Below are 70,114 nucleotides of genomic sequence, written 5' to 3'. Positions count from 1 at the left end.
TGAATATCTTGGGGAATCTTGGAGGGCTAGAGGGCTCAAACGAGCCATCTGGTCAGCCTTCGGTTGGAGATGGCCTTAATATTTTAATGAACAGTACAGTGCCATATTTGCATCCGTCTCCAACCGAGGGCCAGAGGGCTAGAGGGCTCGTTTTAGCCCTGTCACAAAAAACCGTCCTCAACCGAGAGCCAAAGGGCCATAGGGCCAAACATAATTTATTATTTAAAAACTACAACTTAAATGTTTTTAAAAATGTTGTTTAAGTTTCATGTTGTATAATTTTTATGTTGGTTAATGTTATTTAATGTTGTTTCATATTGTTTAATGTTGTTTCATGTTACTTAATTTAATTTACTGTTGTTTCATGTTACTTAATTTAATTTAATGTTGTATAATGCCTTAGGAAGTTATAGGAAAAAAAAATAGAATTTAAAAAAAAAATATGAAACAAATTTTGTGAAATAGAAGTTATAGAAAAAAAAATGGAATTTAAAAAAATATATGAAACAAATTTTGTGAAATAGAAGTTATAGGAAAAAAATGGAATTTAAAAAAAATATGAAATAAATTTTGTGAAATAGAAGTTATAGGAAAAAATAGAAGTTAAAAAATAGAAGTTATATGAAAAATTTTGTAAATAAAAAATAATAATAAAAATGTAAAAAAAAAAAAACAAATGCAACGGCTACTAGCCGTTGCATTTGAATTTTTTAAGAAATCTTGTCGGTTATAACCGACAGAAATAACAAAACATTAAAAAAAAAATAGCCAGCCCTCCAGCCCTCTAGCCCTCTCCGATTCCGTGGGGCCCTCCTAGATTCCAGAGCCCTCTGACCTAGCCCTCGGTTGGAGACGGTTTTCGGGCTATTTTCGGCCCTCTGGCTCTTTGAACCCTTCGGTTGGAGATGGCCTAAAGTGGCTCAAAATATTCATGATGTAAGTATTCCTTTTTTTCCTTTATTCCTCTTCATTAATGTGACTTGTTTGATCTGAATATGTTGTCAGGAAAAAATGATGCTCATGCAACTTTATTCCACAACCAGGAGTGAAAAGGTTGTCTTTTTGTCAATCTGATTTGGCTAAATTGTTTTGTTTTTGATGATTTAGTTTGTTTAATTACTTTGTTATATTATCTTCTGAATGTGCTGACAGAATGCCAAGATGCTGCTTAAAATTTTGGAAGACGGCGCGTATCCTTTTCCCTTGTGATCTATTTGGTAATTTTTCTCTTTTGTTTTCGTCTATCATTTCTACCGTTTGGGGTACTTAATTCAGTTGCGAAGTAAATCTCTGAACAACATTGTTGAGTTGGAAAGAATCAGAGAGGAGAACAAGGTGCATGTTAAGGAGGAAAGGGTAAGTTCAACTGACGAAATCACAAATGTGTAGGCTTTCGCTTTTTTATATTCAAACGGAGGATGTAACATGTATTATTCTGTTCATTCATACAGGCTGTTGAGGCCAAGAAGCCAGAGACTCAGAAGAAGGACGTAGAGAGGAAGCCAAGAAGCCAGCCAGAAACTCAGAAGGACGTAGAGAGGAAGAAGAAGCCAGAAGTTGTAAACAAGAATGGAAGAGAGGAAGCCGGCTCCTCCAGACCTGGTAATTAACTTGACATTCCTAACGTTTGAGATTTTGGCATCTTCGTACTACTGTACCAACATTCCCTTTGACATTTGGTAAACGCCTACAGCTTTGCATCCTGCTGCTGATGAAAGAGACCGAGCTGGAGAGGAGGCTCGCAAGAAGACAATTCCCTGCGCTCGCTGTGGTGGCACGAACACAACGTTTCGTTACTTCAATCATGGGGATCTCAGGAAGGACACACGTAAGTGTCATGATTGTAACAGAGCGTGGGTTGTAGGTGCAAAATTGAGATGATATTAATAGGATTGGGACAGTACGGTAGTACAAAGATGCCAACAAAATCTCAAACGTGAGGAATGCCAAAAAAGAAGCTTATAGCTTTTAACCTTGCAACAAGGTTCAGGAGAAGGGATTACATATGTAACACATCAAGACCAGGAAAACTTGCTACTGTATAACAGCAGTAATGCAGTAAAAATCATTACAATAATTTCGACAAGGCGACAGACTCGATGTTCGTTTATTGAAGTCTTTCCCAGGAACCGATAACTCCTCTACTCCACAACAAAGGTGATTGATTATATGGATGAATTTTACAATTTGGATAGACAATAAACTTGCACAAGATCTTTTTCCCCCTCCCTTCAATATGTTGACGAATCAAAGATCGAATTGATTGCTGAAGCTGCAGCATGTACAGAGGACGCCATCTACACTGTCCACGTGTTGAGACTGAAGAAAACATTAGATGAGCACTTCGTATCTTAATGGTGGCACTTCGACCACAAGCTCATCCTTTTAGCTTGCAATATTAGTTCTCCTGCTTCAGCAATGAAAGTACGGCAAACGATACCCAAATAAGATTCGCAAACAACTCAGACTATGCTAGGCGGGTCACCTACCCAATTGCAGACAGCACGGGGCCAGCGTGTTCTTATGCAGTCCACCAGAGGTGCATGCTGAGCAGGCTCCGGCTTAGCAATTTCTGAGACTTTCCCTCCAGATTCATTACCACTAGAAGCTGAGGTCACTACCACATCTGTCATGTATTCTTCAGGAGTCCACCTTGGAGGTACCGACACCCTCAATTTTGTGAGCCTAGGTCTTTGAACTGGAATCTCGCCTCCCGAGCTTGTCTGGCTTCCATTCAGGTCAGATTTTGCAATTCCATTAAAATGGTAAAGATCAAACACCTTCTTACCCATCAATCCAGTTGAATCCTTCAGGCCTCCTAAGCTCTTGTCCAAATCCAAAATGACCTGCCAGAATTCGCTCCATACAATAAATCCTGTGCTGCAGAGGAGGTCAACCTTCTCAGTTGGAAGTTTTACGTTAGTTTCCCTAAGGACTTGATGAAAGCCTTCTACACTAATAAAACCACCGCCGCCACTCTGATCTTGTGCATCAAAAGCTTTCCGAATATGTGATTCCCTTCCTTCCAATTCATTCTCATCTTGGACAGTGGTATCAAGAGAAAAAAGGACTGTATAGTGAGACTCGCTTCCAACTACCCAGATTGGCCATTTTGGACTTTTCAAATATTGACCAACCTTACAGAAATTTAGGGATTCTAACAGAGTGAGGAATCCAACTTCCACAGTTTTCGATATGCCTTTTAAAGACATGCCACCACCCAAATCCATCTTTCCATCGAAAACATTAGGGACTGCCTGCCCGCAGAGCAATAAGTTCACAATTTCCTGTTCCATAACGTACAAGGCAGAACAATGAAATTTTAATGCAAGGTTCATAAAGAGAATAGCAAATGGATCAAGTACTGAAGCACTGGGCCAAAAGTGGAACTCATTCATATGGATGCATACCTGTGAGGCATGGCCAAACGGAGCAGTGACAAGGGGTAGGCTGGGGTCGTCCCTATCAGATTGAACTAAGTCCTGCAGTAGAGTAAGTTCAATAAATTAGTTTAGTTAACAAAAAAATATCACTGCGTTACTGAATTAAAGTGTACAGTGTTCAAAAGAGCTTTCAAGCTTAAAAAACATACCAGTCCACGAGAAAGTAAAGCAGAAATGAGGAACAGCAGTGCCCCCATACGACTTTGAAAAGCAGGAAGCACTGCTTGGAGCCTCTGAAATGCACTTTCTTGTGTTGTGTATGTGCTAACTCTTAGCACTTTATGCAAATCAGCAGCCGATTCAATTGAAAGACCTTCAAGTGACTTGGTTATTACCTGTCAGAGCAGAAATATAAAGGCTCAAAGTTTAATTCAAACCAAATCCATATGAATATTCTGCAAGTGCATCATACATTATTCTTATCAGGAGAAAAGAAAAAAAAAGTGCATGAATTACTAGCTCCAGTTCACTTACTTCATCATTCAGTCTGTCTTCAGACCTCTCAGTTTCTTCTCCAATAACACTTAAAGTCGCAATCACCGCCCTTTTGTTGCTTCCACATAAGAACAATATCTCGCCCATACTTCTAATAAGTACTCTGTCAAAAGGACGAAGTGTTGGTTTCAGCAACATGAATTCCCATGAGTCAACTTAATCAATCATGAAAAATATTATCAAATTACCAACATGAATCAACATAGGGTCAAATAATTTTCATACAGAGAGGATGCAAGAAGATGGTGCTTAGAACTTTCATGCAAATTTTCTTATAATCCTATTTCAAACCGGGTTCAGACACATATCAGGCAGTCGTCTTTTTCTTCCTTTCAGCATGATTTGGAAATATATGGTTTCACTCAAGGTTATGGTTTTTGGCTCGGTTGGTGGTACATGGGAAGGTTAACACCAGCAATTTACCCCAAGGACATGGGCTGGGATCCTTTTTATGCCCAGATTGGTGTATTTATGCAAGAGTTTGGGGGAGAGAGTGGATCATGTTTTCTTATCTTTCCCTTTTAGTTGTAAGTCAGGGTGCTTTTTATTAACCAGATTAAAGTTTATTGGTTGGCGACAAAACTTTTTTTATTTGTTTGCTGAGAAGTTAATTATTGGGTGGTGGAAGGAAGGCTAATCAATATATGGGTTGCTTGGGGTTGGCTATTATTAAGGCTATTTGGTCAGAAAGGAATCAGCGGATCGTTGAAGATGTTGGGGGAATGGAAGTGGAAGAGGTGTGGAAATAGTTCAAGTTTTGGGCAGCGCTTAGGGCTTCTGGATCTCGTCTTTTGGGTGAGATTCTGTATCTCTTAGTCTTTACGAATACCTCTTTATCCAATACTATTCCAAATAGAAAGAAAAAAAACATATTTGTGCCAATTTCAGAGAAAAGAAAATAATAATCCTAAAAGCAGAAGCCTTGCACATAAAAAGTTAAGGTACAATGTGAAATCGTAAAACAATTTCTGAAGAGCGCAAGGAGATGGTAAATCTTACAAAAGTTTAATATACAAAGGTAAAGTGGTTACAAAAAGTAAGACTTACTAGTCATTAGCCTTGCATATAAAAACAACTGAAAAACATTTTTGCACATCCTATAAAAATGCTCTGATTTCTCCTTATACTTTATGTAGAAACAAAAGTTAAACAATATTTTTCCAGTGAAATTAGTGTATATTTACAAAGGAGGGAAAAGTTTGCAGTGTTTGCTTACAACTCAATAATGTGCAACAGAAATGAGTTAACCAGAATGGATGTACAGGAAGTGTCTGTGGCTTGTGCTAATTACAATATGAATAACTTAATGCATAAGCATGTTCAACCATCATATAAATTACCATGCAATGATTAATCACCTTGCTTTTGCATCTTCAGTTAGAGAGGCAAAATTATTTGTTGCAACACACTGACTATTAGACGGTGTCCCTGAACCCGTATTTTGATGCATGTTTGGTGCAACTTTACCTAATTCAGCTGGGTAGAAAAGTAGGTATTTGAGAACGAATGCCTGCACAACCAAACAGAACTATTACCAGTCTAAAAGAGAATCATGAAATGCCTGTCAAGTCAATAACATTTTTTAAAAAGCACCAAGAAATATTAAATAATAATACTAATAAATTGAAGAAACGTCAATTAAACCTAGGGGGTGGGTAGGGGCAAAGACACATATCTTATTACAATGACAGAAACATGTCTCAAAAACATCACATATTAAAAAAAAAATAAAAAATTCTTCATATGACACAGATATTAGGAAAAAAAAAGGATAAAAGGCTCAATACAATATTTTTGTTTCCTCCCACCGTAATTTCACTCACATCAATAAAATTGAGGAGTTAAAAAACTTTCTTATGCGAATAGCATGAAAATTGAGTTATATTCTTCAAAATACAAAAGGTGCCATTGATATTGCATGTGCAAAGCAAGAGAATTTTGAGCAACACCACATTATTAAAAGAAACACATAACATATTATGTTGAGAAATCAGGAAGTTACTTGAATGGCTGCTAAAACGCCACAGGGCCCACCTTCATGCTGCACTAGACCCATAGATGTTTCTGGATCAGGGCTAAACCTATAAAAAAAAGTTTTTTATATTAGCCAAACAAGTGAAACAACCACAAATTTATTTTTCAATACCATAATAACAATAAACAATGGAGATCATATTAAGGATGTGATGAAATTCAAAGTGAGAAGAGAATTCAGTAAACTTGTTAAACATGGAGGCAAAATTTCTAACCAGGCACAAGTTTCCTCAAGTGATTAAAATATGTCCACAACTGGTGTCTTACAGAAGTGGTTCCAATAACTTATATATTATGGTGGCATAATTGGATGATGCACAAAGAAACCTAAGTTTTGAGCATAGAATCATAAAACTACAACAATACAGAACTGTTGAGTTGATTCAGTAAATTTAAATTGATTGTCTTCTGATGAATAAAGTATAAAGTAAACTAACTGCGGCACATGTGGATTAGTAGAAGCATGACCAGATATGAAGGTTTTTATCTCCATAACCTGAAAAAGCTAATAATAGTCCCTTTCTCTGTTTGTTTTTGTTCTTTTCTTCCCATCATCATTCCAATGACATACTAAAAACAAAGAGGTGGGCCATAGTTTCAGTGAATTGAGTTTTGAAGGTCCAGTATAGAGTTTCTGCTAGCTGGAAAAGAACAACTAGAAGAACAAAAACTTCCATCCATTCAGTGTTAGCTTAGAGGGCCCTTTAAACTTTCAAAGATAAAAATGAAAGACAAATACTCCGGAAATGCATCGCCATGTTTTTGTCAATGTATGTCCCTATTAAATTATCAGCAAAACCATAAAACATTTCACGAAGATGTATTCATATCCTAATTCTTAAGTTCCTATCTCTGTCCGTGTAATGTGAGTCCAACCATACACATAACTAATGCCAGGGCCCAACACCCATACTCTATTTCAAATATGGGTCCAGATATCCAGCTGATTGGATAGAATTCTATAGTAAATCTGCCACATCATATCTTTTAAAGCTTTACTAAAAGTCTACAACCATGTCAGCATTTTCATGCTATGTGGGTAAAGATTGCATAAGCATGTGTGCCTCGGGGAAAAGTAACAAATGTGTGAAGGTGACCAAGTTTTTACCATTATACAACAATCATCACAAGCAAGCTTAAGCTATTTATAAACCTATATATTCCCACCCCATTTGTTATATGTGGAATGGTCTCCAAAGAAAAAGTAAATGAGAGAAACAAGTTCCCTTGATGGATTATGCCGCCAAAAGCAATCAAAGACAACCTAATCCATCAGAATTGGGGATTTCACTTCTTTGCTATCTTTTTCTAAGGGAATGTGTCATTATCTTCCTCTAAATATACTTTTTTCTTTCTTTTGAGAAGATTGTAGGACAGTTACTAGAAGGTGGAAACTCTGGATCATATGCACCTAGAGTTAAAACCCAGAATATCATGATCTCCACCATCTAAATCACATACTAGAAGATGACTAAGAAAACTGCCCCGTAACTTCAGGAGAAGGGGTGCCCCTTCGCAAAGGGAGTTGCAGTGAACAGGTCCGGTCAACTGTTTACCAAAAAGCACAAGTCTCTGCAAGGTAGTGAGACCATGTATGGGAGTTGATTCCTGCCCAGTGCAGGAAGGTCAAGAAAGGAAGGCTGGAATGCCAAAGGGTGTTTATTATTGAGTCCAATTCACCCAACCCGATAGTACATACCCATTTTGGGAGATAATAAATCCTCTAGGCGTTTAGTCTGGATGCAACACAAAGCCAAGAATAAGGAGGCAAAAATTTTGGTCCTTTTGTGTATTTAAGAGTTAGTCCATCTCTTTCCATACTTTCCAACCTGCTTCTCTGATTTGGATGGCTAAAGGAAGGAAAAAGCTTTATGGAGTTAATGTCTGCCAGTTTTTAAGGTAATTTACAGTGAGCGTAACAAACGGATTTGGGAGAATCACAGTGCACAGAGAGAAGAGGTTTTATGTGATAAAAGTCAGATTTTGGTCTTCACTTTGGGCTTTAATGTCCAGAGCTTTGGGATATTTTGTTTTCTTCTATTTTGGAAGATCCAAAGTAGCCGTTCATTAAGAGTCAATTAGTGTCTTTAGAATTATGTTAAATAGATTTTATAATAAATACTCTGGCGGTACAACATTCTGTTCTCGTTAATACAGTTTTTATGATAAATTAATAACCTTTAATGGGGTGAACCTTTCTTGACAACACAGCTCCCACCCCTATGCCTGATACATCACATTACACATTTACTCCCTTCTGGCTTTACCTTTAGGGATTCTTACCTTTGATGTTTTGGTTCTTTCTAATCATGACACTTTTGTTTGTGTCCAGCCAGTTGTGTGTGCGTTTTTAAGGCTTATCCAGCCTGATTCCACCTAGTGGCAAATTCAACCAACAGAGAAAGCAACCCTAGCCCTTAGCGCAAGCACTAAGTAAGTAAACTACCTTTGTGAATGAAACAATAACCTATCTCTCTTGCTACGTTTCTGCATTATGACACTGATTAAAAGACCCGCTAAAGTCATCAATTATTTTTTACATAGCTGCTTACTTTTAAGAAAAATATCGCGGCTTACTTGCATATAAAATGCAAATGAAATGTTTTGAACATAGAAAACAAGAACCCTAGTCCAACTCACTACAAAGACAAATCTTTTTCTAATTCCCAGCCCCATCCCAAATGAACCGTTCCACTGGTGCATCAAAATACACAAACTTTACAAGAAAAGCCAGAAACTTCAGCCATGAAAATTAGACCACAGTTACAAAAGGAATGTTATACACACCTTATACCCTGATTACTCCACTGCGCAAGAATGCCCTTGGTAACCTCGGACCCGAAAACCATCGAAAACAGCTGCTTTGCATCCTCTTCGCTCAACCCCTTTCCCAAATTCACTTGCTCCAAACTCAATTCCTTATCCTTCGTCACCACCTTTGGCGCCAAACCCGAACAGGAACCCGCAGACCCGGACAACACCTTGCTAGGTGAAGCCGAAGGCGAAGACTTCTTGGCGACCAGCATTCTCTTCTCAGCTGCAGCAGCCATGAGCTCTCGCTGAAGTCTCCGGGTCTTCACTGCCGACGGCTCCTCAGCCGGAGCTCCGGCGGGTCCGTCCCTGGGCTTGCTACGCTTGGGATCCGGAGGTGAATTCTGCATACTCATCCGCAGTGCCATTCGGAGGTCCTCCTCCTCGTGATTCGCCATTGGAACCCTTTAGATCCAAGGCTCGACAATTAGGGTTCCGATTCCAAATCGCACAACAACTGTTGAGATTTGAGGAAGATGGAGAGGAGGAATCGGAAATGGAATTCAAAACCCTCGATGGGAGGGTTAAACGTTACAAAAAGCAAGACATGGAAAGAAGGGAATGAAAATTATGAGAGACAACGAATTCCAGACCATTTGCGACGCGAAACGGTGCGTATAAGGTAGCGACGACAACCGTGGGTCCGTATGAAATTACGATTTAGGTCTTCGTGTTTTGTGTTACGGTTGATAAAATGAGGATATTTGTGTCAATTAGTATTGGCAGATAGGATAAGCGTTACATTAACGTGGCCGGTGATACCTTTCCCTTCATGGGAAGCAAAGCAAAAGCCGTTTCCTGTTGGACGAATCTTTTTCTTTTTCTGTTACAGCTCGTATGCTATGAATCAAGTTGTTAAGATGGTGCTTGAATTTTAAGTCAATTGAAACAATAATTTTTTAATTAAAAATTTATGATTATTGGTCTCTCAACATTTAACTTATCAAAACGTGTATTATGATTATTTTTATTAATTCAATCAGAATTCTGTCAAATTGAGTTATATTGGAATGATTATTAATTTGATTAAATTTGAGGAACCATTGTTCAAATTAGATTAAAATTAAGAAAACATTTCTCTAATTAGGTTAAAGTTGAAAAATCATTGTTACATTTTTCTCATTTGATTTTCTGTATTTGCTATTTGATTCAGCTTTACGTGCATATCCCGCAACTTAATTTGACAAAAGTTTTAACAAAGTTAATAAAAAATATCATAACTACACGTTTTGATTAAGATTTTTTTAGTCAAAATGGTCTCTGACATTTGCATAACACATAATTTTGGTTCCTGAGATTTAAAATCAATAGAAGTGATCCTGAGATTGTTCATCATCCATTATTTTGGTCATTTAGTTAAAAAAAGTCCGTTAAGTTGAGGGTATAACACATAACTTTGATCTCTGGAATTTACATAACACATGATTTTGGTCACCGAGATTTGCATAACACTTGACTTTGGTCCATGATATTGTCCATCATCCATCATTTTGATTATTCCATTAAAAATCACAGGACCACTTAACAAAGTTCTTTAATGGAATGATCAAAATAATGGACGGTGGATAATGTTAGCAACCACTTCCATTGATTTTAAATTTTAAGGATCAAAATTATGTGTTAGGAAAATATCAAAAACAACTTTAATTAAAAAAATCTTTAATTAATTAAAAATAAACCATTACTTTTATTAAGTTAAAATTGAAAGAGATTGCTGCAATTTCCTTGTGAATCAAAATTCATCATCTTCTCTCTCTCTGCTTTACCAGTCGCCGAACCCGAAACCGAGAGACCCATTTTACAGCTCCCCTTTCTCGGTTCCAACTTTCACTTCCATTTCCTCCCTCGGTTTTGTCTATCTCTTCTGCCCATTGCAGCACTCCAGAGCCGACCTTTCTCTTCGAATTACAAGGTAAAGCTCTTTTTTGCATCCGCTATTGAACTACACTTGGTATCGTTTCCTTTTTTATGTGTTCTTATGCAGGAAATCTGAGAGCTTTCATGGTTCCTTTCAATGATTTTGACTTTACTTGGTGGGGTTTTAATTATTTTGATTTTCCCGCAATTCTTAGATTGCATATTTAATTTGGAAAACATGGAAGATTACAAAGGAATTCTACCAAGTAATAATTAATGAGATTTTATGAATGCTTTGCTTGCTTTTGATGAAGAATCCAATTTGCATTCATGAATTCCATTTTTCTCTGTTACAAAATAAACACCCATACAAAAAAATTCGTTACAATATTTGATGCATTTGTTGCAGTTGCAATTATGTGTTTGTTAAGGTTAGGGCTACCCGTCCTGGTATAAACTTTAAACAGTTATGTTTATTTATTCTCTCTCTCACCTATATATCTTTTTATTTACTCTATACATTTGTCTTTTATCCATATCCATGCTTCCTTCTCTTCACACGATGGAAATTACAACTAGAAAAGCTTCCAGAATGAAGTGTCCTGTCAAAGCTTCAAACTTATATTTGCATTAGTGGAAGCAATTTGTTAATAATTTATCAAAAGTGAAAGTTAGTGATAGTAAGTTGTTAAGTATAGAAGACTAACTTACAAAGAGTAATTGTGCAAAGGTTTTAGCATGAAAAAATAAAGATTAAAGAGTCTGTTCAGACTATGAAGTCCCAATCAAAATCTATAGCACTTGAACCTGTAGACATTTGGACTTGATATGGATATTGAATCTCGCATTTTTGGAACTTATTGCATTGTATGTTGCTCTGTGAACATTGTAATTCCGTCTCCAATACCGCAGTTATGCAGTGAATAGTGATTACCAACATTCCAAAATTCTCTAGCTACTTTAACTATCATGCTAGATTTAATAAACTGCTCTCGTCTGTGCTTACAAAGAGTAGATGACTAGGCAGTTGTTTCTTTTGAGCATCAGTTATTGCTCAACCTTAGAAATTATGTGGATAAAAATGTCTTGATAAAGTCTTGATTCTAACCTTAGAATAAGAATATTGAATTTACATTCGACATAGACTGAGGATCTGCATAAGCTGCAATATCTTTTCATGTCCGTGTTTGAATCTCTTTTTTTTTTTTAACGGATTAAATTAAATAAAATATAACTTTGTAAGACAATCTCCAACTTTTGACTTAAAATTTAAGGAAAACTAATGAAAGGGGCTTCAAAACTTTGAGTTTTAATCAAAAACCGCATACTAACTTTATTTAATGATAAGGACAAGAGAAAGAAAAAAAAAACGTAACAAAAGTTTGGTGTGGCTCCTGCTTAGCCCATTATATCTTTTTAGGCAATGAACAAGAGCCCGTTTCTTCAGACAAGCAAGTGCTCCTTTTGTTTTCGTGGAAGGTTTTGAGGCAGTGATCACTGATCGGCGAGTCGGAAGTTGAGAAATGGAGAAAGCATTGAAAATCTACGCGGAAGTTCTGAGATTGGTGAGGAGGTTGCCAAAGGACTCTCAACCTTACTACGCTAAGTACGCCCGTGAGAACTTCGTCAATTACAGAGAGGTCGAGGCCAACGACGACCAAGCCCTCCCCGAGCTCTTCCTCAGGGCCTACAATCACTCCCTTTGGGTCCTCAACCAGGTACACAAATTTGTCATTTTTTTTGTTTGTTTTTGTTTTTATGTTTTCGACGCTTTCGTGTGAGTTTCTGGTGAACCCAATTGGGGTTTCTTGCGATTGCAGTACTCAGTGGACAAATATGCGACCGAGAAGTTGAAGAAAATCTGCTCCACTTAGCGTGCTTGCCAAGTGTTCAATGTAATGCCCGAAAGATTACGAAGATATCCAGGCTGCAAAATGTGACTAAAGTTATAATAATGGAAAAACTTGAATTAATTGGGTCATCATCTGAGCCAATATATGTGAAATACTTTTGTAAAGTTTTCACAAAACCTAATGCCAACATTGATAAAGGGAAGAAATAGAGATTTCTTCAAAGTTCAAATTGATTTTGCATTTAAAATGTAAGAGAGAAAGGAACGTGTGTGTATAGCCGTAGTGGTTGACAACACAACAGAACATCCACCATCGAAAAGGTGAGGCCCTTGAGGGCTTCGATGGTGCCATCTTCTCCATTGGGCATGAATTCGCCACAGCCATCTGTAGCAGTCCCTCTTATGGATGCTGCATGATTCTTGAGGCACTATTTGTAGTAAGTTTTCATAAACAGTGTCTTAAGTTTTATAAACAATGTTGTAAGTTTTCATAAATAGTGTAGTAAGTTTCATAAACAGTGTCCTAAGTTTCATAAACAATGTAGTAAGTTTCATAAACAGTGTACCGTGAGTCCATGCCTCAGATTTTTTGTCATTTTTATTAAAACTATGTCTATTTCATTAAAATTTAAGTTCTTTTGTCTTTTTTATTAAAATTTAACTTTTTTTAATTAAATAAAGTTATAGCATGATTTTTTTATTAAAATAAACTTAATCCAAGTTCTTTTCATAGAAGTTCCCTAAAATTTAACATTTTAAATGAAAAAAAATTAGGTTTTATTCCAAAAACACATTCTAAAAAGAATTTTTTTACTTACTTTAGTCATTTGATTTAAATTTGGATCATTAGATCTTTTTTTACTATTGAATTTTATTATTTTAGATTTTAGTTATTAGTTTCAATGAATTTATAAATATAAAATTAAAAAAGTACACATATAATGGGCTAGCCCTACTAACTTAAGGAGAACCCTAACTTAATTTCCTTAAAAATTCATATTTATGTTGGAACAAGTTAGAACCTTAAAATTTGAGTTTTACTCAAATAATTAAAGTATGTCTAAATAAAAAAGTTTAGAGCCGAATTCAGTATTCTCTTGAAAGTTTTTGGACCGATGCCCAAGGTGGTGGAAAATAATAAAAAAAGGCCCACTAGAGCTTTTCTAATTTTCTTTGGAAAACTAACTAAAACACCTTCAAAACTTTACTTTTAATCATCAGGACAGATTTTTTCAAAAATGCCGACCCTTCACACATATATACAAGATTGGGTCAGTTTTATGCAAAGATTATGTGGATACATCCAAAAAAAAAAAGGAGATTGACATTTTCAGAAAGCATTTGCATGCAAAAAGATATGTGGCAAACATTGCAAAAACCAAGATAATATAAATTCACATGCAAAAGAAAATGTGGCAAACACTGCAGCAACCAAGACAACATAAATTCACATGACATTCAAGCAAAGACAAGACAGCCAGCTTTCAGAAACAGTACTGACAGTTTTCAGAAACAGTGTGCTGTCACTATTCAAAAAATTGTAAATAGATGAAATGTTATTTTGTCTTTAAAGAATTAGATTTTGTATATAAGGAAGCCTTTCCTTCCATACAGAGGACACCTGAATACCACACCTCTCTCAACATCTGAAAACATCATATTCACTTCATATACTCAAGCATTCGTAGCCTTCATAGCATCCTTGTAAACACTTTTTTGTAATCACTTTCTTGTAAACAACTATCTCTATAAACATTCCATATATCAATAAAAGTTCAAGTGTACATATTCAAGCAATCTTCAAGTCTTAAGTAAGTTTTCTTTTCCTTCTTTAGTGTGTTTGTTTAATTAGACTTCTAGTCCAAAACAGGGAAACACTATTGTGATTATATTATTAACCTGCTAAACTGACGATCATACTTTGTTCGAGCACTCTGTTATAGTTGAATGTTTGCCATACAAATAACTGGACATTAACCAGGGTACCTCTGAGTTATTCGTACCTCTGAGTTCAGCCGTTAAGGCCTTATAATTGTACTGTTAGTGGTCGTCATGATGAAACATGTCGAGTTCCATGTGCCAGGTTCTATGTCTAATTGTTATAATGGTCATCCGACTATTTAACCGAGCATATGTTTCGAATTTGGTATCAAAGCCAAGTTTAGCATTTTAATAGTATAATTATAATAGTAAAGTACCTCGAGGATAGAAGTTATTGATACAACTGATATCATATTTGTTTATTGTGTATGAACAACAGATATTATTGTCCCTATAGACCCTGTCAACCACAATTACCAGGTATTTATTGTTCCAAACATCCAACTATAACTAGCATAAAGAGAAGATTACCATATATATCCAAAAGAATTATCAGTACTTTGAAGAAGCAAAAGTTTTATCTTGGCTATCTTGAACATCCTTCATTTATTCGTAAATATAATAACACAAAAGTGCAGCATAAAGTTTTAGAAGAAAGAGAGTTTTTAATAACTAGTTAGCTGTAACTCTAGAGAAGAGTATACTGTAGTTTATGATAGATTATCTTAATTTAGAAATTAGTGAACCTCAAAAAAGAAAAATAACTTTAGACCAAAATAGTTTAGTTTGTTATTTTCCATCAAGAAAGCATAATCATATTTTGCCATGTGAAGAAAATCCGCAAGCTAATAGTATTGTAGATCTTATTATTAGTCAAGCAGAAAATATAAAATTAGAAAATAATAAGCATAATCATTTGTAAAAACAATTGTTAGAACATTTTCAGAAAAATTCCATAAAGATAATTAGACAAAATTTAGATTATATTACATCTCAATTAGAAGATAATAATAAAAATATTCAAAGGTTTCCAAGTAAAAGAGAGATAAAAGAGCTTGTTGACCTCATAGATAGTAAGCCAAAACAAGTAGAATTTAGGTCATTAGAAATAGTTGAACAACTAAAATTAGAAGTTCAAAAAATTCAATTCATACAAAAGGAGTTGAGTGAACAAGTAGATAAGTTGCATAATAAAATAGATAAATTATTAGCTTAATGACAGATTCTAGAACTAGCAGAAAATATATTTAAACTTGAAAGAAATTAGTAAATTAGATAAAGAACCAGTAGGATTAACAGATTTTTCAATACAAGTATCCAGTAGTAATATTTACATTAGGCAAAATAATTTGATTATCCAATTAGTTTTAAGTTTAGCTGAAAAATTAGATCAAGTTGAAGAACAAATAGCAGAAATAAACCAAGTTTTACATAATGCAACTTCATCACTTCAACCATCCTTGCTAGATAAATTAGAAAATTTAACTTTGAGTGCAAATAATAATAGAAGACCTAAGCTAAATCATTTTGATAATAGAAAATGGAACTCTTTAGGAAAAAAGGAAAAGAAGTAGTTAGAGCTGAAGATATTTATCCAAATGAAGAACAAGCACAAGAATTTATTCGAAGAGGTTTTGAGAGAACACAGAAAAATAAATATAACTTGTATCAATTAGGTTTATTTGAAAATAGAAGTAGAATTGTAAGCAGCATCAGTCAACATGAAGTTAGTTATATTGATAAAGAAGTCACACTTAATCTAATTAGTAAAGAAGCAGTTACTCATTTGAGAAAATCACATTTTAGTCAGATTCATATAGGAACAATATTAATTGGAATAGCAGGATTAACCAGAGCACAAGTAGGCACAAAAGCTTTAGTATACATATATGATGATAGATGGGATAATCACCAACAAGCAGCAATAGCAACAGTTGAAGTAGACTTAAGTTCAAACTTAGCAGTCATAGGTTGTATTCCAAATTATGTTATGACGATTAATAAATTTAGTAAATATATTAAAGTGAGCATAAGAACAAAAAATTATAATATGAAAGGAGAGTATAAAAATTTGTGTATCAGCTTATTGTATATAGGTAAAGTGTCTGATAGATATAATCATAAGTTTAATTTAGAGTTTCAAAATTTAGTTCAAACATTTGGCAGTAAACATGTAAATATGATAGAAACAAAATCCGTAGATAATAGCTTTTTAGAAGGAACTCAGTGTACATTACCTAATTTACAAGTAGCACAAAATAGACAACCATATAAAGTACAAATATATTAAACTAGTACAGTTTAAGCAACAATTAGGTTTAGTAATTATAAGCAACTAGAAAAAAATAGAAGAATATGAGAGTGAAATTGAAAATGAAAGTATATATATGGCTTTTGATAATTTAGATATTAATTTAGTTGAACAAAATTTTGATCATATTGTAGATAAACTTATCGAAGATATTGATCATTTAGATGAAGAACAATATCTGGAAAAATATAAGACATATGATTTAGGACTACATAAAATTTCAGACGAAGAAATGAAAATTTTAATCTTAGAAATAGGAGTAGAACACATTTTAGGATCAAAAGATTATAATAATTTATTAGAATTGAAAGCAGAATGTAATCCAGCAAAAGAAAGTAGTACATCAGGAGTAGAAAATCCAGGACACGCAAGCGGAACCAATCAACAATTTTTGAGATCAACAAATGAACAATATAATGAAAAAACAAAAATAGACTATATGGAAGAAAGTATGATAAAACCTAGAAAAAATAGGATTCCATATTTGAGAGGGTTAAAACAAATAAATATAGCTGGTAATATATTAAATTTAAATAATGTAGATCCACAAGATTGGGAAAGAGCGATTGAGAGATAGGAAAATGGCTGCGTACATGCAGCATTAATGTTAGATTTTAGTAATTCACATAACATGTTAGATTACTTTGAACATATTTTGGATGGTTTAGTTTTTTATTATTTCCAATCATGGAAAATTCAAAATCCATAACAGCATCAGGCAGCTAAAACACATTTCAATATTGGTGGTTTTGTTACTTTGATTAAACAAGAATTTTTAGATCATAATAGGTTAGATGGCAGAAGCGAACAAGAACAAATAAGAGCAATTAGAAATTTAGAACAATTACAAATTTGCGATTTACAGTATATAACTGAGTATACAACAATTTCTTTAAATATTTAGGAAGAACATGTAGAATTAGTGATATTAATTTATTAGATACTTATATGACAAAAATAAAAGGACCAATAGGTGAAAAGATTTGGAATGAATGGCAAAAGCATTCGAAGAAAAATGATATTGCTATAGGACCTAGAATTCAACATGTATATGATATACTTAGACAAGAGTGTAGTCAAATAAAGACTAAGCGACAAATTAGGAAACAATTTTACATGAGTTGTAAAAATATAGATTTACCACAACAGTATGGTTGCCATAAGAAAAATAAGCATAAGGAAATATACAAAAAGAAATATAAGTCAAATAATGACACACCCCGACCCAGAAGATCAAGGCGTGCTGGCCGTCACGTGAGCGTGACGTAACCAAAAGTTCGACACGGAAGCAAGATATAACAGAACATGAAGGAAATTAAACCAATCTCTAGTAGAACAACCTACTAGAATAAAAGGATGAGTTATAAAGTAAACACATAAATTCAGAGCATAGGTTTAAGTGCAGTCAAGTAGGACCAAAATAAAAGTACAACACCCGCAGGTGAGTCCTACATGTAGAGCGTATGTCAGAATGCCGGAAAAAGACCTCGAGAGCCACCAACCGCTAACTAGAAACTGGAGGGGCGCAAAACAAAATTGAGTGGGTTAGTAAAACCAAAGATTTTCCAAAACGTTTCATTTAAAACATTTCTAACCCCTCACCGTAAAACATGTATACTTTCCCAGAAAATAGTATATAAACATATATATACACATATCAACAAAACTCAGCTCATATCCATCAACATAACATCTCAGAAATGATATGCCATGCCAAAATATAATCAGAATGCATCAATATCAATAAGGTGAAATAATAAATCAACCGGAGACCCTACAATGGTCCTGTACGGCTGATTCTATAGCTCAACATCCCACTCAGCCGGAGTCACCACAGTGACCTATACGGCCCAACTCTGCACGTCACTCGGAACTACATATGGTAGTCTGTACGATGAAAGGTGTATACATACGCTCTAGTGCTTCTCTCATCAATTATCAGCGCGCATAACTAAGGTCACCCACTAGTCGGAATCACATCTAGTGATCTATACGACTAGCATGTCGGAACCCTCACATGATCTGTACGACATCCACCTACTTGGATCCAAGACGAGCGTGCGATGTGGTGAATAATAATATAAGCACTAACACCTAGGGTGCATGTTATGAGCTTTCGATGCAATTCACATAAAATAACTCATCTGAATAATAATAAAACTCACATGTGCGTCCACCGCGTCAATTCACATATATATATGCATCAATTATCAAACTAAATATCTCAACAATTGCATGCATGGCAATTTAAATCATAATTTTCATATAAACGCATTTTCTGGGAAAAACAGTTGTATATAGGTAATACAAAAACAAAACTGCCCACTCACTGATAAGTCGATAGGTCGTAACCCCCGTGACGTCCCTAGATGCGCTCGTCCTCGGGATAGGTGTCACCTATATGTGAAACAATTATAAAAACGTTAATTTAAACACATAACCAACAATTCGAAATAACTTCTCATACGAATCTCAATTTGGGTATATGAATATACCACATCGACCTACTCGACGTCACGGACGTCGAGAAATTTTTAAATAAATTTTTTGAGGCCGCACGCGCCCCCACGCGCCAGGACAGGCACGGGGACACGCGCCCCCACGCGCATCATCCCCAACCTTGGTTCGCCGGACTGGTTTTTCCGGCGGCCGGTTTCCGGCCAAACTTCAAACGCCTTGTTCTCCTTCGTTTCTCAACCATTTTCTTCGTATTTTATACCAAAATGAAGCTCCAAACATGTAGAATCACGATACACTACTTTTAAACTCCAAAAACAACTAAATCTCACCGGAAAAATCCAAGCAAAACCGGCCAAACTCAACCCTCGTGATCCCGACGTCCAAATCCTTCAAACGAAGCACTCCGAGCTTCCTTGGGACCTCACTAAGCTCACTATAAGCTTAGAATTCCCTGAAACACAACATTTCACGTGTGTATAAACAGTGACAAAAATGAGGGGTTCGGGTTCACGTGAAATCAAAGGTTTCACCGTCTAAAATTAGTACCATTCAACTCCGGACGACGAAAAGATGAAGAATCTTACCTCAATAGCTTCGATCCATGAAGTTTTGAATGGTTTTGGGTGTGGCCGTACGATATGGGTGTGAGAGAAAGAGAGTGTCGAGAGGGAGAAGAAAGAGAGAGCTACGGGATAGAGAGAGGGCAGGGTGTGTGAGGTGTCCACACTAAATCCTCACCATCCATCCAACTAAATCCCTTAACCAAAATTAACAAAAACCAATTTTTATAATCCAACTCATCTAAATTATTTTTCTCCAAAACATATATAAGGTTAAACCAAATAATGTCACACACATACCTTAATACACGCTAAGGGTAAATCCGTCATTTCACGTCCTTAATAAGAAAATCTCGAGACGGGCTGTGACAATCTCCCCTCCTTATAGAATTTCGTCCCCGAAATTCCCACAACCAAATAAACCACTTAATACCCATAGAATAATCTTGGGTACATCTCTCTCATTCGATCTTCTGTCTCCCAGGTAGTTTCTTCTACGGAATGTTTCCTCCACAACACCTTCACCAATCTCACCGTCTTATTCCTTAGAACCTTATCTTTTCAATCCAAGATTGTGACTAGTTCCTCATCATATGTCAAATCCGGATTAATCTCTAGCGGTTGAGGAGGGATCACATGAGAAGGATCAGAAATATAATGTCGAAGCATAGAGACGTGGAACACATTATGGACCTTAGATAACTCCGGAGGCAACTCCAATCGATAGGCAACTTCACCAATTCTTTCAGTGATCACATAAGGTCCAATGTATCTCGGACTTAGCTTTCCTCTTTTTCCAAATCGTACCACACCTCTCCAAGGTGACAATTTCAAAAATACACAATCACCCACATCATAGACTCGATCAGTAGTATGTCGATCCGCTAAACTCTTCTGTCGATCCTGGGCTGCTTTCAGGTTAGACTTAATCACCTGAACATTTTGAGTTGTCTCATCCACAATCTCTAAGCCTTCTAACACTCTTTCACCAACCTCAGACCAACACAATGGCATACGACATGCCCTACCATAAAGTGCCTCAAATGGTGACATACCAATGCTCGAATGAAAACTGTTATTGTAGGCAAACTCCATCAAGTCCAGATGATCATGCCAGGAATCACCAAATTGTAAAACTGAAGATCTCAACATATCCTCTAACGTCTGAATAGTCTTCTCTGATTGCCCATCAGTTTAAGGATGATAAGCAGTGCTATAAAGCAATTGCGTACCAAGAGCTTCTTGAAAAGCTACCCAAAATTTAGAAGTAAATCTTGGGTCTCGATCAGAAATAATATTCACTGGAACTCCATGATACTTCACAATCTTCGTAATGAACAACTTAGCCAATTTATTCAAAGGATACTTCTCCCTCACTGGAATGAAATTCTCTGACTTGGTAAGTCGATCCACAATCACCCAAATACCATCGAATCCATTTCGTGTACGAGGAAGTTTATACACGAAATCCATGGTTATATTTTCCCATTTCCACTGGGGAACGGGAAGTGGCTGCATTCGTCCAAATGGCTTCTTTCTTTCTGCTTTAACTTGCTGGCAAATAATACATCTACTCACATACTCAGCAATCTCCCTTTTCATACCCGGCCAATAATAAAATGGTCGAATGGTATGATACATTTTAGTTCCTCCCGGGTGCATCGCATAAGCTGAACAATGCGCTTCATCCAAAATTTCCTTCTTTAATTCCTCATTATTCGGAACATACATTCTGTTTTCCTGCATAAGCATACCATCTGATTCTTGAATTCTGAGGTCTTTCTTTTTCCCTTCACTTCTTAATTGAACCATTTCTTGAATTTCCTCATCCACCATCTGAGCTTCGAGTATACGATCAACCAAAACTGGCCTGACTTGAAAACTAGCAAGAAAAGCTCCACTTCGATCTTCCAACTCCAACCTTACTCCAGTTGCCCTCAGTTCAGCAAGAAGAGGAACACGGCTAGCATATAAGGCATTGAGTCTACCTTGAGGTTTCTTACTCAGTGCATCAGCTACCACATTAGCACGACCCGGATGATACTCAATAGTACAGTCATAATTACTTAACAATTCCAACCACCTTCGCTGACGAAGATTAAGATCATGCTGAGTAAACAGATATCGAAGACTCTTGTGATCAGTGAAGATCTTACACTTCTCACCATATAAATAATGCCTCCAAATCTTCAAAGCAAAAACAATGGCTGCCAATTCAAGATCGTGAGTAAGATAATTCATTTCATGATTTTTCAACTGTCGAGAAGCATAAGCAATCACTCTATTATGCTGCATCAAAACACATCCCAAACCATTCAAGGAAGCATCACTGTAAATCTCAAAATTACCGCCATCATCAGGAAGTACCAATACTGGAGCATGGGTGAGGCAATATTTCAATTGCTGGAAACTCCGCTCACAATTTTCATCCCACTCGAATTTAACATCCTTCCTGGTCAACTTCGTTAACGGCAAAGCAATCATAGAAAAATCCTGAACAAACCGTCGATAATAACCTGCTAAACCAAGAAAACTTCGTACCTCAGTGACGGTTCGAGGTTGCTCCCAATTCTCCACCGCTGCTATCTTTTGAGGATCAACTTGAATTCCTTGAGCCGATACAACATGCCCCAAAAATGCCACTTCAGTCAACCAAAATTGACATTTACTGAACTTAGCATACAACTGATGCTCCCTCAATTTCTTTAATACCAAGTTAAGATGTCAGATATGATCTGCTTTAGATATAGAGTATACCAGAATACCATCAATAAAAACAATAACAAATTTATCAAGATATTGCTGGAATACCTCATTCATCAACCTCATGAAAGCTGCAGGTGCATTAGTCAACCTAAATGGCATAACCAGAAATTCATAATGTCCGTAACGGGTTCGGAAAGCCGTCTTAGGTACATTTTCCTCTTTAATCTTCAACTAATAATAACCGGATCTCAAATCAATCTTAGAGAATACATACGTACCTTTCAGTTGATCAAACAAATCGTCGATGCGAGGCAATGGATAATGGTTTTTAATCGTTACCCGATTCAATTGCCTATAGTCAATGCATAATCTCAGAGTTCCATCTTTCTTCCTCACAAATAATACTGGAGCTCCCTAAGGTGACGTACTAGGTTGAATGAAACCTTTATCAAGTAATTCTTGCAACTGAATTTTAATTCTCTCAACTCAGCAGGAGTCATTCTATAAGGAGTTAGGGATATAGGGTCAGTACCTGGAAGCAAATCAATAGAGAATTCCACCTCTCTGTCTGGCGGCAACCCCGGAAAATCATCAGGAAATACATTAGGATAATGTCTGACCATACCAACTTCTTCTATACTATGAGGAACAACATCATTTAACACCACATGTGCTAAATATCCTTGACAACCCTTTGATAATAATTTCCTTGCTCTTATGGAAAAAATAACACCATGTCTCACCCCACTTATTTCGCCCACAAAAGTAACCTCGGGTAGTCCAGGACGATAAAAAGTAACTGATTTACCATAACAATCAATATGGGCACGATTACAATGCAACCAATCAGCCCCTAGAATCACATCAAAATCCACAATATCTAACGGAATAAGATCAGCTGGCATAACTACGCCCTCTACCATCACTGGACACCCAAGATACACACTATCAACATAACATTTATCTCCTCTAGGCATGGCAAACTCTAAATCAAATCCTAGAGGTGAAGGGTGAGGTTGGGTCATTTGAGCAAACGTATGAGAAATCACAGAATGCATAGCACCACAATCAATCAAAACCTTAGCAAAATGACCAAGAACATTTAACGTACCCATGATCAAGTCTGGATGGTTCTGAGCCTCTTGCAGTGAGATGTGATTAACACGCCCCTGAGCTTGCTGTCGTCCACCACGACCTCTACTGCCTTGATTACCTCATCCCTGAGAAGTACGTCCCTGGCATGGCTGACTAGGCTGCCTAGATGATCTTGCACCACCAATAGCAACTTCCCCCTGACAGGACTGACCTCCCTGATGCCACTGAGATCCACCAGCTGGCATGGATGAATAAGAAGAATAATCCCCAAAGTCCTGAGAATACCCTGCCTGAGGATAAGGCTCCTGGGGATACTGATAAGGTCCGGGAGCATACGGAGCAGCATCCCCCTAGTAGTGGTAGGCACCACCACGACCCGACTGGCCATAACCTCCTGGTCCAAAGCTCTGCTGAATCGGCGCTGGAGGTGGCATAGTGGTCTGCTGCGGTCTCTGCTGACCCTGGGGACATTGAGAAGCCCGATGTCCCATTTGCCCACAAGTAAAACAAGCACCACTACCTCTCCTACACTCACCATGATGACGAAAATTACAACGGCGGCACCACGGAGCGCCGGAACCACCAGCACCACCATAATCCCTCTGCCTCTGAAATCTAGGCCCACTAGAAAATCTACCACCACCTCTCATCGGCCTAGTAATACTATATCCACCACTAGAAGAACTCGAACTCGCCCCACTCTTCTTAAAATTCTGCGTCTTGCGAGGTCCCGGAATAGAAATACCCTTACCTTTATCATCCTTCTTCTGACCATCATTCTTGTCCTCGTCATCCTCACTCTCACTGGGAAGATTATCAGAGTCCTCTATCCTAACCAAAATCTCGAAAAACTCATGGTAATCGGCGTAGGGAAGTGCACTGGCAAAAGTACGCCACTTTCTCTTAGTTCCCAACTTGAAACGTCGAAGCATCTCTCCCTGATTACCAGCTGTATCAAGGTCATAGCGAGACAAATCAGTAAACTTTCTGTAGTACTCATGAGCTATCATATTCCTCTGTTTCAACCGAGTAAATTCCTGTTTCTTGCGATCAATATACTCTAGGGGACAAATCTTTTCTTGAAATTATCTTTAAATACCTCCCAATCAGATGCCATAGTTGGGGACATAAACTACGTCTGATTCCTCCACCAACCTGCCGGCTCTCGACCCAAAAACCAGGTAGTGGTCTCAACCCACCTATCAGCCGAAAAGTTTCCCTGGCTTAGCATCACCTGAAACGTCTTTTCAATATGGTCTAGCCATTTCTCCGCCCCCTCGTGACCTTCATCACCCATAAAACGATCTAATTTCAAATTGTACATGGCCTCCAGGGGCGTCATCTGAGGTGGGGAAGGAGGACGAATCACATTCTGAAAAGCCTAAGCCATTGCTTCCCCCAACTGAACGATATCTGGGAAATTAGGGTCAGGAGTACGGCGGGACTCCCTACGCTCTCTACGAGGCGGCATAATTCTGACAAAAAACATCAAAAGATCATTAAAGCATTAACAATTATACAGGACTGCAACCTAAGCTCTGATACCAAACTGACACACCCCGACCCAGAGGATCAAGGCGTGCTGGCCGTCACGTGAGCGTGACGTAACCAAAAGTGCGACACGGAAGCAAGATATAACAGAACATGAAGGAAATTAAACCAATCTCTAGTAGAACAACCTACTAGAATAAAAGGATGAGTTATAAAGTAAACATATAAATTCAGAGCATAGGTTTAAGTGCAGTCAAGTAGGACCAAAATAAAAGTACAACACCCGCAGGTGAGTCCTACATGTAGAGCGTATGTCAGAATGCCGGAAAAAGACCTCGAGAGCCACCAACCGCTAACTAGAAACTGGATGAGCGCAAAACAAAATTGAGTGGGTCAGTAAAACCAAAGATTTTCCAAAACGTTTCATTTAAAACATTTATAACCCCTTACCGTAAAACCTGTATACTTTCCCAGAAAATAGTATATAAACATATATCAACAAAACCCAGCTCATATCCATCAACATAACATCTCAGAAATGATATGCCATGCCAAAATATAATCAGAATGCATCAATATCAATAAGGTGAAATAATAAATAAACCGGAGACCCTACAATGGTCTTGTACGGCTGATTCTAAAGCTCAACATCCCACTCAGGCGGAGTCACCACAGTGACCTATACGGCCCAACTATGCACGTCACTCGGAACTACATATGGTAGTTTGTACGATGAAAGGTGTATAAATACGTTCTAGTGCTTCTCTTATCAATCATCAGCGCGCATAACTAAGGTCACCCACTAGTCGGAATCACATCTAGTAATCTATATGACTAGCATGTCGGAATCCTCACATGGTATGTACGACATCCACCTACTTGGATTCAAGACGAGCGTGCGATGTGGTGAATAATAATATAAGCACTAACACCTAGGGTGCATGTTATGAGCTTTCGATGCAATTCACATAAAATAACTCATCTGAATAATAATAAAACTTACCTGTGCGTCCACCGCGTCAATTCACATATATATATGCATTAATTATCAAACTAAATATCTCAACAATTGCATGCATGACAATTTAAATCATAATTTTCATATAAACGCATTTTCTGGGAAAAACAGTTGTATATAGGTAATACAAAAACAAAATTGCCCACTCACTGATAAGTCGATGGGTCGTAACCCCCGTGACTTCCCTGGATGCGCTCGTCCTCGGGATAGGTGTCACCTATATGCGAAACAATTATAAAAACGTTAATTTAAACACATAACCAACAATTCGAAATAATTTCTCATACGATGCTCAATTTGGGTATATGAATATACCACATCGACCTACTCGACGTCACGGACGTCGAGAAATTTTTAAATAAATTGTTTGAGGCCGCACGCGCCCCTACACGCATCATCCCCAACCTTGGTTCGCCGGACTGGTTTTTCCGGCGGCCGGTTTCCGGCAAACTTCAAACGCCTTGTTCTCCTTCGTTTCTCAACCATTTTCTTCGTATTTTATACCAAAATGAAACCCCAAACATGTAGAATCACGATACATTACTTTTAAGCTCCAAAAACAACTAAATCTCACCGGAAAAATCCAAGCAAAACCGGCCAAACTCAACCCTCGTGATCCCGACGTCCAAATCCTTCAAATGAAGCACTCCGAGCTTCCTTGGGACCTCACTAAGCTCACTATAAGCTTAGAATTCCCTGAAACACAACATTTCACGTGTGCATGAACAGTGACAAAAAATGAGGGGTTCAGGTTCACGTGAAATCGAAGGTTTCACTGTCTAAAATTAGTACCATTCAACTCAGGACGACGAAAGGATGAAGAATCTTACCTCAATAGCTTCGATCCATGAAGTTTTGAATGGTTTTGGGTGTGGCCGTACGATATGGGTGTGAGAGAAAGAGAGTGTCGAGAGGGATGAGAGAGAGAGAGCTACGGGATAGAGAGAGGGCAGGGTGTGTAAGGTGTCCACACTAAATCCTCACCATCCATCCAACTAAATCCCTTAACCAAAATTAACAAAAACCAATTTTTATAATCCAACTCATCTAAATTATTTTTCTCCAAAACATATATAAGGTTAAACCAAATAATGTCACACACATACCTTAATACCCGCTAAGGGTAAATCCGTCATTTCATGTCCTTAATAAGAAAATCTCGGGACGGGCTGTGACATATAAACCCTACAAACAACATAAGAATTTCAGTATAAGACTTTCAAGAACATATAGGAAAAGAAAATATATTCCAAAACAATTAAGAAAAAAAAGTGGCAGACCTTGGATTAGGAAATATAAAGCACCAAAAGATAAGAGTAGTTGTAAATGTTATTCATGTGGAGAAGCTGGACATATTAGACCTAAATGTCCAAAATTAGGTAAACAGTCGAAAGAAAAAGTACATTTGAAGGAGTTGTTTAAGTTAGAAGAAGATGAAGATATTCAGTCAATATACAGTTTAGATAATTTAAGTGATAATGAGAGTATTTATAGTATAGAGAGTATTAACATGATAGATTCAGACTCGGAAGATTTAAGTAGCACAAATAGTGATCTAGAAGAGTATATGTGTGCATTCATAGAAGAACAGCATGAAAAAGAATATAAATACATTAATTTAGGTTGGCCAGAAAAATGTCATAAGTGTAATAAATTAGTTGCAAATAAATACTACAATACATACTCAATATTATGTGAAAAATGTTATAGTAATAGGTTATTAGAAGTTAATTCAGCAGAATCAAAAATATTAGGAAATATTGTTTATAGTATAGAAAAACAAAAAAATAGTTCTTTAATCACTATAAATTGCGAAATAGAATTAGCAAAAGAACATAAGATACAAACTATAGCTATGATAGATACATGGAGTATAAAGAGTGTCATAAGAGAAGAGTTAGTACCAGAAAAATATAGACAAAAATTAGCAAAACCAGTAAGAATAACACAATTTGATGAGAGACCAGTTTACTTAACACATTGTATAAATAATGAGTTTATTAAAGTAGAAAAACAACAATTTAATTTACCATTAACATTTGTTTCACCAGTGAGATCATATCCATTTATTTTAGGATTAAACTTTTTGAAAAGTTTGCAAGGTTTTTTATTTATGAACCCTAACATAACATTTTTCAAAAGAGGCATTACAATAACTGACCAAAGTAATACTGTAGAAACATACAAAAACATAAGTATAGAAGAGCCTAGTGGCCAAGATAGTTATCATTTAGAAAACTCAAAAGAAAATGATGAGCATAATAACGTAGAAGAGTTTGATGAAGACATTTTTGAACATGAATACCTGATTTTAGAAGAAGGAACCTGTATAGAAATATTACAGTTAGATAGACCAAAGAGTTTATAATAATTGTTACAATTAGCAGAACAAATTAGGATTATAGGAGAAGACCCACAGTTACATTGGAGTAAAAATAAAATACTAGCAAAATTAGATATAATTAATCCAGATTTAACCATTAAGACGGCTGATATGCCTTGTAGTCTAATAGATAAACAAGAGTTTGAGCAGCAAATAAAAAAGTTGTTAAATTTAAAAGTAATTAGACCATCTAAGTCTAGACATAGATCAGCAACATTTATTGTAAGAAAACATTTGGAACTAAAAAGAGGTAAGGCTAGAATAGTTTATAATTACAAAAGATTAAATGATAATACATACGAAGATAGTTATAAATTACCAAATAAGGATGAACTTATAAATAAAATTTAAGAAAGTAGATATTTTAGTAAATTTGATTGTAAATCAGGTTTTTAGCAAATAAGATTAGCAGAAGAATTAATTGAGTTGACAACTTTTACTTGTCCAGAAGGACATTTTGAGTGGCTCGTTATGCCATTTGGACTTAAAAATGCTCCATCGATATTTCAAAGAAAGATTGACCAAATTTTCAAGAAATATGATAATTTTTGTAGTGTTTATGTAGATGATATTTTAGTACATAGTAAAAATAAAAATGAACATAGGAAGTATTTAGAGATAGTATTACAAGAATTTATCAATAATAGAATTGTGATTAGCAAAAATAAAATAGCATTAGAAAAGTAAGATATAGAATTTTTAGGAATGTATATTAAGTCAGGTACAATACAATTACAAGATCATATAGCTAAAAAGATGTTAGATTTTTCAGATAAATTAGAAGATAAGAAACAGTTACAAGTGTTTTTAGGATTGCTAAATTATGCAAGAAATTTTATCCTGATTTAGGAAGAAAAATAGCAGTATTACATAGTAAAACTAGCAAAACAGAACAAATATATTTTAATAGTGAATATATTAAATTAGTTTAAAAAATAAAACAAGAAATTACTAAACTTAAGTCATTAACATTACCACTAGATAATAGTTACAAGATAGTTGAAATAGATGCTTCATCATTAGGATGGGCATGTATACTATACCAGAAAAAGCATAGGAAGTCTCCAAAGTGTGACGAACAAGTTTGTAGATATTCCTCAGGAAAGTTTAGTGATATCCAGTCAAGATTACTATCAACAGATTTAGAAATTCTAAGGATAATTAATTCACTTGAAGCATTTTCTTTATTTTTACATAATGAAGTATTTACGATTAGAACAGATTGTCAAAATATAGTTTCTCATTATAACAAGATACATATTAATAAACAGGCAGCCCGAACATGGGTTAATTTTGTTGATTCAATTACAGGAAATGGTTTTAAACCAATTTTTGAACATATAAAAGGTAATGACAATACATTAGCTGATATCTTATCAAGATTAATTTGTTGAACATGTATGGAATATCGTGGACCATCATCAGCAAATAGCACAAGGCTGCAAGGCAGAGGAGTTTCTTTCAATGACATGATGATGCACCATCAACCTCCACCATTCAGTGGATTTCAAAATAGCATGAGCAGACCAGCATCACTACCAGTACCTACGTTCAGCTTTAATTGCAATATTGTTGAAGGAATCAGAAATCCGACTCTAAGATATAGGTCAAGGGTACCAGGGCTTTCTGATGGGCAGCATGTTCTCTTAGATAATTTCTGGAATATCCAAATTAAGCAGTCAAGCATGAGGTTAGGTCATGAAAAATTAATTAGAGCCTTGAAATAAGAGTTTGATAGCTTTAATTTTAATTTCCACCAAAACCAGCAGCATATTCATTCTCTTGAGCACAACCTTTAAGCCATTTCTAGGGACCATGAGTTATTACTTGGTAAGTTTACCAAAATGAACCAAGAACTCCAATCTCTTAGAATGCAGCAAAAGGCAAGTGACACCTTGAAAAAAGAATTAAAAATAGATTTAGAAACTGATCATCATAAGAATAAAGGAAAAGAGGTTATTGAACCCATAGAACAAGAGGCTAATGAGCCCATAGAAGAAATTAAGATTGAGCTCTTAGAAGAAGACGCTGAAATGTAGCAACATCAAAGTAATGATCAGCACCAGGTTCTGAGTGACAAAGAAAAACAAGAAAAATATGAAAGTTTTCTTAGGAATTTATCTTCAGACTTAATATTAGATGATGTCTTATTAGAAGAAATTTCAAAGGCGAAACTAAGAATAATGCTAACAGATATGCAAAATGAGATCTTGAGCAGAGCATCACAGTCCATGAAAGAGTTACAATTACAATTACAATGTGCCTTGTACCAGTCCATCTTTGATCCAAAACCAGGGATGAATATTATTAGAAAGATGTATCCTCCATGTCTTTATGATAGTACAGAAAATTGTATTTGTAAACCAGAGGTTAGCGTAGTTGTGGCCAGGATTAACATGAGAGATTTTAAATCATGGCATTTTAGTTATGAGCATCAGGAAAAACATAATGTGGTAGAAGTTACCACTGCCTTACTATTAGAGTTTGGTTATCTCGATAAAATATTTATTAACTATATTTCTCAACTAGAATCATTTCCTAAAAAACTTATAAAAGTAGCAGAAGATTATCTAGAAACGTGGAAGGAAATTTGCATAAGTTTTATTAGTAGTCATCCAGATTGGTTTGTACATATGCATAAGGAGAAAGTTAGGCATATAGCCATGATCAATGAAAAATCATTTAGACTAAACCCTATCTCATCACATAGGTGGACTCCTTCATACAAAGATATTTTAAAATTTTGAGGGATCCAAATGCTTGCTTTAGATGAGTTTGAAGATTTTAGGTATGATATGGTACTAGTAGTAGTAGAAGAAGAAGAGATGTATATTTACAGCAAAACAAGAATCAGTCATCAACCTTATTGGAAGCCCCAAAATTTCAAAGAAGAAACAACAGAAATATATTACAAGGTGAAAGAAGATAGAGAAAGAGATGCAGAGCTAGTAGAAGGCGATGAACAATATTGGAATAATTTGTCAGAAGAAGAGCTGCATAATATCGACAACATGATGGAAGTCTGAAGAGCTAGCTGTAAAATTAACATAAGTTTAATAGCATAATATAAAATGATATATTTTCAGACAGAAAAGTCAACATCTTTGTGGACCCCGATATGATGACATAAGAGTAAATAAAAAAAAGTACCTGATCCATTATGGACCTTTCATACACAAAATATCCTTATAATTAAGAATGAATAGTTCCAGGCCCTTTTCGTTAAAACTCTCAATTTTCTTAAGAATAAGGATTGTCTGCCCTTCATTTTCGGTGTTCTTCTTGTGCCATTTTTGTTTGTGTAGTCACGATTAAGCTATGTTAATATTTTATATTACTATTTATTTTTGTCTTATTATATCTATAAAAAAAATTTAAAATATTGACGCCACATAACCGTGATCACACAAAATTGAAGGACGAGGGCACCGAAGTGGAGAGCAGCCAATCGTTGTCATTTTCTTAAAAACCCAGACAGAAGAGACAAATACGCTTTTGTTTTTCTCGGCCCCCAAGAAAACTTTTTCAGTCTCTCTCTCTCTCTCTATCTCTCTCTCGATTGTAATCAATTCGAACCCGATCGTTTTCCTCCGCAATCCGTCGATTCTGTTGCTTCTACTCCTCCTCGCCGCCCCAAGTAAGCTCTCTCTCTCTCTCTCTCTCTGCACACACACACACACACACATGCGTGTGTATTTTGTTTTGTGTTGGTTTAGGATCAGATTATTGCGGTACTGCTTTATGGTTGTAAAATCTGGATCTATTTCTTTACATTTCGAAACATACAATAGCTAAATAGTAAATATATATGTTTGTGTGTGTGTTTGTCGAAACCTCGATGGGTCGGAAGAAGCCGACTGCTCGCGACGATGAGAACCCGCAACCTACTGCGGGTGCAAAGTCGAAGAAGAAGGCTGTGGTAATTGAAGACGATGAGTATTCAATGGTCAGATTGTGCATATTTTGTTTTCCTGGGCAATGCTATTAGTTTGATTATTAATGGGAGGCACACACAAAAAATGGATTTACAAAAACATGGTCCGGTTAATTCATTCACTTTCAGACCATGAAGGAGTAGATATGATCCTTTGTTCTTTTTCACTTTCAGACGTTATGTTACTGAAGGGGTGTGGGTTATGGGTGTTTTTAGATTCGAACTTTACTTAAGGGATCAAGTGTTACGTAGACTATGAAGTCCCAATTAAAATCTATAGCACTTGAACCTGTTGACATTTAGACTTGCAGTGGATATTGGATCTCACATTTTGGAACTTATTGCACTCTATGTTGCTCTGTGAACATTGTAATTCCGTCTCCAATACCACAGTTATGCAGTGAATACGTGGATTTGTAATCAGCAGAATGATTGCCAACATTCCGAAATTCTCTTGCTACTGTAACTATTATCCTAGATTTAATAAATTGCTCATTGTGCTGGATTTGGGAAACTGCTCTAGTCTGTGCTTACAAAGAGTAGATGACTAGGCAGTTGTTTCTATTGAGGATCAGTTATTGCTCAACCTTAGAAATTATGTGGATAAAAATGTCTTCCTAACGTCTTGATTTCTAACCTTAGAATAAGAAGATTGAATTTACATTCGATATAAACTGGGAATCTGCATAAGCTGCTATATCTTTCATCCACTAGCGACTAAACCTGTACAGGAAGGGACTGCAGAACTGTTTCAGTTTGTGATTGTGCATATGAATTAGCTAGACTAAGAATAGGGATTTACCGGAGGATATTTCGTTTTTTTTTGGGGGGGGGGGGGAGGTTTAGAATCTAACCCTACTCAAGAAATCAAGTGTTACATAGACTATGAAGTCCCAATAAAAATATAGCACTTGAGTCTGTTGACATTTGGATTTGTTCCAAGTAAATATTGCGCTTTATGTAGCTTTACGAGCATTGTAGTTTCATTTCTATTACCACAGTTATACAATGAAAACCTCAACTTTTGTTGCTTAAGACATAAAATGATTGCTGATTTTGGTTGATTAGTCTTTGTTTGTAGGTCTTTTTAATCTTCATTTACTCCATTCATCTCCTTTATACCTTTTGTATGTTCGTTTTCTGTCATTGTAACTTTCCAATTTGTGTTCTGCATAAATTTGTTTTCCTAACACTTGTATTAATTTAGTACCTTTTTTCTTTTAGTTTCATTTTGAAGATATTGAGGATACATAAAGAAGAGAAATATGGCTGCTACAGTGCACTATCAAAACCCAAGACTTGTTCAAAACTTTGCTCGGAATTTTTCTCTATGGTCAATGAAGAAGGTCCCATATCTTGAATCTGCTCTGTCAAAAAATCGCCGATGGATAGTGAATAATCAAATAAAAAACATCATCCTTAGGTGTCCTGATCAGGTAGCAACAGTGACATTCATTCAGAAGAAGTTCAAGACCCTTGATCTTCAAGGAAAGGCTCTCAATTGGCTCAAAAAATACCCATGTTGCTTTCAAGTCTATTTGCAAGGCGATGAGTATTACTGCCAGCTAACTAAACGGATGATTTCTTTGGTAGAAGAAGAAGAATCTGTCAAAGATATGCAGGAACCTGTGTTTGTAGAGAGATTAGCAAAGTTGCTTATGATGAGCTCCAATCAAAGACTAAATGTTGTTAAGCTTAATGTACTGAGGCGGAACTTTGGTTTCCCAGATGACTATTTAATTAGACTTGTGCCAAAGTATTCTGATGTGTTTCGGATTGTTAATTATAGCGGGCGGCGGAGTTCCATGGAGATTGAGCTGGTGTCTTGGAATCCAGATTTGGCAGTTTCTGCTATAGAAGCTTCGGCTCACAAGCAAGGAACTGAGCCATGTTTCACATGCTCATTGCCTTCAACTTGGAGCAAGTCATGGGAAAGATTCCATGAATTTAATGCGACTCCTTATATATCACCTTACTTGGGCTCCACAGGCTTTGTGGAGGGATCAAAGGAGATGGAGAAGAGGACGGTGGCTTTGGTGCATGAGTTGTTGTCATTGACTCTATGGAAGAAATCATCCATTATGAAGCTGGCACATTTTCGGAGGGAGTTCAGTTTGCCCGAGAAATTGAATGTTTTGCTGCTTAAACACCCCGGCATATTCTATGTCTCAAATAAGTACCAGAACTATACTGTCCTTCTTAGAGAAGCTTATAATGGGCAAGAACTGGTTGATAAGGATCCACTTGTTGTTGTGAAGGAGAAGTTTGGGGAACTTATGCAGGAGGGGCTTCATGAATATAACCGCAGGCGTCATTTGGTAAATCTAGAAAAGAAGAAAAAGAGAGGCATGGTTTTGGGTAGATCAAATGAAGGCAAGGATGTGAGCTCTGAGATGTCTGACCCCGAGGATCAGGGAGACACAGGAGGGTTGTTTGATCCAGAAGAACGAAAGCGATTCTATAAAGTTCTCTTTGATGACGGTGCCCCATGACAATATCATTCGGCAAGGAAGGAATGAAACTTATCCAACCGCTTGGCAAAGAGGAGGAATCAATATCACCAGAAGATGATGTAGAAAACAAGCAAGCCCACTGAGGCCGGACTCCCAGTCCCCACTGCCTCACGTCAGCAATGGCCATCACCTCTGTTCATCTGGTTGATATTGTATATAGCCACTGTTTTACAACCCTTCTCCTCATTGGAGACTGCAATCAGATGCAATATCCAATAGTCATGGCGGTGCTTTCTATGTTCCCTGCATTGTGGGTTTGCAATTCGGCTTGGTCTTATAAATGTTGTAATATAACAAGTCCTGCTTTATTGTGCTGGCCTTGTGATCTGCAGAAGTTAGGAGTAAGCTCAAGCTGGCTGAGAAAAAAACTCGAGCAGATGTTGGAGAAATTTTTTCAATATTCAAGCTGGTACTCCCTGTGTGACCGCAGGTCAGTTGAACTTTGCTTAATGTATGTCGATCTTTTGACCTTATTTCTGTGATTGCTTGATTGATTAGTTTAATTGGTGGTTTCAGGGGATGTCCCAAAGCATACCATCCTTCATGTGTTAATTGTGATGAGGCCTTCTTTTGAGCCAAGGGTAGATGGAATTGCGGTAAGTTGCTGCAGCTTAAGTCCTTAATTTTCTTTTCCTTTTCACAAAGTTTTATTGTTTTATTTAATTCTGATGTAGTACGTTAAGGGCCAGTAGACTGTTAATGCACAATGTACTTGGTTGTACAATGTATATTCAGGATTTTCTAGTATGCTCCAGGGCATTCTATACATTGGGATTTGATGAACGAGATCTAACGGCCAACAATCCCAATGTATTGGATACCCCTAAGTATAGTAGGATTTCGTGAATATTCATAGTGGACATTCATCACGAAGTTTAAATGCATTTTGAACAAACATCCATTCAGCACTTACACCTCATTAAACGATTCATCTAGTGGAATAGGCCTTTAAACTAAGACCCTTGTAATCTTGAGGAGACTTCAGTTTTCTGATCAGTTCCTAGATTTGCCTTTGAGAATTTAGGTTTATCTCCTAGCTTCCGCTAAATTGAATTCTCTTTATTTTTATTTATTCCATGTCTTCGTACGTTTGTTTCTTTGGTGATCATTTATGTGTTTAGCATGCGGTTTCTGTAGCTTCAAACTCTAGCTGCATTAGTGCTTCCTTGGTGCAGTGATGATTGAGTTAGTGTTTTTATGTTGTAAAATTATATTTATGTCTTTGTTTTTGTTTTTGATATTTGGTTTAAATTATATGAAAATGATATTTTATTAGTTGCTGGCAAGGTCTAAAATACTGTGATACTTTTGAAATATTTGTATTTTTTCAAGTAATTGAATTTTTTTGCATACTTTCAGTATCCTGAAGTATTGGACAGTTTGTAATTATCGACCCGGAATATAATTATTCGGATTAGTATTGGTTAATTGTCCTTGAACAGTTTGTGTGCTTTGAAGATATTAGTTAGTCTCCAAGTGATTATGCATTTGTTTGGAATTATGACTACAAGTACCTGCAAGATGTAGTTCTTTGTTTACTTTACAGTTATAAAAATTTGAAATCGTTTACAAATGTACTCTTTAGTTGTCGAGATATGGTTATTACCAAGAGGAGGGCATTGCTTTTTCTGCAGAGAGGGATCAGTTTTTTGATCCTTGGTTTAGATTTTCTTTTATAATGACAAAAGGAGAAACAATTGCTGATGTAATGACCTATGACCGACAGCTAGTTAGGGAATTGACGGACATTGTGTTGCGACCTATTACCAAGAGAGTTACAACTGCTTGTCTAAGGTTATGTTATAATATAGAATGGGGACTTAAGCAGGTCGAATAAAATCAAGCTTTGGGAAGAAATATATCAGGCATAAGATCAAGCCCTTCTCTGCCAAATTTTGATTTTCATACCTGTTCTGTATCGTGTACAGTTATGTTAATGTTAAAAGTAACATAACAAGTACCAAATACCTTGGCAAACCATGTTTTAGGCAACATTTTATCAACTTCTTTTTTTTTCTTTTTTTTTCCTGTTTTTGGAAGAATATTAAGGGTCCATGAAAGGTATTCAGCATTTACCTCAGTTCAGACTTCAGACTCTAGCTTTAACCTGGAAGTTATGTGTTTGTCCTCTTCAATTTTTATTATTCATGTACTTTTAGTGAATCTAGTAGCCAGTGTCTCTTTTGAGAGAGATTGCAGGCATTATGGCTGTATTTTGAACTCTTCATCTTATAAGTACCAGTTCTTTTGCATGTGTCACTGGGTTTCATCACTTAACGATGTTAACATCATTATAAAAATGCTTATTTGAAAATTATTTTAGTTATTTTGGTTGCTGGGCAGTATCTGATGTATTAATAAATGTATTTTAGGTTGGCAGCTTTGTAGCAACTGTGAAAAGAGTGCCCACTACATGTGTTATACATGTACCTTTTTCCTTGTGCAAGGCGTGTATCAAAGATGCTGTTATCTTATGTGTTCGAGGAAACGAAGGCTTCTGTGAGACATGCATGAAAACTAGCATGATGATTGAAAAGAATGAGCAAGGAACAAGGACAAGGTATGATGCCTTCTTTCTTCTGTTATTCCCTAATCACTTTTGTATTTTCCTTTTGCTAGCATTGTCACGATTAGGGTCAAGGGATATATCTTTCTTGGGAGTGTTCTAGTGTGTGAAAGTAGTGTTTCGTGAAGTTCATTTTTGCTACATCCTAATTAAATCAGTCCGCCAAAAGGGAAAAAAGAAACAACAAAGCGTATACATTTGGAGGTATCGTAAGCCTCTGTATGTAATGAGGTTAGTGACTTCCCTTTCTTCTAATCGAAGGTGAACTGGTAACCAGCAGTATCTTGGTTTCCCTGGTGGCTTTTTCCTAGGGTTGTTGATGTCTGGGATTTTGTCTCCATAAATGGGGGTAAGGCTAGCCGACATTCACCTCTTCCAGACCCTGCGTAAAGCGGGAGCCTTGTGCACTGGGTACGACATATATGTTGATGTCTGGGATTTTGTCTTTATATGCTCCTTCCCTTGTTCTCATCTTGTTTTGTTTGAGTTCCCTTCTGGCGGACCGTAGTTCACTCGATGAACAATGTATCCAGTCAGTGCATATTGAGTTGCTTGAGTTTGTACAAGTCATATATCTGGAATTATAGGTTGAATTATGTCTATAAATTTAAGGGAAGCTAGTTTGATTGAGTATTTTTGTTTTGTAATATTTTTTTTTTGAGGAAAACTAATGAAAAGGGTTTGAAAACTTTGAGTTTTAATGATAAGGACAAAATAAAGGGTAAAGTGAATAGTATCAGGTTTGACTTTTTAGTTTAAAAATATGGTTTTTTGTTAAAGTGAACAGTACTGTGGGTTTTTCGTTAAAACTCCATTTTTTTTGTTTGTAAGAAATCTTTTATATAATATGTTGGAAAATATGGCTTCAAGAATAACGCATCTAATTGTAATTCCATTTATCGGTTTGAAACCTATGGCATAATAAAGTGTCTGGTTATAATTTTGTGCAAAAACGAACAAAAAAGAAAAGAAGATTAGATGTAATGTGGCTGAAAGCTCATGTGAAATGGTTGAGGTGTGGAAATGATTTTATTAAAATCTTGTCCTTAACTATGTTAAGAGGTCGCACTTGGTGCGATGGCAAGTGCCTTCGCCCATGAGCGGTAGGTCTCGGGTTCGAGACTTGGGAGCAGCCTCTCCATAAATGGGGGTAAGGCTAGCCGACATTCACCTCTCCCAGACCCTGCGTAAAGCGGGAGCCTTGTGCACTGGGTACGACCTTGTCCTTAACTATGTACTGTTATCACTTCACACGTTTAAACTGCTTGCAGTGGCTTTCATTTTATTCTTTTTGTTTTCTTGTGCTTGTGCAGGATGAAGTGGATTTTGATGATAAAAGCAGCTGGGAGTACCTCTTCAAGGATTATTGGATAGACTTAAAAGAGAAGTTATCTCAGTTTGATGTCCAGGCTCTCTTGCTGGAATATATAAAAAGGAACAAACTTTGTGACCCTCGGCGAAAAAGTCAGATAGCTTGTGATACAAGGCTTCAAAATTTATTTGGGAATCACTTTCTTGTAAAAGAAGATGCTCACGCTGATGATCTTCAAGGGAGTGTTGTTGATACCGATGACAATCAGTTGGAGGTTGATGGCAACTCTGATACCCCAGCACAGGCCAGTAAAGATAAGAGACCTCATTCTAATATGGACGACTTTGCAGCCATTGAAAATATATCATTTTCTTCATTTGTATAAAGACACGTGTCATAAATTACCAGTACCAATCGAAGACCGGTAGTTGAAAAAATTTCTGTAGATGATGGGTCTATCGAGCAACTTGGGAAGGCCTGGTCTTCCTTTACCGCCAAGTTTTTCAGACTTAATCTGTTACACTTATTAAGTAACCAATTACTAGGAGCTGCAAATCAGTAATTCATTGACAATGTGAAATTAGCTTGTGAAACTTGCAGTACTTGGACTAGAACCAAACAACCAACCACCCAGTTTGGTCCCACTATTGTCTGTGTGGTTTTTACACGTCCTAAAAATGAGTTCCGCATTTCCCACATCAGCAATTTCATGGAGATGGAAGATATAAATTGATACGATTTTAAACCCTTGAGGTGCTGTGTGAATTTTTTTAAAACTCTGTCACCTGTTTTGTTAATAACGCTTAAACGTGAAATGCATATAAAATGTAAACCTGAAAGGAAAAAAATTTAAAAGAACTAAAATTAGCAGTTGATCACTTAGTACTACGCAACCGCAACAACAAAATTTTATCTCCTAATTGAGGCCGGTTGTATGAATCCTAGAACATTAATACGTTCAGTTTTTCAACAAATCTTCCTTTAGCTCCAAATATTCCATGTATTTTCTTAGTTTTTTTTTTTTTTTCATGTCTTCCTAGTTCTTCCTCTAATCCTTTTGCCTTGAACCTCTTTTCTCATAATCGCATTTTTTAACCGAATCATCTATAAGTCTTTGGTTCACTACGGTATAATAATATTTTTCGTCACTTGTACGTAAGAGAGGACTAGTTTAACTCTGTGAATAAAAGAATTCTTAAATTTAATTCTTGTGAATTGTAAATTTATAACTAAATTATTATGGCTGACACCCGTTTCGTTGTATGAAAATTAGCGGTAGACCCAAGCCCAAAAAGGAGAAGGGTGGAGTGGGCCGAGGTTAAATAGTTGGCAAGTCTTGAGAGACCCATTCAACGGCTCCCCACAATCTCAGTTAGTGTGGTTCCCAAATTCCAAATTCCAAATTCCAACTTCCATTTCATCTCTCGGTTGTTTGTTTCTCTCTCTTCTGTTGTGGGATTTGAATTGCAGCCATTGCACAACTCCGGAGCCGACCTTTCTCCTCGAATCACAAGGTATAATTTCTTCTTCTCGGCCCCCAATTAATTTAATTTGTAAAACACAACTAATTTCATTGATTATTGTTTTTTTGTAAATTTAATTTATTTGTTTTGTTTGATTGTTTTTGTGCAGGAAATCTGAGAGCTTTTTCGGTTCTTCTCAATGTGAGTATTTCTGGGTTTTTAATAATTTTGATATCCCATAAATGTCAGATTTGCAAATTTTAAAAATTTATAAAAATAAAATGGAAGATTTTTGTACTGTGATTAAGAAATCACAATCCCAAAGGGATTCATTGGTCATTTTAATTAGTAATAATTAATAATATTGGATAGTTGATTACTGTATGCTTTCTTTTGATGAAGTATTCAATGGTCAGATTGTGTATTGTGGGTTGGTTGGCACCTATAAAGCATGGATATACGGTACGACATGACACGGTGATACATAAAATCTCTAAAAACTAGAATACGATACGTCATGGATAAGGGATACCCGTTCAAAAGGCATCTGTGTTACAAAACAAATACCCGTTTGTTTAGTTAATGACTATGGTTTGTAGTTGTAGAATGGTTGTTTACTTGTCCATTTCATATGTAACGTTCATTAACAATATTTGCTAAGGCATTGCTGTAGTTGCAAGAATGTGTTTGTTATTTTTTTTGGTCGGAACAAGAATGTGTTGGTTAAGGTTATCTGTCGTCGTGTAAACTTTAAACAGTTATGTTTATTTATCTATCTTTTTGTTTACTCTATAAGGGCGGACGATGAACTTGTTGATCAAAAGAAGTATCTTGAGGAGTCTTGCCAGCCTAAATGTGTGAAGCCTCTGATTGAATATCAGGTAATTTACTGGTGTTATTCAAAAAATCTGTGTGTTGCAACTTCTAGTACCAGGAATTGGCTTTCGTATGAACTTAAAGTTGGATCTGATTATTTATTAAAATTACTAGCTTACTTTTAGATTCCTTATTTTGCTTCCCAAGATAGTCATATCTACTTGTTTGTATTATGTTGTACTTGTACCGTTGGCTTTTACCTGTACGGGCTTTTTCTCTTTACCGATGGGGATTACAAACTAGAAAGGCTTCAAATATATGTTCGCATGTGGTCTGACAAGTTAGAAATGCGTAAGTGTTCTAAGTTTTTCCATTTGTGGAAGCAATTGGAGATGATATATAAATATCAAATTTAAAGTTAGTAATTGGAAGTTGTTATATGTATATCAGGCTAACATTATAAAGAGTAGTTGTGCAAAGGTTATAGCATGAAAGAAGACTATCAGATGATCAAGATTCGAATTGTCGTAAATAAGTGATTAAGCAAGCTCTTTTGACATATTTTAATAGGGGTTCATTGTGAGATGATGTGTGAATTGCAAAAAGAGGGAGACAAGCTAGATATATCATATGCAATAGAGATTGAAATTTATCTTCAATGAAAGGATATTTCTTTTAGAAATAAAAATAAAAGATAGAGAATTCACTTTACAACGTACGTACACTGAGGATCTTCATAAGCTGCTATCTCTTCTCATCCACTAATGAGTAAGCCTGTCCAGGAAGGTACTGCAAAACTGTTTCATTTTCTGATAATGCATATGAATTATGAAATTAGTTCGAGTGAGAAAAGGGAAAAAGTATAGAACATATACTTACTGAAGGATTTTTGTTATTCCTGAAGGGGTGTGGGTTATGGGTGTTTTTATAATTCAAACTTTACTCAAGGGATTAAGTCTTACTAGACGGTGAAGCCCCAATCAAAATCTATATCACTTGAACCTGTTGACATTCGGATTTACTGTGGAAATTGAATCTTACAATTTTGGAACTTATTGCGCTGTATGTAGTTCTATGAACATTGCAAACTTCTTGCCACAGTTATGCAGTGAAGGCGTGGATTTATAATCAGCAGAATGACTGCTAGCATTGGAAAATCTCTAGCAACTTTAACTATCATGCATCAGTTATTGCTCAACCTTAGAAATTATGTGGATAAAAATGTCTTGCTAATGCTTTGATGTCTACCTGTTATTCACCCTTTTCCCTCCTTCCATGATTAAGTGCTTTCTACTCTGTGTGTCGTCAATAATTTTGAGTGACAAGATTAAGTTGTTGAACTTTTTCTTCCATTTGTGTTTCCTTCTTCAAAAATTAAAAAGGAAATGGGATGCCATGATAATTGGAGGTCTTCATTTTGATATACTTCAGCGGGTAGGGGGTTTTCACGTATTGTTTTGAATGGACTAAAATTTGGTAATTGTACTGAAATTATTTGAACCTTTTTATTTTTTGTAGGCATGTGTTAAGAGGGTTGAAGGTGACGACACTGGAAACAAGCATTGCACAGGGCAGTACTTTGACTACATATCTTGTGTTGACAAATGTGTAAGTCTCATTTCATTTCATTATACTGTAGGAAAATTTTGTTCTCGCTCAGATGATGATAATTGCCTTCTGCAATGCAGGTTGCGCCAAAGTTATTTCAAAAGCTCAAATAACGGAGTCACAGTTCTACGGTCTCCCCATCCTTTAATTGTTACTCTTTTACATTGGATATGAATTTTTAAGCTGCGCTATGCTGTTTGCCGGTCTTTGTTTCCAGCAACATGATTCAAATCTTTTCGAGAGGTCTTGAATTGGAATAAAAATAAGATTTTGTGAGTTGGTTAATATGGCATGCTGTTTTTGGATTTCATATAGCTAATAAGGTGATTTTTGCTAGTTTAAGTTTAATAGCAGGGGCCTCTTGTCATCCTGCTATCGACATTTACCATTCTACTACAATTATTGATTGATGGGAGAAGCGGTATCAGTCGTGCGTGGGCGGATGACGCTATAACACGGTTCATCTTTGTGCGCAATCTGTGATGTATGTCCGTGCAATATTTTGATAGCCGAGGTTGAAAGTTTTGGATGTCCTTGCAGTATGTGATGTATGTCCTTGAATATTTTGCTTCATCCCCTATACATTCAGCTTCCTTTTTCGAACAAAATTCCTAGTGCTGCCTTGGATGGAGAGAAACTTAAGTGCAACCGAGTGTATTGTACAAACAATAGAAATACATGGGTTGCTTTTCATGGCCAAGGCGGCGCCGAAACTCTTTGGTGTCGACAGTAGTGCAGGGTTTCCGTGGTGACTGATAATAATTCTTCTTGGCGTGTTGGAATGATCAATCGATGGCTTGTTCTTTCTTGATAAGTATATGACTTATGCTTGGTGGATGAGTTGAAGGATCTGGGCAGCGGGCATGCATGGGGAGAGGAAAGGGATGAAGGTGTGCGATGGTTGAATGTTTTAATCATGTTCGAGGTTTTTTTGTTCAAGTTTTAATAATATGTTTTTTCCGATAAAAAAAAAACATTCATGTCCGAGTTTGAATATCTTTTTTTTGTTTTTTGGTTTTTTGTTTTTGTTTTTTTCGTTTTACAGATTAAATTAAATAAAATATAGTTTTGTTAGACCAACTCCAACGTTTGATTAAAATCTAAAATTTTAGTCCAAAAAATTTAAGTTTAATTCACAAACAATTTTTTTCTTTCTACCTTTTTAGGTTAAATTTGTAGTTTGAGATTATTAAATAATAATTTTAAGATAATTTTTTTTCTTAAAGTAACCTTCTTTCAAAAAAAAAAAATGTAGATTATAATCTAATTTTATAAATATTTTAATCTAAAAATATTTATATTTTGATCAATATTAAAAATTTTATACACGGACACCATGAAACTCGTGGGATACTAGAAAAGAATATAAAACACATAAAAAGAATTTTTTTTACTCTTTAGCTATTTGATTTAAATTTGGATCATTATATCTTTTTTTTACTATTGAATTTGATCATAGCTATTGAATTCAATGAATTTATAAATATAAAACTAATTCAAGGGAAATCTTAGCCTAAATTTACCCAAAAATAAGTTTTGAAGTAAAACTCCTATTTACGTTGAAACAAGTTCAAAACCCAAAATTTAAGTTTTTACTCCAAAGATCGGGTAGGTTTAAATAAAAAAAGCTAAAAGCCGAATTCAGTATTTTGATGTTTTTGGACGGATGCCCAAAGTGCTGGAAAATTAAAAAAAAAGCCCACTACAGCTTTTCCCATTTTCTTAGAAACCCAGACAGAATACCCGTACTCAACCCTAGAGCTTTTAAGAGAAATCCGCTTTTTTTTTCTCGGTCTCTCTCTCTCTCCCCCGGAAACTCTCTCAGTCTCTCAGTCTCTCTCTGTGTCTCTCTCGATTGCAATCCATTCGAACCCGATCGTTTTCCTCCGCAATCCGTCGATTCTGTTGCTTCTACTCCCTCCACGCCGCCCCAAGTAAGCTCTCTCTCTCCCTCTCTACACACACACACACACACACATATATGCGTGTGTATTTTGTTTCGTGTTGGTTTAGGATGAGATTCTTGCGGTACTGCTTTATGGTTGTAAAATCTGGATCTATTTCTTTAGATTTCGAAACATACAATAGCTAAATATATATGTTTGTGTATATGTGTGTGATGTGTGTTTGTATAATCTGTATTGATTGTGATCTTGGTTTTGCGATTAGGATTTTGGAAGGGGCTTCGATAATTGTTGAAACAGATCATAATTTGTCGAAACCTCGATGGGTCGGAAGAAGCCGACTGCTCGCGACGATGAGAACCCGCAACCTGCTGCGGGTGCAAAGTCGAAGAAGAAGGCTGTGGTAATTGAAGACGATGAGTATTCTATTGGAACTGAGCTGTCCGAGGAGTCTCAGGTGCAGGAAGAAAAAGTTGCCGTCACTGGAAAGAAGGGCAAAAAGGGTAATTCAAAAGCTTCAAAGAAGAGCAGGGATGAGGACGACTTCGACGATGTGGGAAAGGGGGACGAGGGCGAAGATGAGGTTCCCCAAGTTGCTTTCACTGGAAAGAAGAAGGGAAAGTCGAAGAAGAGTGGTGGGAATAGTGTGGTCAGCGCTTCGAGTTTTGGGCTGCTTGGAGATGAAGAAGACGGTGTTGATGATGAGAAATCTGGGTTAACTGGTAATGATGAGGAGGATTCTCCAGGGGTGAGTTTTTCTGGCAAGAAGAAGGCTTCAACATCGTCAAAGAAAACTGGTGGTAGTTTGTTTACTGGGTCCCCTTTTGATGCGATTGGTGATGAAGATGATAGTGATGGTGAGGTTGTTGATGGTTCTGTGGGTAAGAGTAAAGAATATGACGATAGTGAGAATGAAGATGAGCCTGTAATTTCTTTTACGGGGAAGAAGAAGCCATCCAAGGGTGGAAAGAAGGGCAGGAGTGTGTTTGCAGCAGCTAGCTTTGATGTTCTCAATGATGCAGATGAGGATAAGGATGAAAAGAAAGATGAGGACGATGAAGTTCTTCAGATTACATTCTCCGGTAAGAAAAAGAAGTCATCAAAGGGTTCAAAGAAGAGCGGTGGTAATTCTTTTAGCTCAGCCCTGCTTGATGAGGGGAATGATGAAGATACTTCAGTATCCGAACCAACTAGAGTTGGTGATGACACAGTTGATGATGAAGATGAATCTGTGATTGCGTTCACAGGTAAAAAGAAGTCTTCCAAAAAGAAAGGTAATGATGTTTTTACTGTATTGAGTGAAGATACAGATGTAATTGAACCGGAACAACCAAGTATCGAAACTAATAAAAATGAAGCTGATGATTCTAAAACTAACAAGAGTAAAGAGGTTCCAGAAACTTCAAAAAGTAAGAAAAAGAAGAAGAAGAGTGGACGGACTGCTCAAGAAGAAGATGACTTGGATAAAATTCTTGCTGAGCTAGGTGAGGGTCCTACAACATTGACACCAGCTGTGGCTACCATGAAAGAGGAGAAAGTTGAGGTTCAACCTGATCCGGTTGCCCCAGTTGATGCTTCTGGTGAAAAGGAAGGTGAAGAAGAGACTGTGGAGTCTGCTGCCGCAAAGAAGAAGAGAAAGAAGAAGGAGAAGGAAAAGGAGAAAAAGTCAGCAGCGGCAGCAGGGACTGCTACTGCTCCCATGGTTCCTAAGGATGATAAACGAGAAGAAACCCAAATTGAACCCACAGACCCCAAGAAGAAAGAAGTGAAAGGTAAAGTAGCAGATAAGAAACTTCCAAAACATGTGAGGGAGATGCAAGAGGCTCTTGCTAGGCGACAGGAACTAGAAGAGAGATTGAAAAGGGAAGCAGAGGAGAAACAGAGGAAAGAAGAAGAGGAGCGGCGTAAGCAGGAAGAACTTGAGAGGGAAAAGGAGGCGGCCAGGATTCTGAAAAAGGAAAGGGAAAAGGAGAAGCTACAAAGGAAGAGACAGGAAGGCAAGATTTTAACTGCGAAGCAAAAAGAAGAACAACGCAGGCGGGAGGCAATGAGAAACCAGATACTTGCTAATGCAGGGGGTTTACCTCTCCTTACCACAGACAATGAGAAAAAGGCTAAACGGCCTATGTATCAGAAAAAGAAGACAAAAGCAGCACCCATTCATGCAAATGGTGCAGCTTCTGCGAAGCCAGTGGAAAACCTAGAAGAGGGAGACCAGCAGGACACTATCCCCGAGCCAGAGTCCGGGGAATTTGACAAGGTTGAAGATGTAGAGTCACTGGATCTGGAGGATAAATCTGAAGTTGCTGAATCTGTTAAAGAGAATGGAGTGGAAGAAGAAGAAGAAGAAGAAGAAGATGATGATGATCCTTGGGATGTTAAGAGCTTTGATGATGTTAACCTTTCTGTTAAACGTGGATTTTCTGATGAAGAGATTGACTCTGAGCCTGAACCTGTTGCAAAAAAAGACATAAAGAGTTCAGGTGCCAATCCATCAGTTTCTGCTCAGAAAACTGTTCCTTCTCAACCAATAAAATCTCAGGATGGTGAGGATAAGAAAAAACAACCTGATAATGACGTTGACAAAAGTAAGAAGAAAAGCGTTTCTGTTAAAAAAGAAGCGCCAACTTCTAATGCTGACCCCAAAGAGAGTGGAGATAACCTTCGTTCACCTATTTGCTGCATTATGGGCCATGTTGATACTGGTAAAACTAAGCTGCTGGATTGTATCAGAGGCACAAATGTTCAGGAAGGTGAGGCTGGAGGTATTACTCAGCAGATTGGAGCAACATATTTTCCTGCTGAGAACATTCGTGAGAGGACTAAAGAACTGAAAGCTGATGCGAAGCTGAAGGTCCCTGGTCTGTTGGTCATTGATACCCCCGGGCACGAGTCATTCACTAATTTACGGTCACGGGGCTCAGGTTTATGTGATATTGCTATATTGGTTGTTGACATTATGCATGGCTTAGAGCCTCAGACAATAGAGTCACTCAACCTTTTGAAAATGAGGAATACGGAATTTATTGTTGCACTAAATAAGGTGAGGTTTATGGTCAATTCTACTGTCCAGATCTCTACTACTGTCGGCTCATAAATGTTTAATTTTTGTTTTCTGGAATATCCAATTGTTAGGTGGACAGACTCTACGGGTGGAAAACCTGCCGCAATGCACCAATTGTGAAAGCAATGAAGCAACAATCTAAGGATGTACAAAATGAATTCAATATGAGGCTCGTACAGGTCTTGTGTGCTGCAACTTTGTCTTTTGTTCACTTTATATGTTTGACCCTTTGTGTTTCTAAAATTTCAATTGTTTGTTGGTTTGCCAGATTATCACTCAATTCAAGGAGCAGGGTTTAAATACTGAATTGTATTATAAGAATAAAGAAATGGGGGAAACCTACAGTATTATTCCTACAAGTGCCATTAGGTATGGCTTGTGGAATAACTCTTTTAATTTTTAGTCTCTACTGCAGAGGTGTTTTTAGTAATTTGCTCTCCGCTATGTCCTGAAATATGGGTTTTGAATATCGCAGTGGTGAAGGAATTCCAGATTTGCTATTACTATTGGTTCAGTGGACACAGAAAACTATGGTTGAGAAACTCACTTTCAGCAATGAAATCCAGGTTTAATATATTTTCACCTTGTTTCCAGTAATGTAAAGGTGCTTAACTGTTTATATGTGAGTTGATGGGGGGCTGTTCTTGTGAACCAGTGTACGGTTTTGGAGGTTAAGGTTGTGGAAGGCCTTGGGACAACAATTGATGTTGTATTGGTTAATGGTGTGCTTCATGAAGGAGATCAAATAGTGGTTTGCGGCATGCAGGCAAGTATCTAAAACCTTTTCCATGACAATTTTTGTAAAGTCTGACTATTATTAAACCATTTTCAATATTTGCTTTAGAATTGCTGGCAAATGCTTGTAGGTAACATGTGATGTATTTTACATATTATTATTATTGATATCAATTTTTTGTCTCTTTTAGGGACCTATTGTTGCAACAATTCGATCTTTATTGACTCCACATCCAATGAAAGAACTTCGTGTGAAGGTAGGTTTTTTCTTTTCTTTTCAACTTTTTCTGCTTTTTGTCATGCATTTGCAATTAGCTATTTAGTGATTCTGGTGTGAGAATGAAATCTGTTGCTCCCATTGAAAGTCCACTGAAGAGCAAGTAGAACAGCATAAAGTGCTACATGCACATATTAGTGGTTCGCTGATCATGTGTTAAAAAAAAGGGAAAATATTGATATTATCATAAAATGGAAGGTTCAAAATTTGATATAGGCGAACAAGTAAGACACGAGGTACAGGTAAATCCCGGACATCTAAAGAAACAGCAGCCAAACTATTCTGTTGAATCCAAATACATCTCATATAACATCAGCCAACATATCTGTGAAAAACTCGGTGGAAAGTGAAGCCCACAAGATGCCAAAGTGATTCCTACCCCACAATGGATCTGCTTCATGGTGCATGCACCTCTAAAAATGTTCTGTTCCTAGGTATTGCCATTGGGTGCATTTCCAAAAAACAGTAACAATGCTTAGTTTCAGGTTCAGGTTAAATTGTTTGCCTACGATAGTGCTCCTTATGATTTAAGGGCTGCAGTGCTGCATTGCTTTGGACTTTTCTGTGTGATTACAAGCATCGCATTGTTCCTCAATGCTTGTTTGATTTTTTTTGTTTTCTTTTTCATTTTCATTTTTCTTTTTGTAATTTAAAAAAAGCTTTTAGAGAAGAGTGGCGCTGTTCCCACCCCACATTTCCTATTTTCACTCTACATTTGAATATTATTTATCCCAAATGGACCCGTACATAATAGTACTTTTAAGGGAGAAAATTAAATATGTAAAATTACATAACACAAAAAATGGAAGAAAACAAAGATATTGAGGCTAATATGACTGCTAATGGAACCAGGTAGTTTTGTAGAAGAGTGGAAGAGAGCTGAAACTGATGTTTGAATGCTCCTTTTCTATTATAGACAAGTAATTTAAAGAAAAATGGAATTAATTAATAGCTACAGAAGTAAAGTAGGCATGTTTGGCTGAATTAAGTAATTGCTATAGGAGGGAAGTCCAGCCTGTTCAGAATTGGTCCTGCCTGATTCACAAATATCTTTTTTAAACTTGATGGGGGTGAGAAAGGAGGTGAGGGCATTTTGGCAATGCAAATAGTAGACTGATATCTTATAAAACTTGCTGGGGGTGAAAAATATGGAGGGTGGGTTCAGTGCCATTTTAGGATAATTATTCTTGATAAACTAGTTTAGGACAAAATGATTCTTATAGTTTGGATAATGGTACATTTTGGATTCCAGTTCTGATAACTATTGAATACATCTGGTTTATCAAATATTTGATTTCTTTTCGTTGTGCAAATCCAATTCAGTGGGATCTAAGATTCACTTTTTTTTTGTCCATAAACAACATTCCATGTTGGCATCAGATGATGATTCTATGGATCTTTATTTCAGGGAGCGTATCTGCATCATAGTGAAATCAAGGCTGCACAGGGTATTAAAATTGCTGCACAGGTAAATTTATGTTGAAATCAAGGCCAATCCAGTTCTACCTATCTGAATTCCTCTTGTGAGATTTTCTTGATTTTTGATGTTTGTTTTATGCAGGGTCTTGAACACGCTATTGCTGGTACTGCTCTACATGTAGTAGGGCCTCATGATGACTTGGAGGATATCAAGGAAACAGCTATGGAAGACATGAAGTCAGTTTTGAATAGAATTGACAAGACTGGTGAGGGAGTTTGCGTACAAGCATCTACTCTAGGTTCCTTGGAAGCATTGCTAGAGTTTTTGAAAACACCAGCAGTAAACATTCCTGTTAGTGGTATTAGCATAGGCCCTGTACACAAAAAGGATGTCATGAAGGCCAGTGTAATGCTTGAAAAGAAAAAGGAGTTTGCCACCATCTTGGCATTTGATGTCAAAGTTACACCAGAGGCCCGAGAAATGGCAGACGATTTAGGTGTGAAGATTTTTATTGCTGATATCATCTATCACTTGTTCGATCAATTTAAGGCATATATTGACAATATTAAGGAGGAAAAGAAGAAGGAATCTGCTGATGAAGCTGTCTTTCCTTGCGTGCTCAAGATTATGCCCAACTGTGTTTTCAACAAGAAGGATCCAATTATCTTGGGGGTTGACGTTCTTGATGGCATTTTGAAGGTATTATTATATGGACTCCATTTGGTTTACCCATCTCTTTGGTGGGATATGATTGTTTACCATCTTAATTTGCCTCTCTTTTTTATTTTCTCTTAAAAGTTCTTTATTAATTCTTTTGTTTGGATACTTAACATTTAAAATATCTGATGAGAGACTTAAAATGAAATGTTGCCGCAAGTAGAAGGATTCTGTAATTTTCACGGAGTTAGTAGGGTTGTTGGATGTATAACGTAGGCAGTGGAAACAGTTTATTTGAAAAAACTGTGACAAAGTGTTCCCCAGGAACCTGCTAAGGTTCGCTGGGAACTGCTAAAGCCTGAAGATGTAACTCTGGAAGTCTGGTAGATTGATTTAAAGGATTTGCAATGTTAGCTTGCTCGGTTTTTCTAATCTTCCTTACCTTCATCATATGAATACTAGTTCTTGAATAGTGTCTCATAAATGTTTGCTAGTTCTGTTTTTGGTTTAATATGAATGAGTCCAACTCCGGATATGTCTAATTTTTTTTCCTTCACCTTTCAAAGTGTTATATTGTATCAGTTAAATGTTCGTTAATTAAGTTCAGCTGCGATTGAACTACAATCCCATGAAAATTAGGTATACTGCCTAAAAATTCTTATTATTTTTATTATATGCTCTGTGCAGGTGGGTACTCCAATTTGTATTCCTCAAAGGGATTTTATTTCTATTGGGCGCATTGCATCCATTGAAAATAACCACAAACCTGTTGATATGGCGAAGAAGGGGTCGAAATTAGCCATCAAGGTATGAATGTGTGATAACGCTTGACATACATATATATGTGCTGACACACCACACGTGTTGCTAGTTGGTGTTGGATTTCTGCAACCTTTGATGTTTGTTTCTGCTGCATTTCTTGTCGTGGGTAAATCTATCCTGTCAAAATGGCTTATATCCATCATTTATGATTAGTGTGTTGTAGATACTTGGGGTTTTGTTAGGTCAATGACTTTTTGTATGAGAAATGTCTAAGCAATGCTAAACACCGATTGATATTAGCTATCATTACAAGTGTAAGTGCTATTGATGGATTTTACTATAATTTTTTAAGGAACTGCGCACATATTTTTTGTGTAATATAAATTCTTTCACAGGGTTCAGGAGTCTTTTAATAGAATCTTTGTAATTTGACTTATTTCCATGGTCTAGTGTCTATAGTTGTGAAATAACATTGCCTTTTAGCCATCTGTGTTGGGAGGAAAAAGATGATAGAATTTGTAGGCATCAGTAAAAACTCACCTATGAGGTTCATGTCCTTTGAGGTTTGATTCCTACGTTGTTAATTGATATTTAAATCCGAGGGTGATCTGGTTCTTACCTACTATTGTTTTCCTTGGTGATTTTGGCTAGCTGATTGTGTGCTAATATTGTCATCTGGATTGGCTTTGTTATTGCGGTTGTGATCTTGCTTTTAGTTTGTTTGATTGCTTTTTGTTTTTTGTTTTCTAGCTGACCATTTCTTAATACTGTTGGTCTTGGCTTTCCCTGTGTTTTGTAGCTGATCATTTGGAGTTTGTTTGTGTTTCTTCTGATTTTTCTCTTACTCTCTCTCCAACTTAATTCTTTGTAATGCTGAAAAGAAACCTTTACACTTAATTGTCCTTATGCTTATTGCAGCTTTCTTCTTGTGTTTTTGCAGATTATTGGGTCAAATTCCGAAGAACAGCAAAAGATGTTTGGTAGGCATTTTGAGATTGATGATGAACTTGTCAGCCAAATCTCAAGGAATTCGATTGATGTACTTAAAGCAAATTACCGAGTAAGTTTCATTTTCTCATACAGTTTATCTTTTGGACGATGTAATGTGAACCATCATTATTAACTGTAATTTAAAAATGCAGGATGAACTGTCAATGGAGGAGTGGAAGCTGCTTGTGAAATTGAAGAAGCTTTTCGAGATACCATGAGAAAAGCTAGTGCTATATATTTGAGCAAATTCTTTTATTACACAACACTCGGAGGCTTTGCTGACTTCAGCTGCAATCAGAAAGGATACCAAGGTTCGTTGCAGATCTATTTTTGATCGTAAGTGGCACAAATACCTTTAGGCACTTAAATTCAAGGCAATCATATGTGAAGGGGGAGAAAAGGTTCCGGTTAGCGTTTCCATGAGGTCATTTTTCCAAGAGTCCGCATTGCATTTTTTGTCCATCTAGCGTTGATACTTTCTTTTGCCTTTTTGAACTTCAGTTTTTTTGGTAAACTTTTGAACTTCAGTTTCTCTAGAGTTTATGATACCACCCCATGCCGTGGCAAGTTGATCCAAGTTGATATTGATGGAAGAAAATGTGTTTCGGCCTCACGCGGCCGCTGCTTTGGATGAGTAAGGGTTGATTTGTCATGCCGAAACAGTTTTGTTCAATCCTCTTGGAAAACCCGACAGGAATGATCTGAATTCGACATTAAAGCTGTAAGGTTGTTGGCACGTATGTATGTTGTCGTTGTTTTGCTAACGGTATAATACAAGGAAACCTCAAATAGAAATTACTCTCTTGGTGCCTTCATTGATTTCTTGATCGTTCGATCCTGAGGACCTCAACGTTTTTGCCTATGTACACGATGACCATACTTTGGAAGAGAAATGCCAAGAAAACTCTCTTAAAGGAGGACTCTACATGAACTTTCTATCACCTTATGAATTTGCACTATGTTCTATAATGTTGTCACGGGAAACACGAGGTGACAGAAAGTCCATAGAGTCTTCTTAGCATTTCTCGACTCTGGAGTACTACAATTTTGTTCTTGAGCGTTTTAACCCTTGGTGCTTCCTTGAATGCTTTCCTTCCATACTTGAATACTAGAAAGTGTAGTATGTGTTGGTCAAAAACATAATTAGGGGTGCAAATTGATATGGCGTTTCTCAGTTTGACGTTAACATCTTATGAATTTATACATTCAAACCTGATTTTTTTGTTTAATCTGAATATTTTCAAAAAATTGAAATGTCGTGCATTTAGACATTTCAAGACGTCTTTTTTGAAGTGTTCAGAATGTATTCTGCTAGTTTGTTTTCTAAAATATTCTAGCTTTATTATATTTGCCAAAATTATTTATTGGAAAGTTTTGTAGTTTATTGTCAGTTTTGAATACCTTTTATTCGTTATTTTTATGTTAATTATATCATAAAAATAATTGAATTTATACGTAGGTTTATCCCAAATATTAAAAATAAAATACATAATAAAATAAATTGTATGTACGGAAAAGTTCGAGAATACTAAAATCTTGTAAATAGATGAATTTCAAAAATTTCAAGATTATTCTGATTTCGAAAATTTTGAATTTGAATTTTCTGATATGATCTGATTTTGAAAATTTGGAATAAAATTAAAAAGCTTTGTTTCCAATTCGATCCGTCCAAAAATCATTTCTAAACATAATGGATAAACCACATGGTGTGGTTATTGATGTGGCAACATGGAGAGAGATTTCAACTTAAATTTCTTCTTATATTTAACGATTGATTCTATCTAGCTAATTATCTAGTGTGATTAGCTACCATCTTAATGAGTTTAATTAAGCTCCTTGCAAATTGATACCATGAATTGTTACTTAGAGGTAGATGCCATCCATGCTTTAGGATTCATGTACGATATTTCTATGTTAGTTTTAGAAGATCGTATCGTATGAATTCTTTTGTGTTTAGCCAGTCTAAATCATTGATGGTTAACTTGTTAGAATATGTTTACTCGAGATGGTTTACGGTTTAATGGGGAATCGGATGCTCTAGTATTTTGTTTAGCTAACATAGAGTAGTAAATGGACTTAAGTCTGATGGTTAGAATTAGATCAATTTCTTTGGGACGATATGTATTATATGTGCTTATTTTGTATACTATCTTAACATCTGTACACTTGCGATTACTAATATTATTTTATCCGTCTCTTTTGGGTACCTATCAATCATCACTAATATTGTTAAGCTTTGTTCTATTAAAAAAAAAAAGGAACATTAACCGAAAACTTCTGGTACTGTTTACTTTAACGAAAAACCATTTTTTTACACTAAAAAGTCAATTATGGTACTATTCACTTTATCATTTATTTTGTTTTTATCGTTTGTTTGTACCATACTTGACCAATCCCGAAACTACCGAGCACCGGCCAACGCTATACTGTCAAGGAAGAGTTCCCCTCCGACCAGGAGGCCAATCACTACTCGACACGTGTCAAGATTAGAAGCCAATCAGAGCGCAGCACGTGTCGACATCAAGAACCAATCACAACATGACACATGTCAATGTGACAAAGCTACAAGTTTTTCTATAAATAGGGGTCATTCCCCCACAATATTGCCAAATGCCATTTTGTGTTAAATCATTCACAAGAACTCACTAAATTGAGAGCTTGATCCTTTGTACTTGTGTAAGCCCTTCACTACTAATAAGAACTCCTCTACTCCGTGGACGTAGCCAATCTGGGTGAACCACGTACATTCTGTGTTTGCTTCTCTGTCTCTATTCATTTACGTACTTATCCTCACTAGTGACCGAAGCAACCAAGCGAAGGTCACAAAACCTGACACTTTCTGTTGTACCAAAGTATTCGCTGATTTTGTGCATCAACATTTGGCGCCGTCTGTGGGAAACGACACTTATTCCTACTCTCTTCAGCTGTGTCAAGCTGGTTTCTATCATTCGTACACTTTCTTTTGACCAGGCATCCCTCTCCAACATGGGAAGCGAAGGAAGCCACAACACACAGAATGACACCCCCCTTGCACATAGTGCGAAACAACGAAAGAAGGAAGGAAAACGAGTTCTTCTTCAAGCTAAAGTCGATGAGTTGGAAGCTCAGAACAACAAGATAGCAATAAGGAATGAGGTCCTCCAGGAGCAATATGAGAAGCTCTTCGAGACACTCCACGAAGCTAGGCAAGCTCAGACACGCGAGCTTGTTGCCCCCGTGGAAGTCAACCATCAACTGGGTGCCCTCCAACATGGAGGGTCACATGCATTCGACATAGATATCCCTGATAGGGAACAGATTACCCCTCGACTTGATAATCAACATGAGGCTTCTCTTAACCCAGTTGCTTCGACCCGAACCATGAGAAGTGGAGGGAGACACCTCTTTACTGAAGGGGCAGAAGGATCGAAAGCCGTCTTTCGCGATTGTCGGGATTTCTTGAAGCAACGTCGAGAGAATTCCATCCATATAAGCTCAAAGATCAATGACCCAAGGATTTCTGAGAGACTCGGTCCCCTGCCACGGCCTGAGCCGGCCACCAATTTGGGGAAGGGGCAACAAGTCCTAGAGAGACATGAGGGTACAGGGGACTCAGAGGTGTTCCGACAGACATACCCTGGAAGCCAGTACAACGAGTCCAGGGAAAAATCACATGCCCTTGATCAAACCTTCCTAATTCCAAGAGGAGATGGAGATTTACGAAAGAAAGCTCTAGTGGCACATAACTCCGCTCAGGACCCCCTTGTCCTACAACTTATTGAGGAAGTAAACAAGTTGAAGGCTGAACGTCAGGCTAAAATACCTGACTGGAACCAACCCAGGCCTGGCCCTCTTACAAGGAGGATCATCAACACCCCCCTTCAAGCAAAGACAAAGCAAAAGCTTGGCTTGCAACTTTATACTGGAAAAGAGGACCCGATTGAGCACCTTAACCTCTTTGAGTCCACCATGGCATACCGGATGCACACCGACGAAGAGCGATGTCTTCTCTTCCCCTCCACCCTCTCTAGTGGAGCTCTAAATTGGTATTGTCGTCTTACACCTGAGACGGTAGACTCATTTGAGGAATTGAGGAAACTATTTGTTTCCCAACACATTTTCCAAACCGATCGCTTGCACTCTGCAGATGACTTGTACACTATCCGCCAGAAGCCAGACGAGTCATTACGTATGTATGCTGGCCGCTTCAGCCATGAATACTCCCGGTGTGCCGAGGCAGACGACAAGACTGCCCTCAAAGCCTTCACGGCAGGCCTACGTGATTGTTTCTTTAAATACATGATCAATGCCAATACTTGGAAGACTTACTCTGAGGTGATGGCGCAGGCTTATAACCATGCCTCCGCCGAGGCAAAGACATATCAGGAGAAACCCCCTACAACCATCCTTTATCAACAAGTGGGAGGTGGAAGCCAGACTCACCTAAATGAGAAGACATCGACTTTCCAAACAGCAGTGGCACCTCCCCATGCCTTGCATAATGCTTCACCGAATCAACAGACATATCAATTTCAAGGCAAGAGGAAGGATTTCCATCCTCACCACTCTCCTTTCAGTAAAAAGAGTAAGGGACACTATCCCGATAACCAAGGGTATCGCCACAATAACGCTCGCCCCCAGGCAGTCAATGCAGTGGGTCAAACCCGCGTCAAGATACCCCCTACCCCAAGGTATGAGACATACACGCCCTTGAATACCACATGCGCGGCCATTTACCCCAGCATAGCTCACCTGATACCAAAGCCAAAGCCGAGGCACCCAGATTACACGCCCCCGAATAGCGCGGGCATGTTTTGTTGCTACCATGAGCATAACGGCCATGATAGCGAGAAATGTATCATCCTCCGTGATCGTATTGAAGCTTTGGCACGAGAAGGAAAAATTGATCAATTCCTCCTTCACCCTCAAAGGGATAACCGTAACCAACGCCAGGTGAATGTCATATATTCCATAAGCGGCGGCACACCCATATCTGAATCTTCCAATAGGGCCATGAAAAACAGTGAACGAATTCTGAGGCCTGGTCACCAAGTGTTTCACGTGGAAGACATTAGGGGAGGGAAGTATCAAAAGCCTAACTGGGATCCGATATGTTTCTACCCTGAGGAAGAAAGAGGCATCATCTACCCTCATAACGACCCATTGATCGTGGAGGCTCACATAGCCAACTTTGATGTTCGACGAATCCTCGTAGACACAGGGGCTTCGGTCAATATCATGTTTGCCGAAGCTTTCAGGGCACTCAGTGTAGCTGAACACTTGCTCGATCGCTCGATTTCTCCTCTGATAAGCTTCTCCGGTGATATCGTGCAACCCTTAGGGAGCATACATTTACCCTTTACTATTGGTACAGGCCCTTACACGGCTACCATTACCACTAACTTCCTAGTGGTTGACTGCCCAACGGCATACAATGTCATCTTTGGGCGCACAGGCATCAATGATCTCAAGGCTATGGTATCCACGCATATGCTGTTGATGAAATTTCCAACCCCCCATGGCAACGGCTACATCAGAGGAGATCAGCTTAGTGCACGATCATGTTACAACACTTCAGTTAAGCAACAACACTTGCCCGGACCCAAGGAAACCCTGTTTGTACATGACCAAGTCACAAAGACCAGCCTAGATGAAGCGAACTTGGATCTTCCTGATAGCAACAATCAACCCGATGATCCTCGAGATGACTCTTTCACCCAGCAAGCCCAACCTGCTGAAGAGTTGGAGAAGGTACCTATCTCAAGAGATTATCCAGATCGCATGGTGAAGATTGGCACCACATTGTCACCACCCCTTCGGTTAGCATTGATATCTTTTTTGAAAGAGAACACTGAAGTATTCGCCTGGTCATACGAGGACATGCCAGGCATCTCTCCCGATGTCATCTGTCATCGTTTGAGTATTGACCCCAAGATCAAGCCGGTGAGACAGAAGCGAAGATCTTATGACGCTGAACGATACGAGGCAATGAAAGCAGAAGTTGAAAAACTCAAAGGCATAGGCTTTGTCCGCGAAGTCAATTACCCGACATGGGTAGCAAATGTGGTCCTTGTTAAGAAAAATCCGACCAAAGAAAGTCTTTTGCTTCAAAAGGTCTTGTGGAGAATGTGTGTTGACTACACCGACCTAAACAAAGGGTGTCCGAAAGATAGCTTCCCTCTTCCTCTTATTGACAGACTTATAGACTCTACGGCCGGGTGTGAACTCCTGAGCTTCATGGATGCTTACTCAGGATACAACCAAATCCTCATGAACCCTTCGGATCAAGAACACACAGCCTTCACTACCGACAGAGGACTATACTGCTACAAAGTCATGCCTTTCGGCCTAAAGAATGCAGGAGCGACTTATCAGAGACTAGTCAACTCAATGTTCGCCGAGCAGATTGGGAAGAGCATGGAAGTTTACGTTGATGATATGTTAGTCAAGAGCAAACATGCTGACCAACACATCACCAACCTATATGAAACTTTCACTATTTTGAAGAGGTATCGAATGAGGTTAAACCCCAACAAATGTGCCTTCGGCGTAGGCTCTGGCAAATTCTTAGGTTTCATGATTAGCCAACGAGGCATTGAAGCTAATCCCGAGAAGATCAAAGCAATCCTCGACATGAAGGAACCGGTAACTTCAAAGGACATCCAGAGCCTTACTGGCAAGGTGGCAGCCTTAACCAGGTTCATTTCTAAGGCCACAGACAAATGTGCTCCCTTTTTTAAAGCACTTAAGGGAAGTAGGAAGTACATTACATGGACTGATGAATGTGCCGAGGCATTCAAAAACCTCAAGGAGTACATGAGTAAAGCCCCTCTACTCTCCAAGCCCGAGGTAGGAGACATTCTCATTATCTACCTATCGGTATCAGCTTCAGCCGTAAGTTCCGTTCTCATTCGAAAGGATGGGAATATTGAGCGACCTGTCTACTACGCTAGCAAAGCCTTACAAGATGCGGAGACACGGTACTCTAACATTGAGAAATTGGCTCTGGCATTGGTCATGTCTGCTCGAAAACTCCGCCCTTACTTCCAAGCGCACTCCATCATCGTGCTTACCAATTATCCTCTTCGACAGATACTCCAAAGTCCTGACACTTCAGGGCGAATGATCAAATGGGCAATAGCGTTGGGTGAGTTTGACATCTCCTACCAACCAAAGCCAGCTGAGAAGGGCCAAGCAGTAGCAGATTTCATCGCCGACTTCACATATCCTGTTGACATTGCTTCTACACCTGAAGCAGTGGCTTCATTACCCCCGGAAGCTCAGAAGGTAGAATCAACGACCTCAGCATGGAGTCTGTATGTTGATGGCTCATCCAACCAACAGGGCTGTGGAGCGGGACTAGTCTTGACTACGCCCGACAAAGTAGCAATGGAGTATGCTCTTCGTTTGAAATTCAAGGCATCAAACAATGAGGCCGAGTATGAAGCCCTTCTAGCAGGATTACGTTTGGCCAAACACCTCGGGGTTAAACAAATTGATATTTTCAGTGACTCCCAATTAGTGGTCAACCAGGTTACCAACAACTTTGATGCTAAGGACAGCTCCATGGCAGCATATCTTGCGCAAACACAACTTTTGCTCAAGCACTTCCACTACCAGATCACCCAAGTTCCTCGAGCGGCAAACAGTCATGCAGACGCCCTGGCTCGCCTCGCCTCAGCTGTGGAAGACAAGATTGGAAGAAAAATTCATGTCGAACTGTTGGCAACACCAAGCACCATGGCCGCAGAAGTATGCAACTTACAACGGGGGGATAGTTGGATCACCCCGATCTATAATTTCCTTGCTTATGGCACCCTCCCAAATGATAAAGTCCAGGCTAAGCAAATTCGATACAAGTCTACCCGCTACCTGATCATCAATGATCAACTCTATAAGCGAGGTTTTAGCCTGCCATACTTAAGGTGTCTTACGCCTGCCGAGGCGGAAATCGTCCTTCGGGAAATACATGAGGGAGTCTGTGGAGATCATGCTGGATCTCGGTCCCTAGCACACAAGACTTTTCGCCAAGGATATTACTGGCCAACACTCCACCAGGATGCCATCAAAGTATCCCGCTCATGTGACAAATGTCAACGATATGCGGCTATTCCTCATTCCCCTCCAGAGCCTCTTACTCCTATGATCAGCCCTTGGCCCTTCGCCCAGTGGGGACTTGATTTGATCGGCCCAATGCCGGCAGGGAAGGGCAAAGTCTGTTACGCAGTCGTTGCAGTGGACTACTTCACAAAGTGGGCCGAAGTAGAACCCTTGGCAACCATTACTGAGGCAAAGATAGAAGACTTCGTGTGGAAGAACATCCTTTGTAGATTCGGCATTCCCAATGCGATAGTCACTGACAATGGGCGACAGTTTGACAACAAGAAGTTCAGGTTGTTCTGCTCTAAGTTCAACATCAACTTATGCTTTGCCTCTCCAGCTCATCCCCAGTCTAATGGACAAGTTGAGGCCATCAACAAAATAATCAAGCGCACTTTGAAAACCAGCTTGGACAAAGCTAAAGGCTGTTGGCCAGAATTTGTACCCCAAGTTCTTTGGTCATATCGCACTTCATATCGGACTTCAACAGGAGAAACTCCATTCTCACTTGCCTTTGGCACAGAGGCGGTTGTCCCTGTTGAGCTCGAGCAAGCAACATTCCGAGTCCAGAACTACATTCAAAGTGAAAATGACAAACAACTCACCCTCAACTTGGATTTAGTCGAGGAACACAGAAACCAAGCTCACTTGAGGAATGTCGCCTACAAGCAGCGCATCTCCAACTATTATGACTCTAGGGTCAAGCCTCGTTCTTTCAAAATAGGAGACTGGGTCTTAAAGAAAAGATTACTCTGCGACAGAGTCCCGAGTGAAGGCACACTTAGTCCAAACTGGGATGGACCGTATGAAGTCATTGGCATCAGTCGCCCTGGCTCTTACACACTTAGAAGCTCCGATGGCAAGACCCTTGGCCATCCATGGAACGCTGATCACTTGAAGTACTACTACAAATAGACTCACGATGTACAAGTGTTGAGCTATAGCCGTTCGGCATCCTATGTAATGAAGGCCATTTGGCAATGAATTCAATAAAGAGTCACTACAAAACAAGCAAATGAAGACCGTGTCAAGCGCCAAAAAAAAAAAAAAAAAAAAAAAAAAAAAAAAAAAAAAAAAAAAACAACTTCATCCAAAAAGCTTCACCCGAAAAGCTTCACCTAAAAAGCTTCACCCAAAAAGCTTCACCTAAAAAGCTTCACCTAAAAAAGCTTCACCCAAAAAGCTTCACCCGAAAAGCTTCACCTAAAAAGCTTCACCTAAAAAAGCTTCACCCAAAAAGCTTCACCTAAAAAGCTTCACCCAAAAAGCTTCACCATCAAAGCTTCACCTAAAAAGCTTCACCCAAAAAGCTTCACCTAAAAAGCTTCACCCAAAAAGCTTCACCATCAAAGCTTCACCTAAAAAAGCTTCACCCAAAAAGCTTCACCCGAAAAGCTTCACTTAAAAAGCTTCACCCAAAAAGCTTCACCCAACAAGCTTCACCCGAAAAGCTTCACCTCCAAAGCTTCACCCACAAAGCTTCAACACCAAAGCTTCACCTACAAAGCTTCAACACAAAACCTTGCTCCAAATAAACAAATTTTGCTCACAAAACCCAAGATGCCCTTGAACTTGTACAAAAACACTTGGGTAAACATAAACATTTTTTGTTTTACACCCACAAGGGCCCAAAATTTTCCTTCTTATTTATTCACTTATATATGTTCCCAAACATATTATAATAGATCCAACAACAAGCCAAAGTCCCAAATTTCATAATGGACAAAAGTACAAGCAATTCATCAATAATGAAGGTGCTACAAAAATTGGAATCTGCCCCAAAATAGAAATCCAACCCAAGAGACTTTTTCTCTCTCTCCCTCTTCCGCCTCCTTTCATCTATCAAATTTCTGCAACCTCTGCTCTTCTCCAATGGAGCTGAATTTTGGACACCCTATAGTTCTTGAGCATATGAACAACTTTCAAGAAGGAACCATTTCTGTTTGAGCGACGGAAATTAAAGTGTTGAAGCTCCAAACATGATAGTCGGCTTCTTGCAGATTTCGAAGCTGTTGTGATGTTTCGAAGATCTGGAAATATTTAACCGTTAGTTCATCCTGAATTTTTGATATGTTATGAAAGAGTCGATGAGGAACAACTTCAATGAAGAAAGCATACCGATCTGAACAAGAGAAAATGGAGTTTCGAAGCTCACAACAAATCTGACGGGTTGACAGACAAATAATAACCAGTCATTCATCATACCTGAATTTCTTGAGTTATACAGCTCCGAGGGATCTCAAAGTTGGATATGTTGTAGTTCACAAGCTGAGGAACAACTTCAATGAAGAAAGCATACCGATCTGAACAAGAGAAAATGGAGTTTCGAAGCTCACAACAAATCTGACGGGTTGACAGAAAAATAATAACCAGTCATTCATCATACCTGAGTTGCTTGAGTTATACAGCTCCGAGGGATCTCAAATTTGGATATGTTGTAGTTCACAAGCTGAGGAACAACTTCAATGAAGAAAGCATACCGATCTGAACAAGAGAAAATGGAGTTTCGAAGCTCACAACAAATCTGACGGGTTGACAGAAAAATAATAACCAGTCATTCATCATACCTGAGTTTCTTGAGTTATACAGCTCCGAGGGATCTCAAATTTGGATATGTTGTAGTTCACAAGCTGAGGAACAACTTCAATGAAGAAAGCATGCTGATCTGAGCAAGAGAAAATAGAGTTTCAAAGCTCACAACAAATCTGACGGGTTGACAGACAAATGATAAACAGTCACTCATCATACCTGGATTTCTGGAGTTGTACTGCTCCGATGGCTCTCCAATTTGGATATGTTGTAGTTAAGGAATTAACGAACAACTTTCATGAAGACAACTTTGTGATTCGACCTACAGATGATGGTGTTATGTTGAAAAACAATTCCGGTTGTTAGGGGAAATGAAAAACAATTCCACCAAAGAAACATCATTATGATGTTTCATCATTATGGTGTTTTCATCATTATGATGCTTTCATCATTGTGATGCTTCCATCATTGTGATGCTTCCATTATGATGTTAATGCACCAACGGTTACACCTTCTGCAATTCCACTTATTCGGGCCTAGCAACCTTCATCAACAAAATCTATGAAGAAAAAGTCCGGGGCTACCACTTAGAAAACAAAAGAATGAAGTTTTGGTACTTACGACATGGACTATTAGCAAGACACCTCATTCGTCAACTCCCTCGACTAGAGACTTGGGGGACTCCCACCATATGCTACTACGCCTTGGTACTCAAAAGTTCGTGACTACTCAGTGACTTGGATTTTTCAAGTCTCCAACCGAGAAGTTTTCCTCACTCGGGAAATTAAGGGAACACTACCTCAAACTACATGCTTCACTCACAAAGCTTCAACAATACAGGTTTCAACAAAAGCAAAAATTCAAAGAACTTTATGAAGAAGGCTTTGGTGTATTTAACACAATATGTTGAAATGAAGCAAAGCTTATTTATTAATATTTTCGATAAGCCACAAATATGTACATATACATGAGTCAAAATAAACAAACAAAAGGGAGCCTTCACAAAGGTTGCTTAGGGGAAGTCTCAGCAGTCGGTAGAGCCCCAGAAAGAGAAAGCACCGGAGGGTGGTTATCCGGAGCCTTAGTACTTGACAAAACCCCAGAAGGAGGAGGCATTGGAGGTTCATCATTTGAAGCTTCATTACCAGGTACAGCCCCAGAGGACGAAGGCAATAAATGCCTTTGGAACAAACCCACAAACCGCTGATGATCAAGTAAAACCTTACCATCAGATTCCTTCATCTGGTCAAGCTTCCTCTTCATGTTTGTAGCATAGTCATGGGCGAGCCGGTGCAACTGCTTATTCTCATGCTTGAGCCCTCTAATCTCCTGTTTGAGACTCATCACTTCAGCAGCCAATGATTCAACTTGGCGGGTTCTAGCAAATAGGCGTTGGGCCATATTAGACACAGAACCTGCACACTGAACACTAAGAGCCAAAGAGTCCTTAACAGCCAACTCATCAGACCGTTTGGAAAGTAGTCTGTTATCTTTGGGAGTAAGAAGGTTCCTGGCCACCACTGCAGCGGTCATATCATTCTTCATCACAGAATCCCCAACGGTAAGAGGACCGGTAGGGGATATGAAGGATGGGCGCCATATGTTGTCTGGAGAAGGCGTGGCTGTCTCTTCTCCAAGGTTCAAGTCAAAACGACGGTCGGAGGGTCCAGACATTTTCAAATGTGTTGAAGAGGGAAGAGGTCAGACAAATCAAGATCTTAGAAGTGCAAGAAATGAGCTTCTACTGGTAGAGATTCAAGTGTGCTGTGGAACTTAATGTCAGCCTCTATAAAAATCTGCACTCGACGGAGCTTCAGAAATCGAAGAGGCATTTGCTTTCTCAAAAGCTGGGCTGCTCAGAGACCACGAGGGCCGATCTCAGAAATCGAAGAGGCGTTTGCTTTCTCAAAAGCTGGGCTGCTCAGAGACCACGAGGGCCGATCTCAGAAATCGAAGAAGCACCTGCTTTTTCAGCCTCGTCAGCACCTGTCACATGCACAATCAGCTTTGCGGAAATTACGGGCACTCTGTCGAAGATTTCTGGTGAAGTAGAAAGCACGTGAATCTTACTGTTCAATCACCGCTCTCCATATGCACCATCAACTCCTCGGGTACCACGTATAACTTTGTCAAAGATCTCTGACAAAGTTTAGGCACGAGAATTTCGAAGTTCCAGCTACCCTACTATTACCCATAAGGGTAAAGGAACAGCACCACTGCTTGACAACTGGAAAGTCCCTATGTGTGTCGACCTCCGTGTTTTGCGGCAAGACAGGTTGGCAAGAACGTCCAACCTTTACTCACATTCGAGAAAAGACTCCCAACATAATTACTTTCTAAAAAACCGGAGTAGCACCGCTTTCCGAATCTCGAGAGTCAGATCCTCGACGGGATTGCTTGTTCGAAAACCGAAGAGGCACAACTCTCAGAACTTCGAGAGCCAGATTTCCTTAGATAAAGCTTGTCTGTAATCTTCACACGTAACATCAGCTTTCCAGATACCACATACCACTTTTTCAAAGTGCTCTGACAAAATTAAAACACGTGAAGCTGGCAGCTCCCACTACATTGCTGTGACCAAGAAGGGTAAAGGAATAGCATTACTACTTGTTATTGGGAAATCCCTATATACATTGACCTCCCTCCTCAACGGACAGGCAAACCTGCAAAAATGCTCAACCCTTTCTCGCATTCGAAAAGGCACCCTCAACATAACCTCTCGAAATACTCAGCTTTATTTCCCCCCGATAATGCCTCAGCAAATAAGCCACACCAAGAACAAGAGTATCTCATATCATCAGGGTCGAAAGCAAGAGTATCCCATATCATGCTTTCTCCCTGTCTTTGTCTTTGTCCTTGTCCACACCTGCAGGACAAGGAGAAAGAGAGCAGTCAGTCGGAACCTGAAATCAAACCTCCAATTTGGAACTGACTGCCTGGAGCCTTTGCCTGGTTGCTTACTTAGCATTGCTCTCGAGTACTCATCCTCAACTGCTGTCAAGGTCACGAATTCCACCGGCAAATACCTCATGACAGTTGATCAGATATTGGCTCTTTACACTGAAGCTGCCAAGCGTGGATGAGTCACTATGAAGGAATGTTCTGAAGGACCATTTAAATGCAAAGGTTGCATACCACTTCTGCCATGCAAAAGATTGAAGCAGAAGGTTCAACGGTGAGCTGAAACAGATCACTACAGCACGACACCTTTCCATACCACATTCATTATTCCGTCAACAGCAAAAGTATCCCATATCATCAAGGTCGAACATGCTCTAGATTTGATGGACTTGTTTTGACCCTCAAATTTTTGAGTCGGCCTTATACTCTGAAGGGCACCAGAAAACCCTCCAGCACAGTTCAAGAATAAGCCTGTGGAAAGTTACTTCTTCCAAAGCAAAAGTATCTCATATCATCTCTTATCCATTTGCTTCTCCTTATCCTGACAGTTGAATGAGAGACAAGGAGAAGAAGAACAATCAACCGGAAGCCGAAGTCAAACCTCTGATCCTGGGTTGCTTACTTGGAAGTTTGACTGCTTACCTTGTCTGTCACCTCTTTCGGCAGATCTCCTAGCTCGGCGACTTGGGGGACTCCTACTATAGGGTTTGTATCACACTTGACTAAGCCCGAAACTACAACTAAGCTTCAAGTGAAATTGATACATTACCTTGTGCGTCAACATCAGCTAAATACACCATTCCCGGATGGAGGAAAGGTACTTCCAGAGAAGGGCAGATGAAGATCAGACCACACTTTGGTACTTAGAAGTTTCGTGATTACTCAAGGGATCGGATCTTGCAAGTCCCCAACCGAGGAGTTTCCCTCACTCGGGAACTTAGGGGAGCACTGTTTGTACCATACTTGACCAATCCCGAAACTACCGAGCACCGGCCAACGCTATACTGTCAAGGAAGAGTTCCCCTCCGACCAGGAGGCCAATCACTACTCGACACGTGTCAAGATTAGAAGCCAATCAGAGCGCAGCACGTGTCGACATCAAGAACCAATCACAACATGACACATGTCAATGTGACAAAGCTACAAGTTTTTCTATAAATAGGGGTCATTCCCCCACAATATTGCCAAATGCCATTTTGTGTTAAATCATTCACAAGAACTCACTAAATTGAGAGCTTGATCCTTTGTACTTGTGTAAGCCCTTCACTACTAATAAGAACTCCTCTACTCCGTGGACGTAGCCAATCTGGGTGAACCACGTACATCCTGTGTTTGCTTCTCTGTCTCTATTCATTTACGTACTTATCCTCACTAGTGACCGAAGCAACCAAGCGAAGGTCACAAAACCTGACACTTTCTGTTGTACCAAAGTATTCGCTGATTTTGTGCATCAACATCGTTAAAACTCAAAGTTTTTATTAGTTTTTCTAAAAAAATATTGTTAAGCTTTGTTCGTCAGTTTCTGTTTAGGTTCTTTGAATTATAGTTCTAGTGTAGTAGACGGCTAGGATTATAACATCTCAAAGGTGTATAGCGTGCCAGCTGCCATTGTAGCTGTGCATAGTTGAGTAAACATGGGCAATCCATGCGAGGAAGCTTAGGATTCTTGTTCCAATGGTCATTTTTGTTCTCCTTGCTTCTCGGATCTATTTTTCACAACTACAGTGTTTGTAATCGATTTCAGTCAATGAAACTGTAGGAGCAATGTATTCCATTCTTCTTCCTCCTTGAGCACTCTGTGATTTCTTACTAAAATTAATCAATCAATTCATCATTCAAACAACAACATAAAGAAGTGGATTTATGCACATTTTTATATTTTTATTTTTAAATTGAATAACTTACAAAGAAATTAAGGGAAATAAAAAATAGATGCATGAGGAGTGAAGTGTACGAAATTACTTCTCATACTACAATTATGCGTTTCATTTCTTTAAGAAGTTACATCTCACTTCCAATGAACATCTTACATTTCATTACACAAAATCCAACAGGAAAAAATAACGAAAGATCTTGTAGCACAATATTAATGGGCGTGTTAGATCAAAGGGTCTCATAGCCCACTTGAGCCAATCAACTTGGTTAACCCAAAGGTAATAGCCATGGCCATCCAACCTCCAACCAAAACCCTTATCACTGATCTCATAACTGGTGCCTTCCCCAACTTAGCACCCAACCACCCAAACACCACCAAAGCCAAGCTCACAGCCGCGGCCACAACTCCTAACCTCACCTTATACCCCCTTATAAACGATGCTGCTAGCAATGGGACCATTGCTCCCACCGAAAACGCCAGTGCTGATGCAGCTGCTGCTTGTAAAGGGTTGGGCAGACTCTCCTCATCATCTCCATCGCCACCATCATCTTCTACCACGTGTACTTGTTGGTTCTTTTTCTTTTTCTGATTGTCCCTTTTCATTTGAGCCACCTCTATGTCCAGCTGGGAGTACACGGAGACAAACTCTCCAATGGCCATGCTACATGCCCCGGCTACTAGTCCCGCGAACCCGGTTAGTATCATGGCCTTAATGTCTTGCCTCACAGCTCCAACTCCCATCATTAACGACGCAGTTGAGATTAATCCATCGCTGGCACCTAGGAGGGCGGCGCGGAGCCATTGGGAACGTTTGGAGTAGTCAAACTCCTTTTGGTCTAGGGTTGTTTGGTGCTCGAGGTCGTTTGTGGTCATTGGGATGGCACACTTGCCTTCACTTAGGGATGATTGGCTGTTTGGTGCCATGGAAATATTAACGGGAGAAGCGGATAATGAGGAATGAGGGTTTATGGGTGTGTCGTGGACTGAGGAAGAGAGTAGAGAGATATTGGAGAAGTGTGGAGGACACATGCACGCTCTCAACAAGGGTATTTATGGAGGGAGAAGTTCAATCATGGATGCAAAGGTGGGTACAATAATTGAAAAAGAATTGAAAAAAGCAAAGTGTGTTTACCTAGTGCTACTGCTTTCATTATATAAGATACCACTATAAGAAGAAGATGAATACTTCAGATTTAGGAATAAATATTAATATAAGAAGATGAGTTTATAATTTGATGAGTCAATATTTTACTATATATTTTTCTCTAATCTTAGTAATAATTTATTGATTATTTTGATACTTTAAATTATATTTCTAATGTAGGATATGCGACTTCCTCTTGATCATAAAGTAATCAAACGGATGAATTTTGGAGTGATTCTAACTGGAGGATGTTTGTGGGTCTTTTAAGATGATTGTGTCAAAGTTTCAGATTTTTCTACCGAGCCGTTTGACCTTGTCAATGAAATAAAGGCCCAGCGCGCAGCTTTCCCATATTGATGTTTATGGATATTTTGGATATTTTGGAGGTTAAGATGGCATATTTTAAGAAATATTCCTTCTAAGATTTGTAGGGAACAACTTAAGCTTTCAAAAGAGAAATTTTAGGACCAAATCGGAGTTGATTTGGTCAGTCAAAAGTCTGATTTTTTGAGAAGTCCAAATTTTAGTTTAAATAGGAAACATTTTATTTTCTGTTTTATTTTTTTTATTATGTTTCCTAGTTTTATTCTAAGACCTTTTAAGGTTTTATTTTGTAGGAGTATAAATAAAGATATTTAGCCATTAGGGTTTGGAGAAGGAGAGGAGGAGGCGCACTGCTTTAGAGAGCCTCGCACAATTCAAGTTTATTTTCAAGATGTTTTTTTTCCATGTTCTTAATAATACTTTGTCTTATGATTGTTCGTAATTTCTTTTGTTAGGGCAAAGCTACAAGCCTTAGCAAGAATATGTAGTTTCTTTTCAATTTATTTATGATATTATGCATGCATGTTTTGAATTATTAATCACTATGATTAAACTATCTAAGTGTCTTAGTGATTCGCAGCCATTAAGATATTTAGAAAAGTAATCTGATGCAATTTTGGTCGGAAGGTTTCCTGAAATAGACGATGGCTTCTTGTGGTTAATAATTGTAATTTCACTTAGGATGAACACCATGTCTTAAGGGTTGCATGGTTTTTCAAAGGGTTTTCATTAAACTTAATGAGTCTTTCATGTTCATATTTGATCCGAATGTCCGGATGGGTTGGATGTTAGATATACATTTTATATTGAAGGTTCCAAGTAGGACATATATTAGGAAAACCTAACCTTCAAAATATGCATGAGTAATCCATAAGTAATTGGACGAACTATGTAGGACTGTTA

At 37.9% G+C, this 70,114-nt stretch overlaps 7 protein-coding genes and 2 long non-coding RNA genes across 15 annotated transcripts in view; 5 read left to right on the top strand and 4 right to left on the bottom strand.

Moving 5' to 3' along the window:
* Positions 1-1,886, top strand: part of LOC126624709 (dof zinc finger protein 5-like) — a 4,040-nt gene extending 2,154 nt beyond the window's left edge. Inside the window, exons 1-6 of one of the 2 annotated variants that reach the window (XM_050293808.1) lie at positions 603-936; positions 1,006-1,053; positions 1,153-1,190; positions 1,284-1,356; positions 1,452-1,602; positions 1,694-1,886. In XM_050293808.1, coding sequence (XP_050149765.1) covers positions 1,012-1,053; positions 1,153-1,190; positions 1,284-1,356; positions 1,452-1,602; positions 1,694-1,881 — 492 coding nt within the window. In that variant the 5' untranslated portion in view covers positions 603-936; positions 1,006-1,011 and the 3' untranslated portion in view covers positions 1,882-1,886. Of the gene's footprint in view, positions 1-602; positions 937-1,005; positions 1,054-1,152; positions 1,191-1,283; positions 1,357-1,451; positions 1,603-1,693 lie in introns of those variants that run through there. The other variant, XM_050293807.1, reaches the window with a different exon arrangement.
* Positions 1,887-1,944: 58 nt separating this feature from the next.
* LOC126624704 (uncharacterized) lies at positions 1,945-9,377 on the bottom strand. Its single transcript, XM_050293797.1, has 7 exons — positions 8,760-9,377; positions 5,941-6,019; positions 5,297-5,448; positions 3,918-4,041; positions 3,593-3,778; positions 3,411-3,482; positions 1,945-3,287 (listed from the first exon to the last, which is right to left on the bottom strand). The coding sequence occupies exons 1-7, from the start codon at positions 9,179-9,181 to the stop codon at positions 2,463-2,465; spliced, it is 1,860 nt and encodes a 619-aa protein (XP_050149754.1). The 5' UTR covers positions 9,182-9,377; the 3' UTR covers positions 1,945-2,462.
* A 1,122-nt stretch (positions 9,378-10,499) lies between these two features.
* Positions 10,500-12,722, top strand: LOC126624711 (LYR motif-containing protein At3g19508-like). 3 transcript variants are annotated; one of them, XM_050293812.1, is made up of 3 exons: positions 10,500-10,695; positions 12,120-12,358; positions 12,461-12,722. In XM_050293812.1, the coding sequence occupies exons 2-3, from the start codon at positions 12,164-12,166 to the stop codon at positions 12,512-12,514; spliced, it is 249 nt and encodes an 82-aa protein (XP_050149769.1). In that variant the 5' UTR covers positions 10,500-10,695; positions 12,120-12,163; the 3' UTR covers positions 12,515-12,722. The 3 variants fall into 3 exon arrangements, with proteins under 3 accessions (XP_050149769.1, XP_050149768.1, XP_050149767.1); XM_050293811.1 differs by having other exon boundaries at positions 12,061-12,358; XM_050293810.1 differs by having other exon boundaries at positions 12,043-12,358.
* Positions 12,723-31,815: 19,093 nt separating this feature from the next.
* On the bottom strand, positions 31,816-44,710 carry LOC126621220 (uncharacterized). Its single transcript, XR_007622851.1, has 2 exons — positions 44,517-44,710; positions 31,816-31,997 (listed from the first exon to the last, which is right to left on the bottom strand). It is a non-coding gene; the product is annotated as an uncharacterized LOC126621220 (long non-coding RNA).
* LOC126621217 (protein WHAT'S THIS FACTOR 1 homolog, chloroplastic) lies at positions 31,822-39,255 on the top strand. Of its 4 annotated transcripts, none has more exons than XM_050289621.1 (6): positions 31,822-31,974; positions 33,496-35,011; positions 35,117-35,214; positions 35,301-35,380; positions 37,157-37,344; positions 38,664-39,255. In XM_050289621.1, exon 2 carries the CDS (start codon positions 33,537-33,539, stop codon positions 34,761-34,763), a length of 1,227 nt encoding a protein of 408 aa, XP_050145578.1. In that variant the 5' UTR covers positions 31,822-31,974; positions 33,496-33,536; the 3' UTR covers positions 34,764-35,011; positions 35,117-35,214; positions 35,301-35,380; positions 37,157-37,344; positions 38,664-39,255. The 4 variants fall into 4 exon arrangements, with proteins under 4 accessions (XP_050145578.1, XP_050145577.1, XP_050145575.1 ...); XM_050289620.1 differs by adding an exon at positions 36,511-36,578 and having other exon boundaries at positions 33,496-35,214; XM_050289618.1 differs by having other exon boundaries at positions 33,496-35,214.
* On the top strand, positions 40,006-42,834 carry LOC126621219 (cytochrome b-c1 complex subunit 6-1, mitochondrial-like). Its single transcript, XM_050289622.1, has 5 exons — positions 40,006-40,176; positions 40,295-40,326; positions 40,922-41,006; positions 42,460-42,549; positions 42,630-42,834. Coding segments are annotated over exons 2-5 (210 nt in total). The 5' UTR covers positions 40,006-40,176; positions 40,295-40,324; the 3' UTR covers positions 42,663-42,834.
* LOC126621216 (eukaryotic translation initiation factor 5B-like) lies at positions 44,265-53,173 on the top strand. Its single transcript, XM_050289617.1, has 12 exons — positions 44,265-44,483; positions 44,719-47,496; positions 47,589-47,696; positions 47,786-47,886; positions 47,993-48,083; positions 48,173-48,283; positions 48,444-48,509; positions 49,938-49,997; positions 50,091-50,648; positions 51,294-51,413; positions 52,309-52,428; positions 52,511-53,173. The coding sequence occupies exons 2-12, from the start codon at positions 44,776-44,778 to the stop codon at positions 52,574-52,576; spliced, it is 4,122 nt and encodes a 1,373-aa protein (XP_050145574.1). The 5' UTR covers positions 44,265-44,483; positions 44,719-44,775; the 3' UTR covers positions 52,577-53,173.
* Positions 53,174-62,062: 8,889 nt separating this feature from the next.
* LOC126624246 (uncharacterized) lies at positions 62,063-63,253 on the bottom strand. Its single transcript, XR_007624028.1, has 5 exons — positions 63,186-63,253; positions 63,005-63,102; positions 62,824-62,921; positions 62,643-62,740; positions 62,063-62,467 (listed from the first exon to the last, which is right to left on the bottom strand). It is a non-coding gene; the product is annotated as an uncharacterized LOC126624246 (long non-coding RNA).
* A 4,563-nt stretch (positions 63,254-67,816) lies between these two features.
* Positions 67,817-68,754, bottom strand: LOC126624236 (vacuolar iron transporter homolog 4-like). Its single transcript, XM_050293266.1, has one exon. It carries the CDS (start codon positions 68,665-68,667, stop codon positions 67,981-67,983), a length of 687 nt encoding a protein of 228 aa, XP_050149223.1. The 5' UTR covers positions 68,668-68,754; the 3' UTR covers positions 67,817-67,980.
* Between the last annotated feature and the right edge of the window lie 1,360 nt (positions 68,755-70,114).

This window comes from Malus sylvestris, chromosome 5, assembly GCF_916048215.2.
Source record: "Malus sylvestris chromosome 5, drMalSylv7.2, whole genome shotgun sequence".
Lineage (NCBI taxonomy): Eukaryota > Viridiplantae > Streptophyta > Magnoliopsida > Rosales > Rosaceae > Malus > Malus sylvestris.
The sequence above is the reverse complement of the archived record's forward strand: the minus strand, read 5'-3'. Positions and strand labels throughout refer to the sequence as shown.

What these genes read in the sequence shown, in the direction of transcription:
- LOC126624704 (XM_050293797.1), bottom strand. Translation starts at nt 9,181, where the DNA reads ATGGCGAATCACGAGGAGGAGGACCTCCGAATGGCACTGCGGATGAGT. An exon ending in AAGACAGACTGAATGATGAA is followed by an intron (nt 3,779 to 3,917) that starts GTAAGTGAACTG and finishes CTGCTCTGACAG; the next exon opens with GTAATAACCAAGTCACTTGA. An exon ending in CTTTACTTTCTCGTGGACTG is followed by an intron (nt 3,483 to 3,592) that starts GTATGTTTTTTA and finishes ACTCTACTGCAG; the next exon opens with GACTTAGTTCAATCTGATAG.
- LOC126621217 (XM_050289621.1), top strand. Translation starts at nt 33,537, where the DNA reads ATGGCTGCTACAGTGCACTATCAAAACCCAAGACTTGTTCAAAACTTT.
- LOC126624711 (XM_050293812.1), top strand. Translation starts at nt 12,164, where the DNA reads ATGGAGAAAGCATTGAAAATCTACGCGGAAGTTCTGAGATTGGTGAGG. An exon ending in CCCTTTGGGTCCTCAACCAG is followed by an intron (nt 12,359 to 12,460) that starts GTACACAAATTT and finishes TTGCGATTGCAG; the next exon opens with TACTCAGTGGACAAATATGC.
- LOC126621216 (XM_050289617.1), top strand. Translation starts at nt 44,776, where the DNA reads ATGGGTCGGAAGAAGCCGACTGCTCGCGACGATGAGAACCCGCAACCT. An exon ending in ATTCCTACAAGTGCCATTAG is followed by an intron (nt 47,887 to 47,992) that starts GTATGGCTTGTG and finishes TGAATATCGCAG; the next exon opens with TGGTGAAGGAATTCCAGATT. An exon ending in TTCTTGATGGCATTTTGAAG is followed by an intron (nt 50,649 to 51,293) that starts GTATTATTATAT and finishes TGCTCTGTGCAG; the next exon opens with GTGGGTACTCCAATTTGTAT.
- LOC126624236 (XM_050293266.1), bottom strand. Translation starts at nt 68,667, where the DNA reads ATGGCACCAAACAGCCAATCATCCCTAAGTGAAGGCAAGTGTGCCATC.
- LOC126621219 (XM_050289622.1), top strand. An exon ending in AGCCTCTGATTGAATATCAG is followed by an intron (nt 41,007 to 42,459) that starts GTAATTTACTGG and finishes TATTTTTTGTAG; the next exon opens with GCATGTGTTAAGAGGGTTGA. An exon ending in TATCTTGTGTTGACAAATGT is followed by an intron (nt 42,550 to 42,629) that starts GTAAGTCTCATT and finishes TCTGCAATGCAG; the next exon opens with GTTGCGCCAAAGTTATTTCA.